General features: G+C 42.5%; 4 protein-coding genes across 4 annotated transcripts; 2 read left to right on the top strand and 2 right to left on the bottom strand.

Annotated features, from left to right (window-relative positions):
- Nucleotides 1-26703: 26703 nt before the first annotated feature.
- On the top strand, nucleotides 26704-41187 carry LOC139410130 (ceramide synthase 4a). Its single transcript, XM_071155576.1, has 10 exons — nucleotides 26704-26876; nucleotides 30186-30303; nucleotides 33612-33730; nucleotides 33849-33906; nucleotides 34025-34075; nucleotides 35737-35829; nucleotides 36678-36806; nucleotides 37849-37955; nucleotides 39897-40053; nucleotides 40516-41187. The coding sequence occupies exons 1-10, from the start codon at nucleotides 26707-26709 to the stop codon at nucleotides 40708-40710; spliced, it is 1197 nt and encodes a 398-aa protein (XP_071011677.1). The 5' UTR covers nucleotides 26704-26706; the 3' UTR covers nucleotides 40711-41187.
- Nucleotides 41188-51031: 9844 nt separating this feature from the next.
- Nucleotides 51032-52708, bottom strand: LOC139410129 (mitochondrial import inner membrane translocase subunit Tim13). The gene is made up of 3 exons (XM_071155575.1): nucleotides 52474-52708; nucleotides 52112-52180; nucleotides 51032-51958 (listed from the first exon to the last, which is right to left on the bottom strand). Exons 1-3 carry the CDS (start codon nucleotides 52591-52593, stop codon nucleotides 51860-51862), a joined length of 288 nt encoding a protein of 95 aa, XP_071011676.1. The 5' UTR covers nucleotides 52594-52708; the 3' UTR covers nucleotides 51032-51859.
- A 1386-nt stretch (nucleotides 52709-54094) lies between these two features.
- LOC139410128 (vimentin-type intermediate filament-associated coiled-coil protein-like) lies at nucleotides 54095-56371 on the bottom strand. Its single transcript, XM_071155574.1, has 2 exons — nucleotides 55682-56371; nucleotides 54095-55527 (listed from the first exon to the last, which is right to left on the bottom strand). Exons 1-2 carry the CDS (start codon nucleotides 55870-55872, stop codon nucleotides 55182-55184), a joined length of 537 nt encoding a protein of 178 aa, XP_071011675.1. The 5' UTR covers nucleotides 55873-56371; the 3' UTR covers nucleotides 54095-55181.
- A 5426-nt stretch (nucleotides 56372-61797) lies between these two features.
- Nucleotides 61798-65887, top strand: LOC139410127 (NADH dehydrogenase [ubiquinone] 1 alpha subcomplex subunit 11-like). The gene is made up of 4 exons (XM_071155573.1): nucleotides 61798-62094; nucleotides 62465-62557; nucleotides 65253-65375; nucleotides 65709-65887. Exons 1-4 carry the CDS (start codon nucleotides 62016-62018, stop codon nucleotides 65819-65821), a joined length of 408 nt encoding a protein of 135 aa, XP_071011674.1. The 5' UTR covers nucleotides 61798-62015; the 3' UTR covers nucleotides 65822-65887.
- Nucleotides 65888-71768: the final 5881 nt, after the last annotated feature.

Genomic DNA, 71768 nt, shown 5'->3' with positions numbered 1-71768 from the left:
CAAATCTCAAAGTGAAACTATAAGATCAAGTTGGATAGTAATTTAGTTCAGTAACCTTCACTTTTTTGGGACAGGAATGTTGGTTGATATCTTGAAGCAAGGTGGGACAACATACTGGGATAGGGAGAGATTGAATATGTCTGTAAACACTCCAGCAAGCTGGTCTGCACATGCTCTGAGACACGGCTTGCGATGCCGTCAGGGCCGGCAGCCTTGCGAGGGTTAACACGCTTAAATGTCTTACTCAAGTCAGTCACAGAGAACGAGAGCTCACAGTCCTCGTGAGCAGCCCGCGTCGGAGGCACTGTGTTTTCCTTGAAGTGGGCGAAGAAGATGTTTTCCTCAAAGCGGGTGAAGAACATAGGCTGTAAGCCTCTCTTGAACATTGTTTCCAGCATCTGTTACTTGTTGAGGCTTGGCTGTTTGATTTCGCTCTGCATAGTCTGTGAGCCACAGCAATGTCAAGGAAGCATGCGACTTGATTAGGAAGGAAGGTATAGCCAATTTCTCCTCTCCAAGTCTGGCCCGTTGCCTCTGAACAGCTACAAAAGGTGGTGACCATTTTTACACGTTTGTAAAGAACATGATTTCCCCTCTTGTCAGTACAGCCAGGTGTGGAGAAGCAGATAGAGCTCCTCCACTGACTATACACATTTCACTCTAAACATGTGATTGGTCCATTTAGCGGTAGCCGTGGAAAAGTCTGGTTAGCACCATTGTTTTGTTTGTTTGGTCAAAACTTTCGAACATGTCAGTTATTGATATACCATGAAGCCTGATCAACTTACATACTATTTCATTATTTGGGGTAATATTTTATTTGACTTATTTTAGCATTTGTTTTACTTACTTTTTTACAACATATTCATATTTCAATCATATTCATTTATTAACATTAACATTAAGTTGCTTGTCTTTGTTTTTTTGAGTTTCTATCTCCAGGACTGAATGTTGGAGTCAAGAGCTGCAGGTGGGTGTGCTCCAATACGAAATTCAAACGCTTGATTGAGTGCTTTTTCACTGTGCAGGCTCTACTCTGTTCTTGGGGGTGGTATGTTTTTGGTTTAGCAATAATTTTGCCAGTGATTAAACTATGTATAATTAAAATGGGAAAGATAATTTAAAATTCATTATATGCGGTGGAAATGTTTAAAATATGTAGCCTAATCATGTGACTACTTACCTGCCTTGGTATCTTCCAGGTATGGGCGGGACTGTATAAGCGGCTATCTGGCAAGTTTATGGAATCTCAGAATCAGATTGGTGCATTGTGGCTTCATCTAACATTTACCATCTGCGTCTCACTATCTGGCAAGGTGGCTTTTTTTGGCATTTGTACTGCAGGGTTTTGCAGGGTTAATTGTCATTATTTAAAGCAGCTGTCTGTTTAGCTTTGCTTTTAGTGAATCAACCTTCCTTACTTTTTGAAGTTGTTTGAAACAAAGTTCCTGCAAGATGTTTGTCTTTTGGAACCCTTCAAGAAGAAAATAAAAACCCTATGCTTGGAATCCTGATGCCAAGACTCCCTCCCTCCTTCCAGTCCACCTTCTAGCCCCCTGTTGTGCCATCTTTTCAAGACTGAGGCCCTAGGTCTCTTTCTTACACTAGGTGACACTCAACTTCAATTATGCTGCACACACCTACTCCTCTACGCACGCACACACACACACACACACACACACACACACACACACACACACACACACACAGTATAAACAGTTTATACACACACAAACAGTTAACATACAATGATATATACGCACACACACTAACAGTTTTCTACATTGTGTGTGGGTGTGTGCGTGTGTAAGTGAGCTGTAGAGAAGTTAGACTACAGGAATGTAGCCTCCACTGCCACCCTTCTCCTCCTCAGCCTGTCCATCTTCATTACATGTAACAGCCGTTCCCACATACTTGTCATGTGATTTACAGCTCCTGCTCTCCACAGAGATTTAGAGCAAATTCCTCCCCGGGATCAGTCAAGTTCCACACACATTGGGAGCAAGGCCCCACTAATGGGGCCACAGCTAATGAAGTCACTGAAACCCTTAACAAAGAGTTTCAGTCAGTTGTGGAATGGGTGGCCAGTAATAAACTTCTCCTGAACATCTCTAAAACTAAGAGCATTGTATTTGGTGCAAATCATTCCCTAAATTGTATACCTCAGCTGAATCTGGTAATGAATGGTGTAGCTGTTGAACAAGAGGAGTCTAAATGACTAGGTGTTACCTTAGAGCAAGTGAACAGCAAACCTGGTTTCAAAAAACAAATAAAGCAACACCCTCTCCCCATGTGACCTACTTGTTGAGTGTATGTCCTGACATGTATGTGTAATTCACACACACACACACACACACACACACACACACACACACACACACACACACACACACACACACACACACACACACACACACACACACACACACACACACACACACACACACACACACACGTTAATGTTTTTAAATGTATGTAAATTGTAAAGTATTTTGTCTGTAATGTATTTTTTGTTATGTGTCGGACCCCAGTAAGACGAGCTGTCGGCTAAGGGGGATCCTAATAAATCTATGGGTCAAGCTGGATACAGGATAGGCCCCTCATTGATCCCCTAGTCAGTACTGTACGGTAATCAGGTACATCTCTGATGTGGTCTGAAGACCACAGGCCAGCTGAAAACAACATGGTGGATGCCTGCTGGGAAGCGGCATTCATCATTTCATATCACTAAATTGAACAGAAGGAGATGAGGAGAGGAAGCCTCTTCAGACTATTGAGATGAAAGGTAACCTGTACCTGCGGGACAAGGAATCAAGGAGGTACCAAAATCCCCTTTGTTGTCCTGCTGCAGGGGTTGCCCATTTCAGTCCTGAAGGGTCTGGTTTGGCCTGGTGTCACTCTACATGCCTAATGAGGAACTGATTTACACCTCTGGCAACTGGTGGGGTGGCAGTTTATTCCAATAACAATGATTAGAGGCCTCACATCAGGGCTCAAGAAAGGGGGAGAACGATAGAGACCACTTTCAAGTCCTTTCTCTTAATTCAATTTCAATTTAAGGACTTTACTGGCATGGGAAACATATGTTAGCATTGCCAAAGAAAGTGAGATAGATAATAAACATAAGTAAAATAAACAATAAAAATGAACAGTAAACATTACACGCACAGAAGTTCCAAAACAATAGACATTTCAAATGTTATATTATGTCTATATACAGTGTTGTAACAATGTGCAGATAGTTAAGTGCAAAAGGGAAAATAAATAAACATAAATATGGGTTGTATTTACAATGGTGTTTGTTCTTCACTGGTTGCCCTTTCCTTGTGTCAATAGGTCACACGTTTTGCTGCTGTGATGGCACACGGTGGTATTTCACGCAGTAGATATGGGAGTTTATCTAAATTGGGTTTGTTTTCGAATTCTTTGTGGATCTGTGTAATCCGAGGGAAATATGTGTCTCTAATATGGTCATACATTTGGCAGGAGGTTAGGAAGTGCAGCTCAGTTTCCACCTCATTTTGTGGGCAGTGTGTACACTGCATACGTCGGCCTTCCTCAGTAGCAAGGCTATGCTAACTGAGCCTGCACATAATCAAAGTTTTCCTTACGTTTGGGTCAGTGACTGTGGTCAGGTATTTTGCCTCTGTGTATTATTATTTTCTCATAATTTGGTTGGGTCTAACTGTGTTGCTCTCTCTCTCTCTCTCTCTCTCTCTCTCTCTCTCTCTCTCTCTCTCTCTCTCCGAGGTGCAAGGTGTTCTACTGTTTAAACCCTCCAATGTGTTATCTACTGACCTCGCTACAGGAGATCACAGGCTGGTAAGGAAACAATAGGCCCTGCCTGGTCTGCCAGAGCCAGGGTGGCAACCAGCTACCACACATTCTTAGCTGTCATTAGTGATGCTGGATAAGAATGGCTTTAGGCTATTTTAACCATTGTGTTTCTCAATGGTGGGGCTTCGCTACCCATTGTAAGTGGGCAGGACCATTACCTACTCAAACAACTGTGTGTCAAATATGATGAAATGATGTCAAGGATGTGCCATTAAATGTCAACAATGTCGACAAACTACTGTAGTAAAAGTTCATAGTAATGTATGAATGGGGGTCTGAGATGATCTACTGTGAAAATGGTTATAGCGGGGACAATATCGCGCCAATAATGAACAGTGATCACCACAAGAACACAAATGTCTAAATTCTGTGTGGCAGATAGTACCCCTTGACAAGCTTTATGCAGCACTTGGCCAACACACAGCCAGATGCTAATCACCCCAATCTGGTTCCATTTACCTCCCTTTGTTCCTTCCACCTCCGTCGCGCAACCTGTTCTCACAAATATGATGCAGCCAGTGCAGACTTTTGAGAGGAGTTGATAATGATACTCGTTACAGAAAAAGATAATGAAAGATGTCCTTTCCGAGAGATTCTGTGATGTCATGCGGCAACAATGAGAGGCCCAGGCAAGCGAGGCAGCTGTGAGTGTGAACTGACAGAGCTGGGCTAAGTGTGTGTCAAATCGAATCTAATTTTATTGGTCACGTGCACATATTTAGTGTGTGTGTGTTGCGTATAGTGAAGTGTCTGTGACAGTGGGAGGCGAGTCAGACCGATGTTCCTCGTACCTAAGACAAGGAATCTCTGTGACAAAATGCCCCATTAAGGTGAAGATGACAACTAGGAAGTTCACAAATTGTTTCTGCACTTTACTCTCTCTTGACAGTTCAGACAATCAGTAAGAACTTTTACTGACAAGTGTCATCTTCCTGAAATTCATTACATTTGACTTATGAACAGTTTAGTAATTTAGCATATGCTCTTATCCAGAGCAACTTACAATTAGGAAAATTCCACCGTAAAACTATCTTTCGGTATTTGTTTCATTAGTCCATTGTTGATATAGTGGGGCGGCAGGTAGCCTAGTGGTTAGAGTGTTGGACTAGTAACCGAACGGTTGCAAGATCGAATCCCTGAGCAGACAAGGTAAAAATCTGTTGTTCTGCCCCTGAACAAGGCAGTTAACCCACTGTTCCTCGCCCGTCATTGTAAAATAAGAATTTGTTCTTAACTGACTTGCATAGTTAAATAAAGGTTAATTGAGGTAGTTATATATAGGTATAGGTAAACTGACTAGGCAACAGAATAGATAATAGACAATAGCAGCAGTGTGGGTGCGGTCAGTATGCGTGTGTGTGTGGGCATATGTAGTGTAGGTGTGTGTTGGTAAGTCTGTGTAAAGCAACACGACACAACGCCTCTCCCCTATTTGACCGAGATATTTTATGTGTATGTATTGATATGTAGCAATGTGTGCCATTTTTAAATGTATTTCTGTCCTTGTGTTGTTCTTGTCTAATAATGTTCTGTATTATGTCATGTTTCATGTTTTATGTGGACCCCAGGAAGAGTAGCTGCTGCTTTCGCAACAGCTAATGGGGATCCTAATAAAATACTAAATACCAAACTCGACAGAACATCTTCGTTTTGGCGAAAACACCGCCACTTAAATGCCTAGCAGAGGTGAAAGACACACCTTCCAGCACTGATTGTTGATTTGCCTGGCAACAAGAACACAAATTAGCAAGAGTGCTACAGAAATATGTCTGAAACTAATCTATGTGTACAACTAAGAGTCACAAGTACTGAGCAATCAGACAGTTCAAACAGCAGTGATTAAGTAGGCTACTAGGTAAAAGACAGCACTAAAATGAAATTGCCCTAGCAAGAAAATACCAACAGCTACTTACTGAATAAAAAAAGAGACTTGCTACCCTTGTTGGATCTGATGTTCTTCCAAACTATAGATGACACTTTACAACTACTGTAATTCCTGTAAATCCATTCATATCTGACCTAAGTGGAAACCCATTCATATCTGGCCTAAGTGGAAACCCATTCATATCTGACCTAAGTGGAAACCCATTCATATCTGACCTAAGTGGAAACCCATTAATATCTGACCTAAGTGGAAACCAATTCATATCTGACCTAAGTGGAAACCCATTCATATCTGACCTAAGTGGAAACCCATTAATATATGACCTAAGTGGAAACCCATTCATATCTGACCTAAGTGGAAACCCCGAACTGACTGGAAACACTGATACCGGCCCTCTCAGTCTGTGTCCTGGTCTGGGGGAGATAGAGAACCAAGCATGTGACGTATAGGACCTGGCAGGGCCAGAGATCTGGCAGGCAAGCTGAACCGAGGGAAGAGAGAGAGATGGGAAGGGGGGGAGAGAGAGAGAGGGGATCCAAGGAGCCAGACAGACGAGAGGAAAAAATGACTAGCTCTCTGGGAAAGCCATCTGAGCAGTGAAAGGAGAGATAGAGAAACAAAACAGATGAGAAAGAATGGGATATCATTCATTTAAATAGCATTGAGGGTTATTACCTAAAGATGTCGTTATACTGTATGTATTTACTTGTGTCATGACGTTACCATCAATTGAGTCTATTAACCATTTTAATATTTCTGCTTTGTGAAATGGATGTTGTCGTTTCTGGATTCCTTTTGGAACCACTTAATTTGATCAACTAGATTAGAGTTGAATTAAAGGTTAAGTTGAATTAAAGGTTTTAAGGTGGAAAAACATTTCAGTTCAGATTTAGGTAACGTTTTAGAAAAGGAGAGCCACCTACTGGCCAGTCAGTCAACTGAACTACTTTGGGTCACTTTATGTGACGACAATCAGATTCTGGACATTACATTTACATTTTTGTCATTTAGCAGACGCTCTTATCCAGAGCGACTTACAGGTAGTGAATGCATCTTAAGATAGCTAGGTGGGACAACCACATATCACAGCCATAGTAAGTAAAATATTCCTCAATAAAGTAGCTATCAGCAAAGTCAGAGCTAGTAAGGGGGGGGGGGGGGGGGGGGGGTCAAGTGCGAGTGTTCGTTTTTATTATTATTACTTTTGGCCAAAAAACATAGCCAACCACATGTTTTCACTTTATAAAGTAACTTTTAGAAAAAACATGACAATACCTAACTTTACCATCCTGGGTTTAGTGTCTTTTTAGCTTCCAATACATACCACCATTTAAGCACTGAGACAATGTTATGGAAAATGCACAAGAATGCAGAATAAACTCACATTTATATTTACATTCCAAACAGATGACACACAATGTCTCCATTGTGCTTGCTGCCTCACAGTGAGTGTGTTCTATTATCTCCACTGAATTCCACTGTGGGGACAAAAACAGAACTCTTGGGCTCAATTCAATCAAACCCACATTGCAGTGTTTACATAGTAACGAGTAAACATATTTTTTCTCCCTTGTTAAAACAAAATTCGAAATTGGTTTGATTGCAGAAATAGCAGGTACACAACACTTCCCTAGCAGATAGATGCTTCAGGTTTCTGAATACGATGAGTGTATGTGTGTGTGTGGGCACTGATGTACATAAACAAGTTGCCTAGCCTGAATTCACCCCTACTGTAATCAAGAAGTCATAAATCCAGAGGTCAGTCAGAGCAACACCACACCCATGCCCTTGCAAACCGATAAGATGATCTGACCACCTACAGTGGCTTACAAATGTATTCACCCCCTTGGCATTTTTCCTAACCTGGAATTAAAATTGATTTTTGGGGGGTTTGTATAATTTGATTTACACAACATGCCTACCACTTTGAAGATGCAAAGTATGTTTTATTGTGAAACAAACAATAAATTAGACAATAAAAACAGAACTTGAGCATGCATAACTAACCCCCCCCCCCCCAAAGTCAATACTTTATAGAGCCACCTTTTGCAGCAATTACAGCTGCAAGTCTCTTGGGGTATGCCTCTATATTCTTGGCACATCTAGCCACTGGGATTTTGCCCATTCTTCAAGGCAAAACTTCTCCAGCTCCTTCAAGTTGGATGCGTTCCTCTGGTGTACAGCAATCTTTAAGTCATACCACAGATTTTCAATTGAATTGAGGTCTGAGCTTTGACTAGGCCATTCCAAGAAATGTAAATGTTTCCCCTTAAACCACGCAAGTGTTGCTTTAGCAGTATGCTTATGGTCATTGTCCTGCTGGAAGGGGAACATCCGTCCCAGTGTCAAATCTCTGGAAGACTGAAACAGGTTTCCTTCAAGAATTTTCCTGTATTTAGCTCCATCTGTCATTCCTTCAATTCTGACCAGTTTCCCAGTCCCTGCCGATGAAAAACATCCCCACAGCATGATGCTGCCACCACCATGCTTCCCTGTGGGGATGTTGTTCTTGGGGTGATGAGAGGTGTTGGGTTTGTGCCAGACATAGCGTTTTCCTTGATGACCAAAAAGCTCAATTTTAGTCTCATCTGACCAGAGTACCTTCTTTCATATGTTTGGGGAGTCTTCCACATGCCTTTTGACAAACACCAAACGTGTTTGCTTATTTTTTTCTTTAAGCAATGGCTTTTTTCTGGACACTCTTCCGTACAGCCCAGCTCTGTAGAGCTTAAACTGGTCCTATGGACAGATACTCCAATCTCCGCTGTGGACCTTTATATCTCTTTCAGGGTTATCTTTGTTCTCTTTGTAGCCTCTCAGGTTAATGCCCTCCTTGCCTGGTCCGTGATTTTTGGTGGGCGGCCCTCTCTTGGCAGGTTTGCTGTGGTGCCATATTCTTTCCATTTTTTTATAATGGATTTAATGGTGCTCCGTGGGATGTTCAAAGTTTCAGATATTTTTTTTATAGCCCAACCCTGATCTGTACTTCTCCACAACTTTGTCCCTGACCTGTTTGGAGAGCTCCTTGGTCTTCATATTGCCGCTTGCTTGGTGGGGCCCCTTGCTTAGTGGTGTTGCGGACTCTGGGGCCTTTCGGAACAGGTGTATATATACTGAGATCATGTGACCGATCATGTGACACTTAGATTGCACACAGGTGGACTTCATTTAACTAATTATGTGACTTATGAAGGTAATTGGTTGCAACAGATCTTATTTAGGGGCTTCATAGCAAAGGGAGTGAATAGATATGCACACACCACTTTTCTGTTTTTGTTTTTCCATTTTTTTTTGAAACAAGTCATTTTTTAAATTTCACTTCACCAATTTTGACTATTATGTGTATGTCCATTACATGAAATCCAAATAAAAATCAATTTAAATTACAGGTTGTAATGCAACAAAATAGGAAAAACACCAAGGGGGGTGGATATTTTTGCAAGGCACTGTAAGCTCAAAGTAGCAGCCAGACAGACAGAGGTTGGTAAAGAACTGCTGAGGCAGGGAACACAGCCATCTCTTCAGCCTCTCCTCTGCCTCGAACCCACCCACTCCTCTAATAGAACCGATAAGGATAACCAGAAGAAAGGTTCTGCATTGTTTCAGATGGAGGAAACATGAAACCAGGGTGAAAGTCGATGGAAGGACAGATAGGTCATTCATTGCATGATGGGAACTGTTTTGGCATTTGTCCAAGTAGGGTTCATTACAGTAATACAGCAGTATCAACACCAGCTCAGCTTTTTTACTTATACACTATATATACAAAAGTATGTGGACCGCCATTGGACTCTGGAGCAGTGGAAACATGTTCACTGGAGGGATGAATCACGCTTCCCCATCTGGTAGTACGAAGGACAAATCTGGATTTGGCGGATGCCAGGAGAACGCTACCTGACCCAATGCATAGTGCCAACTGTAAAGTTTGGTGGAGGTGGAATAATGCTCTGGGGCTGTTTTCATGGTTTGGGCTAGGCCCCTTAGTTCCAGTGAAGGGAAATCTTGACGCTAAAGTATACAATGACATTCTAAATTATTTTGTGCTTCCATCTTTGTGGCAATAGTTTGGGGAAGGCCCTTTCCTGTTTCAGCATGACAATGCCCCCATGCACAAAGTGAAGTCCATACAGAAATGGTTTGTCGAGATCGGTATGGAAAAACATGAATGGCCTGAACAGAGCCCTGACCTCAACCCCATCGAATACCTTTGGGATGAATTGGAACGCCAACTGCGAGCTAGGCCTAATCGCCCAACATCAGTGCCTGACCTCACTAAGTTCCCTTAGCACTAGATGCTGCAACATCTAGTGGAAGCCTTCCCAAAAGAGTGGAGGATGTTATAGCAGCAAAGGGCGTACCAACTCCATATTAATGCCCATGATTTTGGAATGAGATGTTCGACCAGTAGGTGTCCACATACTTTTGGTCATGTAATGTACCAGACATTCCTTAGAATACAAAACAATGGCATGCTGAGCCAAGTTGATAAACATTTTCTGACAAATACTGTGTGGCAGTACAGGATATATTTGGACACATGAAATAATTTTGATTCCACTTATTGTATTCTAAATCTGAAACACCTATTACAACAAAGTCCATTCACAAAGTCATGCATAGAAAAGCCAAATGGGTTCCTTTCCTATGTAACACAATATAACAATGATAGATTTCAGCAGCCAAGGGGTTTTAAATAATGTGTTCATTTGTTTTTGTCGAAGAACCATTTTCCATGTCATTAATCTCAAAGAGCTGTCGGAGAGCCACAATGCATCAGCCCAAGGCTCATACTCATGTGTGCTCTCTGCTGGACGATGAAGGTATAGCAAAACCGTAATGTTATTCACAATGGAATGAGGTCAATTTCTGAGCTCTGTCAGTGAGTGCGATTTTCAATTAACTGGCCCCAGAGCAGCATTCATGTCTCCCAAGTTGTTGTGTTATTCTTTGCCTTAGAGTGTGTGTCTTAAGGGTTAGTGCTGTTTTTTTTTTAGCTCAGTGTTAGAGTGCTTCCTCTGGGGGTCAGAGAGGGTCCACGCCAAAAACAACAGGATGAAAAACAACACTGGGTGGAAGGGTTGAGCAAGGAAGGAGGGGGGTCAGGGACAGTGGGGGTTAGAACTTAGGAGATTTTTCTCTCTGAGTGAGAAAAGTACCCAGCAATGTTTTATAGGCAGTTTGAAACAGTGGTCCTGTTGTGTAGGCAACCAGGGAGCAGTCCAGACACCTGGCACACACAGACAGAGACATTGCTCAGCTTGCCTCTGCCTTGTTGGGGGCAGGACTGTGATACTTCGGGTGGACAGTCATAGGAGCATGCGGACTGGCAGTGAGGAAAGATGGAACCAGGCCTGAAGGGTTTGTGTGTGTTAGCTTGCATACATGCTTGCTTGCGTGTGTGTGAACCTGGGTCAAAAGGATCCTGTGGGAAAGCAGTGTGTTTCCTGGAGGACCTCTCTCTCGGTGCAAAATGTGACTCCATTAGGGCCAGGTCTTCAGCAGCTCAGCGACGATGTGAAATATTGGTTTCCTGTCCACATTCCCTACCTCCCCGGCTGTGTTATCGTTGGCCCTAAGAGAGGTACCAGGCTGTGAGGCTGCAGCCTAGCGGGGCCTCCCCAACCTCCCCACGGCCCATCAGGACTGCCTGCCTGTGGTATTGCTTAACCAACAGAATCTTGGCAGCCAGTTAGGTCCACTTTATTTTATCTGACCCCTTTCGACTTGTTTCACACCCTCTCTGTCTGTTTAATTGTTGTTTCCTCTCTGAGGGTGAGACTGGGCTGTCTGAGTCTTAGCTGGATCCATGTGAAGTCCAGCCAGAGCAGAACAGCTTGCATCACTGGCAGACTAGAGATGTCTCCTCCATTAACAAAGGCTATGAGAGGACAAGAACTATAGTCAGTTTAACCTTCCACCACATATCACACCATCATTTGTAATAGTCAAAAAACGTTATTCAGAAAGGTCTCATCACTGTCTACAAGACAACACACTGAAGATGTGGAAAACAGTGAACTATGTTGAAATGTTACCGATTGTTTCTGTACTGTATTCCAGCTCAGCTTTGTAATGGCTGGTATTGATGCCTTTGACTTTGAACGCGAAAGCATTAATAATTCATGTAAATGCATTTCTCTGCATATTGGGTGACTTTGTTTTCTTTTCCCTACTCAAGATCAGACAGATGGTCTGAAACAGGTTCACTTTGTACACAGACATTAGTCATCGCTGCAATTTTGTAAATTTGATCACTTTGGTTCATTTTAGAATCCCAACTGTATTTTTATATCTATTTTGTGATTGGCTGTGTAACAGGACATGAGCTCATGAGCTCAGGGCTCATATGCTTGGACACTGGTCCCTGTCGGTAGTAAAAACCATCTAACAGGCATACACCCACACCCGCCTGCCCGCGCACACACACACACACAAAACACACACAACCCCTCCGAATGACACACTGTTTTCACAAAGGTTATTGGCCATGTTGATCATGAGAAAGCCACACTATAAAAAGCTCTCTGGCTTCATGTCAAGACCAACACCAAGCAGTTGTTTCCCCCTCCTCTCCCTACAATGTTTCAAGAAGTTACAACCTCCAGGCTCGACAGGGGGAAATGTCCATCTGTCCTTCTCAGGTTGTTTATTTTCCCCCTCTGCCTCTGTCTGTGTGTGTAATGACTCAGGCCTTCAAAGGGTGCTTTGATAATTTTTTCCCTGATGCTGTCTGCAGGCCGGCTGGTTGGCTGGCTGGCAATGGAGGCTGCCTGAACACCCCAGTCCAAGTCAGACTACATTCCAGTGTGGGTCTAATAACACCATTACGTCTCACAGATTCGCTGATTGCTTTGAGGGTATAAATCACATCGCTGCAGTCGGGGCTCCATGGCAAACATGCCCTGTGACAGCTTAACCATCGGACTGATGGCCCAGAGCGATAGCAGTGTGAAAAATGAAACACAGAGGAGGAGGTGTGTGTGTTGTGTGTGTGTGCGTGTGCGTGGAGGCATGAAAAGCATTATACGAATGTACTAGGCAATTTCCCTCCCGGTGGAGATGCAATCGAGGTCTCAGCCCTACAGTTCATACTGACGTAAACCCGTCAACAAGAACAAGCAGCACTATCATGTTTGCTGTGGTCACAGTGCCCCCACGGTGACCTGTGTAGCTGATGACTTGGGGACAGTAGTAAAAGAAACATAGATTGTACTGTTACAAACAAATCACTGTAAATCACATTTAAAGCGGTTGTGATAACAAAGGCATTCAATGTTTGGTTAAATTACATGTGTGTCATGTTAAATAAACACAAGGATTTGATGTACATCTAGTCTAACAGCTTGGTCCATGATCTTGTGTTTATTTAGTGGTGATTCCATTTGAACTGATAGTTTCTCCAAAAATATCTCCCCAAAAATATAGCTATTATACTTAATCACTATGCAGCATCAACCTGGACTCAGGGGTAAACGTAACATAGTGAACGAGACACTTCAATTAGTATGATATGTTACAATTTGTATGGTATGTATTCATTTGTGGATGTACAGTCGTGGCCAAGAGGTTTGAGAATGACACAAATATTAATTTTCACAAAGTCTGCTGCCTCAGTTTGTATGATGGCAATTTGCATATACTCCAGAATGTTATGAAGAGTAATCAGATGAATTGAAATTAAATACAAAGTGCCTCTTTGCCATGCAAATTAACTGAATCCCAAAAAAACAAATGTTCACTGCATTTCAGCCCTGCCACAAAAGGACCAGCTGACATCATGTCAGGGATTCTCTCGTTAACACAGGTGTGAATGTTGACGAGGACAAGGCTGGAGATCACTCTGTCATGCTGATTGAGTTTGAATAACAGACTGGAAGCTTCAAAAGGAGGGTGGTGCTTGGAATCATTGTTCTTCCTCTGTTAATCATGGTTACCTGCAAGGAAACACGTGCCGTCATTATTGCTTCACAGGCAAGGATTTTGCTGCCAATAAGATTGCACCTAAATCAACCGGCTCATCAAGAACTTCAAGGAGAGCGGTTCAATTGTTGTGAAGAAGGCTTCAGGGCACCCAAGAAAGTCCAGCAAGCACCAGGACCATCTCCTAATGTTGATTCAGCTGCGGGATCTGGGCATCACCAGTACAGAGCTTGCTCAGGAATTTGCAGCAGGCAGGTATGAGTGCATCTGCATGCACAGTGAGGCGAAGACTTTTGGCGGATGGCCTGGTGTCAAGAAGGGCAGCAAAGAAGCCACTTCTCTCCAGGAAAAACATCAGGGACAGACTGATATTCTGCAAAAGGTACAGGGATTGGACTGCTGAGGACTGGGGTAAAGTTATTTTCTCTGATGAATCCCCTTTCCGATTGTTTGGGGCATCCGGAAAAAAGCTTGTCCGGAGAAGACAATGTGAGCGCTACCATCAGTCCTGTGTCATGCCAACAGTAAAGCATCCTGAGACCATTCATGTGTGGGTTTGCTTCTCAGCCAAGGGAGTGTGCTCACTCACAATTTTGCCCAAGAACACAGCCATGAATAAAGAATGGTACCAACACATCCTCCGAGAGCAACTTCTCCCAACCTTCCAGGAACAGTTTGGTGACGAACAATGTCTTTTCCAGCATGATGGAGCACCTTGCCATAATGCAAAAGTGATAACTAAGTGGCTCGGGGAACAAAACATCGATATTTTGGGTCCATGGCCAAGAAACTCCCCAGACCTTAATCCCATTGAGGACTTGTGGTCAATCCTCAAGAGGCGGGTGGACAAACAAAAACCCACAAATTCTGACAAACTCCAAACATTGATTATGCAAGAATGGGCTGCCATCAGTCAGGATGTGGCCCAGAAGTTAATTGACAGCATGCCAGGGCGGATTGCAGAGGTCTTGAAAACGAAGGGTCAACACTGCAAATATTGACTCTTTGCATCAACTTCATGTAATTGTCAATAAAAGCCTTTGACACTTATGAAATGCTTGTAATTATACCTCAGTATTCCATAGTAACATCTGACAAAAATATCTAAAGACACTGAAGCAGCAAACTTTGTGGAAATTCATATTTGTGTCATTCTCAAAACTTTTGGCCACGACTGTACATCATCAATTTCATATGATATGTTACGCATTACAATTTGTAAGATATGTTACAAAATGCAATTCATACAATAGGTTATGAATTTGAAAAATGTATGATAAGTTACGAATTCCAACTTGTTGTTGCTTACGTTAGCTAGGAGGCTAGGTGGCTAACGCTAATGTTAGCTAGGTGGCTTACATTAGCTAGGCTAGGGGTTAGCGGTTAGCGGTTAGGGTTTGGGTTAGTTTAAATGGTTAAGGTTAGGGTCAGGGTTTGGGGAAGGGTTAGCCAACTTGCTAAGTAGTTGCAAAGTAGCTAAAAAATGGGAAGTAGTTGTAAAGTTGCTCATGATGAGATGTGAATGTGCAACCTTTGGGTTACTAAACTTCACGTTATATGCCTATCCATCCACCGCAACCAACTACCCTACTTTCATTTTTGTTTTATTAAGTAACTTTCTGTCTCATGTAATCATACCAAACGTAACATATCATACTAATTTGAGTTTCTCGGATTTAATGTTTCGTCTAGTCTATGACACCAGGCTGGCAACATATTAAGAATATACAAATCCAAACACTAATAACATCTAATCTAGTCTCCAGGTTATTATTTGGAATCTGATAGGAGTATAAATATTCCCTAGACAGTCAGGTATTCAGAGAGTAGACAGTACACACATGCTGTATCCCCATCTCAGGTGCCTCGACTCACAGTATATATAATCTGAATTCCTGAGGAGAGCATTTTTACAGGGGAGGGGCTATCTTTAACAGTGGAATATGAACAGACAGAGCCATGCATTGTAGAGCCATGGTGGTCCTCTAAGGAAACTCTGGAGAATCCTCTCCTGTCAGAAGACTGTTGGTTTTGGGCTGAAGCCACCTATAGTCTAGCAGCATGGGGAAAAAAGCTGGTTGTCAGATTGGCTAGGTTATGTACTGTACATAATGCTGTACTGATGTCATTAGAGTGGGTAGTAGTAGATCATATGAAGGCAGGGCGTAACTCAAGGTTTATTCTAGGACAGAAAAACGATTATTCACTATTAGCAAAGGGAAGCTCCTTATACAGTGCATATACAGTTCAGAATATGTATAAAGTGTTTCTATATAGTATATATGTAAAGTGTTTCTAAATCCCTTTTCCTGCTGCCTGATAGTTTCATCTGTATGACTAAACCTATCTAGTTCTGCAAACTTTCACTGGGAATTGTGTAATATTACTCACTCTTTCCTGGGTGAGTATGACTTGAGTCATCCTTTTCATTGATTCCTGTGGTTGTCCTTGGAGTTCCCAGGGTTTGCTGTTGTGCAAGTGCCAATTTATTTCATGCGGTCAGAAGCTGAAATGATAGTTGCACGATAGTTACACAGCCATGTGCTTATTCATTAGTGCGCATGCTCAAGCAAGGCTACAGAAGGTCTCAGTTCATTAGGTAAGTAATGGGTATGGCATGGGCACTCTGGAGGTATAACAAAGTGAAAAACGAATCAATTCCAAAGAAACTATTCACATTTGCATGCCACATCTGTATGCCCATATGTTTCATCAGATTGGGAAATTACACTGAGTTTACAGAACATTAAGAACACCTGCTCTTTCTATGACATAGACTGACCAGGTGAATCAAATCAAATCAAATTGTATTTGTCACATACACATGGTTAGCAGATGTTAATGCAGTGTAGCGAAATGCTTGTGCTTCTAGTTCCGACAATGCAGTAATAACCAACAAGTAAACTAACTAACAATTCCAAAACTACTGTCTTATAAACAGTGTAAGGGGATAAAGAATATGTACATAAAGATATATGGATGAGTGATGGTACAGAGCAGCATAGGCAAGATACAGTAGATGGTATCGAGTACAGTATATACATATGAGATGAGTATGTAAACAAAGTGGCATAGTTAAAGTGGCTAGTGATACATGTATTACATAAGGATGCAGTAGATGATATAGAGTACAGTATATACGTATACATATGAGATTAATAATGTAGGGTATGTAAACATTATATTAGGTAGCATTGTTTAAAGTGGCTAGTGATATATTTTACATCATTTCCCATCAATTCCCATTATTAAAGTGGCTGGAGTTGAGTCAGTGTGTTGGCAGCAGCCACTCAATGTTAGTGATGGCTGTTTAACAGTCTGATGGCCTTGAGATAGAAGCTGTTTTTCAGTCTCTCGGTCCCAGCTTTGATGCACCTGTACTGACCTCGCCTTCTGGATGATAGCGGGGTGAACAGGCAGTGGCTCGGGTGGTTGTTGTCCTTGATGATTTTATGGCCTTCCTGTGACATCGGGTGGTGTAGGTGTCCTGGAGGGCAGGTAGTTTGCCCCCGGTGATGCGTTGTGCAGACCTCACTACCCTCTGGAGAGCCTTACGGTTGTGGGCGGAGCAGTTGCCGTACCAGGCGGTGATACAGCCCGCCAGGATGCTCTCGATTGTGCATCTGTAGAAGTTTGTGAGTGCCTTTGGTGACAAGCCAAATTTCTTCAGCCTCCTGAGGTTGAAGAGGCGCTGCTGCGCCTTCTTCACGATGCTGTCTGTGTGAGTGGACCAATTCAGTTTGTCTGTGATGTGTATGCCGAGGAACTTAAAACTTACTACCCTCTCCACTACTGTTCCATCGATGTGGATAGGGGGGTGTTCCCTCTGCTGTTTCCTGAAGTCCACAATCATCTCCTTAGTTTTGTTGACGTTGAGTGTGAGGTTATTTTCCTGACACCACACTCCGAGGGCCCTAACCTCCTCCCTGTAGGCCGTCTCGTCATTGTTGGTAATCAAGCCTACCACTGTTGTGTCGTCCGCAAACTTGATGATTGAGTTGGAGGCGTGCGAGGCCATGCAGTCGTGGGTGAACAGGGAGTACAGGAGAGGGCTCAGAACGCACCCTTGTGGGGCCCCAGTGTTGAGGATCAGCGGGGTGGAGATGTTGTTGCCTACCCTCACCACCTGGGGACGGCCCGTCAGGAAGTCCAGTACCCAGTTGCACAGGGCGGGGTCGAGACCCAGGGTCTCGAGCTTGATGACGAGCTTGGAGGGTACTATGGTGTTGAATCCAGGTGAAAGCTATGGTCCCTTTGATGTCACTTCTTAAATTCACGCCAATCAATGTAGATTAGTTATATAATGGTTTTAAAGTGGAGGAGACAGGTTAAAGAAGGGGTTTTAAGCCTTGAAACAACCGAGACATGAATTGTGTATGTGTGCCATTCAGAGGGAGAATGGACAAGACAAAATAATTTAAGTGCCTTTGAAAGTAGTTGCCAGGCACACCGGTTTGTGTCAAGAACTGCAACACTGCTCGGTTTTCCTAATGTTTGTTATGCTCAGTGTATATACCTACCAGTAAAAATAGTTGCCTAGGATTACAATTTAAAACATTTTTTTATTCAAACCCAAAAGAAATCCTATCAGATTCTGGAACCTATCCTATTTAATCCTATCTAGTCCAATAGGACTGGTTCCAAAATTGGATAGGATTTTCTTTTGGATTATAATAAGATTTTTTATTATTGGAATCCTGTAGGATTTTTTGACTAGGTTCGAATGATATTATTATTACATGTTTTGGGAGAGCTGATTTATTTTGTTTTTCTGACAGGACAGATGTAAGTACAGGTAGGAAGACAGATGCAGAAAGTGATTAAGGGCACAGACTCCAACACAATGATGTTTTCAAATAGATTATTGTATATAAAATCCTTTAGGATAGAATCTTATGGGAATCCAAAAGAACTGGTTCCAAAATCATGATTTTTCTATTGGATTCTAATTGGATCCTTGTATTAGAATGATATAGGATTCTATAGGATTTCAATGGTTTTTTTCTCCTATGTTTTTTTTTCTCTCATTTTGTCAATGGGAATTGTAAAGATATTTACATCAAATTCTAAAGGATTTATCCTCAAGACTTGGCTGTAAACTATAGTTAAATTGGCTGCTTAATTTATGGAGCACCCACCCTCCAAACCTCTTAGACAATTACCTATGAAGGTGGACAGTGAACATGTGAACTATGATAACATCATAAGCAACCAATATTGAACTGTCACTTGAGATGGTACAACCTCCGGCCCAGTAGCTACCTCATAAGGGACATAATGTGAGTAAACATTTGCATCTGGTGCATGTGTCACACATTGAAATTATTGTGCCAACTGCAACACCAATAGCTGTGAAACGTACTGAAATTGTCTGCACGATTATTTACATTTGTGCCAAAAAGGATTCTATTGGAAAAATCACTAATCCTATAGGATTTTTTTTACTAGTGTTCTATAGAGCTCGCCATTGTAGTCCTAAAAAACAGAAATGATTAACCTCTGGTTCGTTCAGCCATTCCTATGGGCAAAATTAATGGGGAAAGAATACGGTTTTGGAATAAACGCCGAAAATAAGTTTAACACAGGTTTATGAGATGTTATAAAAACATATATATAAGATAATATCAGTCAGTTAACATGACCTTTATGAATTATGAATCATTTTTTATTATTACATGATTACTTCAGAAATCACAAAAAGTGACGTTAACTGATGAAGATAATCTCATAGAACAAAACATAGGTGCTCTTCTATTTTCGACGTTTATCCAGAAACCCTACGACGAACCATGGCGGAGTTCGTGCCTACAAAAAAGACGCCATTACTATTGCTCTCTATTGCCTAGATGGGAAAAACGGGGAAAGCGCCATATGCCTTATGTTCAGCGTGTTGGTGTGAGCAGTGCTTTTTCCCGTGTTCGGTTTGAAGGATACGTGGCGCGCGCCCGCCACAAACAGAGGCAGGTTGCGTCAATCGGCTCCTGCTTGCCGGATAACTGCTGTGACAACACTGTGCTCCCCATCCCATTATTCGAGAGCGGACAGGTAATCTCAATGTTGTTGTTAATTGAAATCAATTTCAGTAACACCGAACGTTTTCCATAATGCCTTTTTGCGAATGGATGTTGTAGGCTACCCAATAGATTGCTATTGTTGATCTATTATCTATTTGTTGTAGGTTATTGAGACAGGTTTGTTGAAGATTGCGAGGCTGAACCTATGGGCTATACATCGTTTTATTATGTAATCGATTTAAGGCGTATCCTGCGCTTACTTTCCATTTGACTGAAACCGTTGCTTTCTTTGACTGGGCCTTGTTTTGGTCTCTATCTCAGACAGTAGGCTACATTAGGAGCGATTTATCAATTAATCAAAGGGCCACGCCAAATGTTTAATTTAGTAATTGAGTCGTTATGGTAGGAGAATGCATTGGTATTTATCACCACGCTGATAAATGCAGAGAAATTAGCTGAATAAGGCATATTAAGGCAAGTGATCTCCAATCGCGCAAGGTTGATGGAGGGATGTGCGCACTCATGAATACTGGAACTGTTTGCATTGCTGTTCAGTGAGGGGAGGTCCATATCCACACAACAACAACTATATCAGCTTGATCAATCAAAATCAAATCAGTTTATCGGTCAGCTAAATGCTTATTTTATTAGCTCCTAACAATGCAGTAAAACAATTAAAAGGGGGGGATACAAGAAATCAAGAACCACGGGACGAATATGATTAACAACCCAAATAGCGCTGAAGCAGGAATCAAATGCAATCTTTAAGTATGTGTAATATTAATCGTGGTCTCCCATGGGGAGCAAGTTCCAATATGACCATGAGACCAAGAGGAAATTCCCAGATCTGGCAGGCACTGGTTTTGAAGTTTGCAGGTGGGGCTGGCTACCTCATCACTTGACAAGACTCATGTCCGCTACATAGAGCCCCACAGTGGAGGTATCATAATACCCATAAAACATAATGGTCAAACCAGGAAATGGTTCCAAACGTTTTTTCCACCATTCATTTTTCATATAGGGGATTTTAGAAACACTTAAATTAAGGGCTAGGTTTCGTTTAAGGTTACCATGGCATGATGTTTTAATAACCATGTAAATATTTCTTGGACAAGGTGATGTCTAATATTAAGGTAGTATTGAGGTATTGCTCGCCTGAGGTAGAGTACCTCATGATAATCTGTAGACCACACGATCTACCGAGAGTTCTCATCTATATTTTTGTAGCCGTCTATTTACTACTACAAACCGATGCTGGCACTAAGGCCGCACTCATTGAACTGGAGAAGTCCATGAGCAAACAAGGAAATGCTCATCCAGAAGCGCCGCTCCTAGTGGCCGCGGACTTTAATGCAGGCAAACTTAAATCTGTTTTACCTCATTTCTACCATCATGTCACATGTGCAACCAGAGGAAAAACAACTCTAGACCACCTTTACTCCACACACAGAGATGCGTACAAAGCTCTCCCTCGCCCTCCATTTGGAAAATCTGACCATAATTATATCCTCCTGATTCCTGCTTATGAGCAAAAACTAAAGCAGAAAGAACCAGTGACTCGCTCAATACGGACCTGGTCAGATGACGTGGATGCTACGCGACTGTTTTGCTAGCACAGACTGGAATTTGTTCTGGGATTCATCCAATGACATTGAGGAGTATACCACCTCAGTCACCGGCTTCATCAATAAGCGCATCGATGACGTTGTCCCCACAGTGACCGTACGTACATATCCGAACCAGAAGCCATGGATTACAGGCAACATCCTCACTGAGATAAAGGCTATAGCTGCTGCTTTCAAGGAGCAGGACACTAATCCGGACCCTTATAGGAAATCCCATTATACTCTGACACTAACCATCAAACAGGCAAAGCGTCAATACAGGACTAAGATTGAATCCTACTACACTGAAGCTCTGATGTGGCAGGGCTTGCAAACTATTACAGACGACAAAGGGATACCCAGCCGCGAGCTGCCCAGTGAAGCGAGCCTACCAGACGAGCTAAATGCTTTTTATGCTTGCTTCGAGGCAAGCAACGCTGAAGCATGCATGAGAGCTGTTCTGGACAACTGTGTGATCACGCTCTCCATAGCCGATGTGAGCAAGACCTTGGAACAGGTCAACATTCACAAGGTCGCGGGACCAGATGGATTACCAGCACGTGTACTCAGAAAATGCGCGGACCAACTGTCAGGTGTCTTCACTGACATTTTCCAACTCTTGAGTCTTCACTGACATTTTCAACCTCTTGAGTCTCTAATATCTGCATGTTTCAAGCAGACCACCATAGTCCCTGTGCCCAAGAAAGCGATGGTAACCTGCCTACCTACCGTCCCATAGCACTCACATCAGTAGCTATGAAGTGCTTGAAAGGCTGGTCATGGCTCACATCAACACCATCCTTACGGAAACTCACTCCAATCCGCATACCCCCCCAGCAGATCCACAGATGACGCAATCTCAATTGCACTCCACACTACCATTTCCCATCTGGACAAAAGGAACACCTATGTGAGAATGCTGTTCATTGATTACTGCTTTCAAATTGATTATAGATTTCAGCATTCAACACCATAGTGCCCACAGAGTTCATCACTAAGCTAAGGACCCTGGGACTAAACACCTCCCTCTGCAACTAGATCTTGGACTTCCTGAAGGGCCGCCCCCAAGTGGTAAGGGTAGGCAACAACACATCTGCCACGCTGATCCTCAACACGGGGCCCCTCAGGGGTATGTGCTTAGTCCCCTCCTGTACTCCCTGTTCAGCCACGACTGCATGGTCAAGCACGACTTCAAGACCATCATTAAGTTTGCTGACGACACAACGGTGGTAGGTCTGAACACCGACAACGACGAGACAGCCTATAGGGAGGAGATCAGAGATCTGGCAGTGTGGTGTCAGGACAACAACATCTCCCTCAACGTGAGCAAGACAAAGGAGCTGATCGTGGACTACAGGAAAAGGATGGCCAAACACGCCCTCATTCACATCGTGGGGTTGTAGTGCAATGGGTCGAGCGTTTCAAGTTCCTTGGTGTCCACATCACCAACAAACTATCACGGTCCAAACACACCAATAAAGTTGTGATGAACGCACGACAATGCCTTTTCCCCCTCAGGAGACTGATAAGATTTGTCATGGGTCCCCAGATCCTCAAAAAGTTCTACAGCTGCACCATCGAGAGTATCCTGACCGGTTGCATCACCGCCTGGTATGACAACTGCTCGACATCCGACGTAAGGCGCTACAGAGGGTAGTGCGTACAGCCCAGTACATCACTGGGGCCAAGCTTTCTGCCATCCAGGACGTATATACTAGGCGGTGTCAGAGGAAGGCCCAAAAACTTGTCTAAGACTAGTCACCCAAGTCATAGAATGTACTCTCTGCTATCGCACAGCAAGCAGTACCGGAGCGCCAAATCTAGGCCCAAAAGGCTCCTTAACGGCTTCTATCCCCAAGTCATAAGACTACTGAACAATTAACCAAATGGCCACCCGGACTATTTTCATTGACCCCACCCCCATCCATTGTGTTTACACTGCTGCTACTCGCTGTTTATTATCTATGCATTATCACTTTACCCCTAGCTACGTGTACAAATTACCTCAACTGACTTGTAACCCCGCACATTGACTTGGTACCAATACCCCCCTGCCTCATTATTGTTATTTTATTGTGTTATTTATTTTTAGTTTAGTTTATTTAGGAGATATTTTCTTAACTCTATTTACTTAAAACTTCATTGTTGTTTAAGGGCTTGTTGTATTCGGAGCATATGACCAGTAACATTTGATTTGATCTCTGTCTTAGACCGTTAGACCAAGAGGAAATTCCCTCGTAGGTCGTGGTGGGCTACCTCATCACGTGACCATGAATGACTCATGTCCGCTACATATGTACAACGGAAGAATTTACACAAGATCATTTAAGAATGATATGTACAGCAGTAGATACAGTATATTGGATTGAACTATGTCAAGAATCCAGTGTATAAATACATGTCTGGTATATATAAACAGTCTAACTAAAATAAAATGTATAGTAGTAGAAATATTATGATGAGCTATGTCGGGGATACAGTATTTAAATACACAGTGTGAAACAGGAAATTACCATGGTTCAATTTCTCTATAGCAGTGGTGAAAACCTTTTTCTGAATCAAGATCACTTTCTGTGTCAAAAGCCGAAATCTTTTGAAATGACTTAAAAAACATAAGCCTATGCAACATTAAACAATTAAAAACAGTTCTGTAGCATTGAGGTTTGTGCAGTAGGCCAGTGGATCCCAACCTTTTTTGGTTACTGCAACACCAAGTACATTTAGCTCTGCCCAGAGTACCCGTGAAGTACCCCCTCATGTGCATTTTACCATTAAGCCAAGTGGTGCAACTTTCACTGGGGACGAGGGGCACGCCCCCCCCCCCCCCCCCCCCCCCCCACATTCTGAAATTGCATTTCTGTCCCCCCCAGTTTTATAATTGGAATGTGATACAAGACAAGGCAACGGTGTGCTTTAGGACCATCCGGACGCCTTCAAGCAGTCGAGTAGGCTGTCTTGAGTGTTTATCCGACTGGATAAAAAACGTGGTCCCCCCCACTTCAAAAAACAAAGTTGCAGCCCTGATTAAGCCTATGGTTTCATGAGTCTTCTCAAGTACCCCTTGTGGAAAGGCCAAGTACCCCCGGTTGCAAAATACTGCAGTAGGCTATAAGCCCAATACATTATCACTACGCTTGAATTGCCCTGTCAATGTTGTTCTTAGACCATTTTGAAATAATAATTTTTTACTGGACTGATGGCCTTCATCTGGTCAGTCTGAGGGGAAGGAGGGGGCAGCAATGAGGCTGCCTCTCATCCGACTCACAGTCCCCCCCCCCCCCCCCCCCCCACTACGCTGAAAAAAGGGTACTCAGTTTTCCAGCTGATGCTGAAACTATGACCAGAGAAAGTGAAATATTCCTCAATATTAAAAAAGGGTAGCAAATAATAACAACGCAAGCTTATCTAAATGTACATTTTATGGCTTTTAAAACTGTTGAACAAAGTGTTGACAGTGCTGAATAACAACTTAAACATGAACTTATTCATAAAAACAGCAGGTATTTGCTGTATTCGTTGAGTCTCTCTCTAGTCATGGTTTTATAAGTTTTGGAATCTCGCATGATCAACTTTGCTGTGTGTTCGAGGCGTCTTTTTATAGTCTATGGCGCAAGGAAACTATGCAGGCAAAGTGATTTGAGTTATTTGATTGGCCAACGGTAAGCCTATAGGTGCACTTGAAAAATCCAGAAAATCACACTGTAGGATTTTTAATGAATTTATTTGCAAATTATGGTGGAAAATAAGTATTTGGTCAATAACAAAAGTTTATCTCAATACTTTGTTATATACCCTTTGTTGGCAATGACAGAGGTCAAACGTTTTCTGTAAGTCTTCACAAGGTTTTCACACGCTGTTGCTGGTATTTTGTCCCATTCCTCCACGCAGATCTCCTCTAGAGCAGTGATGTTTTGGGGATGTTGCTGGGCAACACGGACTTTCAACTCCCTCCAAAGATTTTCTATGGGGTTGAGATCTGGAGACTGGCTAAGCCACTCTAGGACCTTGAAATGCTTCTTACGAAGCCACTCCTTCATTGCCCGGGCGGTGTGTTTGGGATCATTGTCATGCTGAAATACCCAGCCACGTTTCATCTTCAATGCCCTTGCTGATGGAAGGAGGTTTTCACTCAAAATCTCACGATACATGGCCCCATTCATTCTTTCCTTTACACGGATCAGTCGTCCTGGTCCCTTTGCAGAAAAACAGCCCCAAAACATGATGTTTCCACCCCCATGCTTCACAGTAGGTATGGTGTTCTTTGGATGCAACTCAGCATTCTTTGTCCTCCAAACACGACGAGTTGAGTTTTTACCAAAAAGTTATATTTTGGTTTCATCTGACCATATGACATTCTCCCAATCTTCTTCTGGATCATCCAAATGCTCTCTAGCAAACTTCAGGCGGGCCTGGACATACTGGCTTAAGCAGGGGGACACATCTGGCACTGCAGGATTTGAGTCCCTGGCGGCGTAGTGTGTTACTGATGGTAGGCTTTGTTACTTTGGACCCAGCTCTCTGCAGGTCATTCACTAGGTCCCCCCGTGTGGTTCTGGGATTTTTGCTCACCATTCTTGTGATCATTTTGACCCCACGGGGTGAGATCTTGCGTGGAGCCCCAGATCGAGGGAGATTATCAGTGGTCTTGTATGTCTTCCATTTCCTAATAATTGCTCCCACAGTTGATTTCTTCAAACCAAGCTGCTTACCTATTGCAGATTCAGTCTCCCCAGCCTGGTGCAGGTCTACAATTTTGTTTCTGGTGTCCTTTGACAGCTCTTTGGTCTTGGCCATAGTGGAGTTTGGAGTGTGACTGTTTGAGGTTGTGGACCGGTGTCTTTTATACTGATAACAAGTTCAAACAGGTGCCATTAATACAGGTAACGAGTGGAGGACAGAGGAGCCCCTTAAAGAAGAAGTTACAGGTCTGTGAGAGCCAGAAATCTTGCTTGTTTGTAGGTGACCAAATACTTATTTTTCACCATAATTTGCAAATAAATTCATAAAAAATCCTACAATGTGATTTTCTGGAATTTTTTTCTCAGTTTGTCTGTCATAGTTAACGTGTACCTATAATGAAAATTACAGGCTGCTCTCATCTTTTTAAATGGGAGAACTTGCACAATTGGTGGCTGACTAAATACTTTTTTGCCCCACTGTATGTGTAATTTTGTAATTTTGATGAATTATCCCTTTTGTCCTCACACACAGACTTCATGTTGGCTCTAATTATGATTATGTCTGTGAAGTGTGAATCAAGGACACATACCATCTTGTTCACTCTCTTTAACTTGTCATATTTCATTTGGAGCTTCCCAGCCGCTGTCTTCTCCATGAATATGAATAACAGCAGCATCAATGTTTCAGCAGGCACAGACACTTCTGAGGATCGAGCTCTCAAACATTATATTCTCCTTTCACCCTCCCCTCTCCTCTTCTCTGTAGGATGGAAGGACTGCTGGACCAATGGCTTTGGAAGGAGGAGTACTGGCTGCCGCCGGGGGTCACCTGGAAGGACATAGAGATCGAGGGGGACCGCTACCCTCTACCCCGGGACCTCTTCTACACCCTGCCGCTGGCTCTGGGCTTCATCGTCCTGCGCTACGTCTTTGAGAGGTGAGGGGGCGCGGGGGTCCTCCCCCCTTTTTTAAAGGAACTCAGTCCGGCTTTCAACTTATTCTTAAAATATTTAATAGAAGAATGCACAAGGTGTAATTTCGAAATTGGGTGGTGCATTATCAGTTTTCCTCTTGTCGTGTTCGTCATTTCATACCTTAGAGAGAGCTATTTATAACTTGTCAGAAATGTGTTCATTCAAATATCACATGAATACACGTTAGAAATGTCTAAACTTATGCAAGAAAATGAGCATTAACTGCAAAAGTATGGGAACCCCTGTCTTATTGGATAGTACATCCCCGTTTTGTCCCGTTAACTTTGTGTTTAGTGACTATGACCCTGTCTGCTGTCGGCTTTTGCCCTTTGAAAGTATTCCAAGTCGACTACATGCCTGATGAGTAGTCCGTTTTTGCTGGGGCTGTAAAATGTATTTTTGTTAGGTTCACATTGACTCAGGCTGTGGCAGAAGGCTGATGGTGTGTCTGTCTGTCAGGCTGATGGACAGTAGATTGACATGGGTTGGGCTACAGCAGACGCTGAGGATGATATGCACTCAATGGTTTCCCAGAAGCCTCTGGATATCAAAAATATGATTCTTCCTCATCTTAACTTGTATTTATTCAGGGGAGCCCAATTGAGACCAGGGTTTCATTTTCAATGGTGCCCTGAAAACAAACCGTTCCCAAATCAACATATTCATTCAATTAAACAGCAAAACAAAGAAACTACAAGATACAAGAGATACACTACATTTCAACAACACAAATAAATGATTACAATCAACCAAAACACTTCCAAACTTCAGTGAATTCATTCCTCATCAGCGTTCTAAACTGGTCTATTGCCACCAGGGATTCAAGATGTAATGAGAATGGTAAATTATTCCAAACTCAAGGCTGGTTTACCTACTGTAGGTTGGTAGAGACACGAGGGACCTCAAGAGTTAACCAACACTGTGAGTGGGTTTGGTGCCTCGTATAATTATACTTTATTAACAGAGAAGTGAGATATTTTGGAAGCTTGTAGAGCTTTGTAAACAAAAAGGAAGAAATTAAGGAATTTAGAGCGGTCTAGTCGACCTTCTGATAAAGGATGTGGTGATGAGTATTAAACCTCTCACCTCTGATAAATCGAATCCACAGTACTTACGATAGAATTCTGTAGTAAACTATAGTATACTGTCGAATACTATACTCCACACTGTAGTAATCCTCAATCATGTGTAGTACTTAGTATAGAATGTTGTAGTATACTATAGAATACTATAATAATACTACAGTATTATCCACCAAAAAAACACTATTGTAAATACAACAGAAATGTTCACACAAACACTACAGTCTGAAAAAACGTTTTTTTTTCAACTCTAGTAAATACTACAGTATTTTATTTGCATATACCCTGCCTATCCCCCCCCCCAACACACACACACACACACACAAACATTCCATTGGTTGTATACTTATGAGGGGTGTTTGTCAGAATGATATCCCCCCCAAAAAAGGTTTGTGTGTTTTAAATTGGGGCGGGTTTTGTTATCAGTTAATTTAAATGTAGCTCAGTACAAATATCTTTCAGTTTCTCTGATACTGGCATCAACTGATCTGATCTGATACTGATCTCACCAAGTTAAGATCACCCAATATTAATAATTCAGATTTAGCATAGTTAGACAGCAAGTCAGACAATTTGCTAAGAGCAATTGGGAGCAAAACAGGAAAACACTGCACACAGAGATCTGTTTCCCAGGTGTGTTATAACAACATTATTATAACAACGTTTCAACGGTTTAGAAAACGGTTTCTAAAACCTGATGACGATCATAGGGTCGAAACATTGTTATAGTAAGTAGTTCTATAATAGGGCCCGGAGTTCTATAATAGGGCCAGGAGTTCTATAATAGGGCCAGGAGTTCTATAATAGGGCCAGGAGTTTTATAATAGAGCCAGGAGTTCTATAATAGGGCCAGGAGTTCTATAATAGGGCCAGGAGTTCTATAATAGGGCCAGGTGTTCCATGAGTTCTATAATCCTGACACAGATCCGTTGCAGTCAAATTTGCTAATAAACCCATGGGAGCATTCTAACAATGCGCAGGTGTTTTTCTTCTTGTCCTCATGGCATTTTTACATTGCACCTGTGGACATTAGATGTAGATGTTTGTACTGTACACTACATTAGAGATGGAAGCCATGTAGAGGCAGAGGCCAGAAATGTAAAGTGGAGGGCTCAAGCATGGAGACAGGAAGAACAGAAGTCTGATGGAGCGATCGATAGGACACTCATTTTTTGCATGTTTTTCCTTATCAGTTATTTCCTCATGGTTTTTTGGTGTACTGTACTGTACCTGGGCAGGGCTGAGCTGTGTGTCAGTCACAACACACACACGTGCAGGCATATGTGTTTCACGAGGTGAGGTGAGATACGCAGGGCCAGGGCAGGGAGGGGTTTGTTTACATGCGAGTAGTAGTCATCAGTGGGGACTTCATTACCAGCAGGTGTTTCCTTTGGGGTTCCTGTAACTGGAAAGCCCTGGAGTCTCCGAGCTAAATTACTCTGAACTTCCATCACTTCTAATCTCCCTGCCTGCCCACTTACCTATGATTATCTCTCAGGTAGAGGTGCACACACTTATACTGTACACACATACTGTAGAAATACACACACAGGTACGCACACACACACACACGCGCACACACACACACACACGCACACACACACACACACGCACACACACACACACACACTCTTACCTGTACCCTTTTCCACCCATGCATATACACACGAGCACATGCACACCCCCTCACTCAGACACACAAACATAGATCTAGTGTCCCTGGAGGTGTCGTATCAATTAGGCACAAAGGTTGTCTGGCCCAATGTGATACTAAGTGTATGGGAATGGAACAGGCTCCAGCGGTTGTCAGTTCATTTGTTATGTTATGTTGAAGACTGACATGGAGTAACATGAGGAGCTCTCGTGTTCTTGCTCTTTGTTGTTGAGGAGATAATGGTTATGCCATATTCTATTCCAGGAATTTTTCTTAACCACCTGACTGTTTCTCACCCCACCTGACGTATCCAATGAAAACTCTATAATATCACTAGGGCCTGGAGTTTTTTGTAGTACGCAAAACACCCGGTCTTAAGCTATTCACCAACAGTTCCCAGTGCACTTCCTTTGACCAAAATACTGCAGCTTTGGTCAAAAGCAGTGTGACATATGGAAAATAGGGTGTAACTGACATTTATTTGCCTTTGCATTGAACTACTGCAGAACTCTATTTTCTGTCTGTCTTCTCTACAGGGTCATAGCCATGCCACTAAGCAGACAGCTGGGGGTGAGAGACAGGGTGCGGGTTCGAGCCCTGCCTGTTCCAAAGCTGGAGACATTTTACAAACAGAACAAACAGCAACCCTCACAGGTCAGTTATACATCTCCTTCATCCATCGCTGTCACTCTTTTAGTGGGATATGGAATATTCCTTTATAGAATTGTAGAAACATATATGATTGATTCTGAAATTGATAAGTATGTTTAGCAGAGATCTTATACAAGCCTCTACATATAGCATTACAGATATTGCAGCTAGCACTCATGAGATAAGATCAGAGATGAGATACAATTTCTCCCCTGGAGAATCTATATTGCTTCATTAGTATAGCCCTCAAGTAGATTTATAAACTGGGTGGTTTGAGCCCTGAATGCTGATTGGCTGAAAGCCGTGGTATATCAGACTGTATACCATGTGTATGACAAAAGATGTATTTTTACTACTCTAATTACATTGGTAACCAGTTTAGAAATATAAACTCTATTGCTTCATGAGTATAGCCCTCAAGTAGAATTAGAGCACTGGTTGAGTTGTAATTATATGGTTTACTGGGTGAATGGGGATCAGGTTGAAGTTAAAGTAGTTTCTGCTATAATAGGGAACCGTTATGTGGAACTCGTTTAGGGGTGTCAGGTTAGGGTTGGGTTTAGGGTCTACTATTGTGGGTTGTAGTACACCAGGAAATGATAAGATAGTTGTTTATTAGCCAGGTATATTTGGTGGAATAGGATAAATAGTAGAGTACATCCTTGGGTAAAACCCTTAAATGCTTTGGCAGGCATTGTTCTAGTGGCCTATCCCTTCCTTGTCAGTCAGGTAGGTGCAGGTGCAGGTAATATTTTGTGGCCAGGCTCTGTTCACATGGAAATGTTCCACCCTTTTTACTCGTTAGGAGTAACAAGGCAGAATTTGCAAATGTTGACGTGTTGGACTGTACATCTGCTGAGGCATGTGTCTCCTCGTTTACATGTACAAATCTCTGATAGTAGAAATACCATAGTATATGGATATGCACAAATCCTATTCTCTCTGTGCATTTAGACATTGTCTTCTGTCTGAAACAGCTCATGTTGTTGGTGAAGTATTACCTGGCTGTCAGTCTCTGTGTTAGAACTTCTTCCTGCCTCATTTGTAAACCTCACATTTTCATGAAGCGCACAGGCTCCCTATAGACGTTCCCCGGATTTTCCATGAAGGTTAATGCTCTCAACATATACAATCACCAGGACTGCACTAGCCACACCCATATTGTGTAACCACCTCATTGGTATGTCACAATGATCAAATCAAAACAAGTCAGTTCCAAACAAGGTTTAGGTGAGCAGTTTGTCCTTCTCTGTGTGCTGCCGTTACTCAGGAGTGACATACTCCTACTAATACTAGGAACCCTCTAGAGTAATTAGGTATCTCCCCACACAAGAACCATTCTACAGTACAGCAGAAGTATGAGCCTAAGGTAGTGTAAAGTGCCACCCACATGAAAAAATGCTATACTATAAATACTGTAATATTCACTCGTGTTTTTGCTGACTTTACTGTAGTATTCACTGTAGTAGTTTTGCAGACTAGTGTGTAAGTGTGTTTACTGTAGTATATGGTAGTATTTACAGTTAACTATAGTATAAATACTGTACTAAAAAGGAAACTGTAGTATATACTTTAGTAAATCCTGTAGGTTTTGTGCAAACTGTAGTATACTGTAATATTACTGTAGTATTTACTAGAGTTTTGTACATTTGTATTATCTTTGACATAGAAATGGAGGCTTTCTCTTTCAGGAAACCTACTGGAGAAATACTAAAGACCACATTTTGCATAACCTGTAGGACTGGGATCTGAACCAATAGTTCAACGCTTCTGTGCTTTTCTATGACCTGTAGGGAACACAATATGGTCTATACTTGGCATGTAGATTTCTCACTTATGGATGGCACAAAATGTGGTATGGGGAATGGGCAGGGTATATGCAAATGAAATACTGTAGTATTTACTATAGTACAAAAAAAGTGTAGTTTTTTTGCAGACTGTAGTGTTTTTGCGGACATTACTGACAGTGCGGTGTTTTTTTTGCAGATAATACTGTAGTATTTCCTGTTGTATTCTATAGTATACTACACCATTCTATAGTAAGCACTACACATGATTGAGGGATACTAGCAAAAGAGGAAAGGGGATACCTAGACAGTTGCACAACTGAATTCATTCAACCGAAATGTGTCTTCCTCATTTAACCCCAATCAGAGAGGTGCTTGGTGCTGCCTCAATCGACATCCACGTCATTGGCACCCAGGGATCAGTTGTTGTTAGGGGTTAACTGCCTTGCTCAACTGCAAAACGGCAGATTTTTACATCTTGCCAGCTCAGGGATTTGAACCAGGGACTTTTCGGTTACTGGCCCAACACTGCTAAGCTACCTGCTGCCTGCTGCAACTGCTAAGCTACCTGCTGCCTCCACAGTGTGTAGTATAGTATTGTACAATATGCTACAGTTTACTATAGAATTTCATAGTAAGTACTGTGGTATTCTATATTAAACTGTAGTATTTTTTTTAATGTGGGCAGGGAGGAGAGGAGGGTAGAGGGTATACAAAACAAAATATTGGAATTCTGCTCTAATGTTTCAAATATTTTTTATTAAACACACACAAGAATGGTGTATAGGTATACAAGACAGGTATACAATTCTCATCTAAACATAAAAGAGCATACAGGAACAACAAGACCCAGAGTTCTGGGTGCAGAACAAATAATACAAAACACGACATACAAAACAAGGACACGTAGAAAGAAAGAGGGAAGATGTCCCCCCTATCCCCCCCCACCTTATTCCCCCAACCCCCCCCCCCCCCCCCCTATCCCCCCCCAGATTTGATCAAATGTTTACATTTATTGTTCAGAGTATATCTAATTGTACAGTGTTTGCCAATTCACTGAGCCATAATTTGGTAGAGGGCGCTTCCCAAAAATTTTCCAAAATTATCAGAAGCGGGTCTGGATCTATTGAAGTCTCCAAAACCTCAGAGAGGATCCCAAAAATTCCACACCAATAGCCATGCAAGCTAGAGCATAGGGCAAAGCAGTGGAGTAGTGTACCCTGCGCAGCCTGACATTTATCACATGTAGGGGATGTATCAGGAAATGTCCTATGCAGTTTAGTTTTGGAATAGTGTAATCTGTGTAATACCTTGAATTGTATGAGACGATGTCTGGAATTAATGGAGCAATTCTGCTCTAATGAAACTGTGATAAAACACCTATTGAGATCATTTAAGGTGCTGAAGAAGGTAATGGATTATCTCCCTGACAAATCTGTATATGAAAGATATGTTGAGGGTCTTCTTGGGAAAGGAACAGCGGAGCTTCTCTCTCTGAGGTGATTTGGTCCTGTCTGTGTTCAGAGTGAGGTCCTGGGCCTGGGGAAGCATTGTGGTCTCAGTCAGCGCCAGATAGAAACGTGGTTCCGCCAACGCCGCAACCAAGACAGGCCGAGCAACACCAAGAAGTTTTGTGAAGCCTCGTGAGTCAGCTCTCATTCAGAGTTCTATGTATTCGTGCGATCTGTTTCATTTCAATGTATAGTTCATAGAAAGCATATTAAGTTATCTTATGACAAATATTTTGTTTTGTTTTTGCAGTTGGAGGTTCGTTTTCTACCTCATTGCATTTGTAGCAGCGCTTGCCTCCCTGATTGATGTGAGTATATTAAGCACATTCACTTTGGCTACCTTTACCCTCAACAGTGCTACTGCTTCTTGTATTACTACTATGAGGACCTCACTGTGACTATTTGTTCTGTCCCTCTATCCCTCAGACCCCCTGGTTCTGGGACCACAGAGAGTGCTGGCAGGGCTACCCCAAACAAGTGAGTAGAACAGTTCACTTTAACTTTCAGTTGACCAGTGGTTTCCTAAACATGTGTGTCCTGTCACTCATCAAAAGCCTATGGAATTGTCCTGTCACCCACTAAGTAAATACATCCAATGTTTCTAGTGACAACCCAATCTACTGTATAGCCACAATAAGCCGCATCCCACACCATTGAGTCTCGAGTCCCAACACACAATTTGGGAATCTGGAAAACACGGCTTTGGACAATCTCAGGAAACGTTCTCTTTCTGCTGTGCTGCACCGTTATGTATGTCTGGAGGAATTGAACAACGCCCCTCCAGATAACAGTTATGACATTCCTACAGGAGACTTAACCCCTCCTCCTCCTTCCCTAGAAGGGGATGACCTGAAACAGAAAACACTACAAGTACAAATGACACAGCATCTCTTTCCACACTTAAACCTCTTATAGCACTGTAACTCCCTAATGCTGTAGACCTTCCCTTTGTTGAAGCCAGGCTGTGTTCTGTGCCTTGCAGGGAGGGATTGAGGGATGTCTAGGGGTTAAATGGCTCAGTAAACTTCCCTCTATTGTCTATGGAGTCTTGGAGAGTACCGTTTGGTGGTGGGTGTTTGGGTCACTTCACGGCCATTTTGATGTATCACCCCTTTCTATACATGTACACACCCGCTCTGATTTTAATGTTAAACTTTGACTGTGGACTCGTGGGGGAACGCTTGCTAAAGGGGGTTTCAAAGCTTCCACTTTAAAGCTTTGGTTGGGAATATGAGGGGGTTTAAACAAAGCAGCAATCAGCAATATACATTTTTGTCATTTAGCAGACAGTCTTATCCAGAGTGACTTACAGGAACAATTAGGGTTAAGTTCCTTGCTCAAAGGCACATAGACAGATTTTATTTGTATTATTTTTTCGGTTCTGGGATTCAAACCAGCGACCTTTCGGTTACTGGTCCGCCCCAGGGGTGCGTTGCTTCAAAGCCTGTGCTTCACTGTGTGTGGAATCCTGAGTTTCTCTATTTCAGTCAAGGGTTACCCCCCAAACATAGAGCCCCCAGTTGTAAATGCTCAGCTGTGTGGACTCTCAGGCCTGGCAGTGGGCTGGGTGTCTATCTGCTGCTGCTGGGAAAAGGCCTCCTTGGTAAACTCCCTGACTGACTGATCTCTCCCAGTGCACAGGTGGGGGATGGAGTCACAGTCAGTCCACACGTTAACTCCTTCTTACCTGGGCTGTGTCTCACTAGTCTCAAAAGGCCTCCTTCCTCTCCCTGGTTTCCTTTTTTTTATCATCTACCAGTGGAGGCTGCTGAGGGGAGGAAGGCTCATAATAATGGCTGGAACGGAACAAATTGAATGGCATCACCACCTGGAAACCATGTGTTGGATGTTTTTGCTACCATTCCAGTCATTCCATTCCATCCATTACCGCTTAGCCAATTAAGATGCCACCAACCTCCTGTGTCATCTACGCTTTTGTGTGAGAACCGGACAGGTGAAAGCAAATCCCCCCCATGTAGACTTCCGTTCCCATAAAGCCTTCAACTAGACTTTTCTGTCAGATCGGTGCAGATAAAGGTGAGGAGGAAATTAAAGGAAGTCACTTTAGACTATTGGGATGCATGCTCGGTCACCTTCAACCCCCCTGGTGTTTGTTTTGTTTCTGTCTGTCCCTGCAGCCTGTCGCTGAGGCTCACTACTGGTATTACATCACAGAGCTGGGTTTCTATTGGTCCCTGCTGCTCTGTGTCACTGTGGATGTGAAGCGGAAGGTATGTGTCACTCCTGTCTCCACACACACGCACACACACACACACACACACGCACACGCACACGCACACACGCACGCGCACGCACACGCACACGCACACACACACACACACACACACACACACACACACACACACACACACACACACACACACACACACACACACACACACACACACACACACACACACACACTCCTGTCTCCATTCACAGTGACTCAGTCCAATCCACAGAACAGCATCAGCTTTCACTGAAAAAAATCATTACTTTCCCTTCCAGATTACAGTTAGTGTTCACAGCAGATTCCCAGCTTGTTTTACTGAAACGTTCATGTCATTTTTATAGTCATGTTTCCCTACAGGAACTGCCCACAGAGGTGGTTGATGTTTTCAAGGATAACTATGTATCTGGACGATGTCCAATGAGGTTTAGTAATTAGAAACAAGTCCAGCCCCTCAGGACCCAGATTACCTGCCCCCCCCGTCTCCTCATCCTCTCCTGCTATTCCCTCCCCTCATGGGGACCAACCCCTCCTGGCCTGCTTTGGTCTGACTCAGCTCTCTGTCCATAATCTGAAAAACAGTCAACCTCTCTACTCTGAAACTCATCAGGAACACCCTGTAAAGATAAACATCTATACAGATAACCAGCAGACGCAAGCAGGAGGGGTTCACAGATGTTGTCACGTATATCTGATTAGTACGGTTTTTAAGAAACTTTTTCTGTATTCTGCACCATTGATAAATCACTCCATACAGGAGAAAGACGACTGATTTACGGCACCAGAAGCGCAGAACTGCTGAAGCCCAGGTTATAGTATATCCTCTACAGCTGTGTGGTTTGTTTTCAGGATTTCAAGGAACAGATCATCCACCACATCGCTACCATTTTGCTCATCGGTTTCTCGTACTGTGCCAATTATGTGCGCGTTGGCACACTGGTGATACTAGTCCATGATTCTTCAGACTTCCTCCTGGAGGTAGGAGCTCAGTCTCAGTTTTCAAGTCACACACAAATCATACAGACACAGGGAACTAAAGGGGGAATGATATCTCTAATCATAAATGCATGTGGTCAAGCTAATTTGCACTACCATTTTCCCACAGACTGTTTTGATGGGTTGTGTGGTTATTTAAGCAAGGTTCTTTGTTTACATGTAGGTCACTGTAAGTTTGATTTGAACACAGGGATTGTTTATTAACATTACTTAATCTTATTATGACCGCGAATCACACGATTTTCTTCATTCAGATGTAGGATCTTAATTTGAGCCAGTTTGCTACAGTGGGAAAATGATCCTGCAGCAACAGGAAATGTGGATTATGATGTGGATTGTAATTAATATACTTTTTTTTGTAAATGTTGATACATTTTTCCATAGGGCAAATCAAGTCTGAAATTTCAAAGTAGAAATGACAAACTTTAGAAGCCTTTTTTTATAACTCAAATACACTACAAGATCCTGCATCTGTAGGTTCATAGAGATCGAACACGTGATTATATTTAGCAATTTTATGTGGTAAAAGGAAAACATGTCTTGCGGGTGAACTTCTCTAACTCTCCCAAGAGACTTTCAGCTCTGAAATATAACTCCTATTATCACATGTATTCCTAAAGATGTGTTTAAATGACCTCAGTAAAGCAGTGTAGTATTGCCCTGATGTTATCTCACAATAACCATTGTCTCCGTCATCTTGGGCCTGATGAAATATGTATGGCTTGTCATGTCAGGATCATGACATAATGCTTCCTTTAGAAGCAGTCTATGGGAGGCAAGGGGTCAGAAGGGGGCATTGGTTGTCAGTGTGTGCTAGAGAAAACCACTCCATCAGAGAGTATGGACTGGGAGGTCATACAATATGTTGGAGAACACCATTACTGTATGCTATCATTTGTACAGCCACTGTGCTATATTGATCAACCCAGCTGGTAACACATAATGACTGTATCGTTACAAGTGCCTCATGAGGGTCGTGCATAAGGCCAACTGTGATAGGAGTATTATTATATTTCACTTGCAGTCTGCCAAGATGTTCAACTACGCTGGCTGGCGGAAGACATGTGACACACTGTTTGTCATCTTCGCCCTGGTCTTCCTGCTAACACGACTAGTGGTCTTCCCTGGCAGGTGAGACTGGAGGCTTTCTCACACAGTCATTTGACAATTTATTAGGAGTGTATTACAAAGGTCAATCGTAATAAAAGTACAGTGCCTTGCGAAAGTATTCGGCCCCCTTGAACTTTGCGACCTTTTGCCACATTTCAGGCTTCAAACATAAAGATATAAAACTGTATTTTTTTGTGAAGAATCAACAACAAGTGGGACACAATCATGAAGTGGAACGACATTTATTGGATATTTCAAACTTTTTTAACAAATCAAAAACTGAAACATTGGGCGTGCAAAATTATTCAGCCCCCTTAAGTTAATACTTTGTAGCGCCACCTTTTGCTGCGATTACAGCTGTAAGTCGCTTGGGTCTCATCAGTTTTGCACATCGAGAGACTGACATTTTTTCCCATTCCTCCTTGCAAAACAGCTCGAGCTCAGTGAGGTTGGATGGAGAGCATTTGTGAACAGCAGTTTTCAGTTCTTTCCACAGATTCTCGATTGGATTTAGGTCTGGACTTTGACTTGGCCATTCTAACACCTGGATATGTTTATTTTTGAACTATTCCATTGCAGATTTTGCTTTATGTTTTGGATCATTGTCTTGTTGGAAGACAAATCTCCGTCCCAGTCTCAGGTCTTTTGCAGACTCCATCAGGTTTTCTTCCAGAATGGTCCTGTATTTGGCTCCATCCATCTTCCCATCAATTTTAACCATCTTCCCTGTCCCTGCTGAAGAAAAGCAGGCCCAAACCATGATGCTGCCACCACCATGTTTGACAGTGGGGATGGTGTGTTAAGCTGTGTTGCTTTTACGCCAAATATAACGTTTTGCATTGTTGCCAAAAAGTTCAATTTTGGTTTCATCTGACCAGAGCACCTTCTTCCACATGTTTGGTGTGTCTCCCAGGTGGCTTGTGGCAAACTTTAAACGACACTTTTTATTGATATCTTTAAGAAATGGCTTTCTTCTTACCACTCTTCCATAAAGGCCAGATTTGTGCAATATACGACTGATTGTTGTCCTATGGACAGAGTCTCCCACCTCAGCTGTAGATCTCTGCAGTTCATCCAGAGTGATCATGGGCCTCTTGGCTGCATCTCTGATCAGTCTTCTCCTTGTATGAGCTGAAAGTTTAGAGGGACGGCCAGGTCTTGGTAGATTTGCAGTGGTCTGATACTCCTTCCATTTCAATATTATCGCTTGCACAGTGCTCCTTGGGATGTTTAAAGCTTGGGAAATCTTTTTGTATCCAAATCCGGCTTTAAACTTCTTCACAACAGTATCTCGGACCTGCCTGGTGTGTTCCTTGTTCTTCATGATGCTCTCTGCGCTTTTAACGGACCTCTGAGACTATCACAGTGCAGGTGCATTTATACGGAGACTTGATTACACACAGGTGGATTGTATTTATCATCATTAGTCATTTAGGTCAACATTGGATCATTCAGAGATCCTCACTGAACTTCTGGAGAGAGTTTGCTGCACTGAAAGTAAAGGGGCTGAATAATTTTGCTCGCCCAATTTTTCCGTTTTTGATTTGTTAAAAAAGTTTGAAATATCCAGTAAATGTCGTTCCACTTCATGATTGTGTCCCACTTGTTGTTGATTCTTCACAAAAAAATACAGTTTTATATCTTTATGTTTGAAGCCTGAAATGTGGCAAAAGGTCGCAAAGTTCAAGGGGGCCGAATACTTTCGCAAGGCACTGTAGTAATAAGATTACTCAGGGACTATCCTTTTCTGACAGTTTACACTTGTAACTCAAATGTAGGCCTACATGCAAATATTCCAATACATCTGATGTACGCACATCTCAAGTCAGAACATAGCACATAGTGTGTACTATAAATCAGTTAAGGGAATGTGTTCAGAAGTACCAATTAGAGACTGTTAAAAATGCAAGGCTTGAGGTTGTATTCATTTCCAGTTTTCTATGCCCATTCTTGCCCCTTCAGAATAGTCCACTCCACCCTGGTTGTGTCCTTGGATTTCTTCCAGCCTTTCTTTGGCTACTACTTCTTCAATGCCCTGCTGTTGGTGCTGCAAGCTCTGCACATCTTCTGGGCCTGGCTGATCCTTCGCATGGTCTACAAGTTTGTCTTTATGGGCAAGGTCAGTAGACTAAAGTCATTATCCGCCTTACTTACTAATGGTGATTTCATCGGATGCCATGACACGGTAGAATAATAGATCACATGCTCACTCGTATTATTTGTCAGAAGTAGTTAGGTGATGAATCATCTTAGGAAAGCCCACAATGAAATAAATGGACAGTGTACCATAAATATGCTTCAATGATTCATTTATTCTTTGAATAGACGCGTTTTCGTTCAACTGCGGCCAAAACACGTCCGTACAAAGAATACATTCATCGTTGAAGATGATTATGGTGCACTGTCCATTTCTTTCATTGTACACCTTGGAAGTATCACAGGGGACTGCCTTTAAGGCATAGTGTTTGTACGATTTATTGGCATTATCACTACATTATCTGCTATACAATCTGGTTATGTTCCGTTTGTTGATTTCTTTTGCAGCCTTAAACGGTCACTTACATGTATCTTTCTGCTGTAGGTGGAGAAAGACGAGCGCAGCGATGAAGAAAGCGAGCCAGAGGAGGAAGAGGAGGCAGTGGAGGAAGAGGAGACTAGCTGGGAGCAAAGAAAGGGTGCACTCAATTCCAAGTTGGCTTCGCTTGCCAACAATTGTGTCCTGAACAACCTAACCAACCAGAGAAATATGAACAGCAGACTGCCCAAAGCCAGATAGTACCACTCTCTTTTCGCACTAGATTAAACTTAGAACGTTTTCCTCTCCTTCCACAGTATATGCTGGTAAGATATAATTCATTTATATGGCTTACATATTACCAATGTGGTCCATTTATGATTTCATTAATGGTTTCAGATAATACTTCTCTACGTTTGGAGTACATAACTGTTCACTGCACTGTCAAAATAATGGTTGGGTCAAACAAGAAGAACGCTGGTTTTACTTTAAGATGAAGTATGTTTTTCTAGATTTTATATTTAGAATTGATTTGTTTTTGTTTGGATTGTGTGTAAATAGTTAAAGACATGAACTCAAATCAAATCAAAGTTTATTGGTTGATGTTATGGCAGGTGCAGCGAAATGCCTGTGTTTCTAGCTGCAACAGTGCAGTAATACCTAGCAATAAAAAAAACTATACACACATAATCCAGAAAAAAAATAAACATTTTATTTTTTTATTTTTATTAAGATCTGAATGAGCAATGTCAAAGACTGTTAAATATATAAAAACAGTATCAGTCAAAAGTTTGGACACACCTATTCAAGTTTTTTTTTTGTGACTATTTGCTACATTGTAGAATAATAGTGAAGACATCAAAACTATGAAATAATACATATGGAATCATGTAGTAACCAAAAAAAAGATTTAAAATGTTAGATTCTTCAAACTAGCCACCCTTTGCCTTGATGACAGCTTTGAACCCTCTTTGCATTCTCTCAACCAGCTTCATGAGGAATGCTTTTCCAACAGTCTTGAAGGACTTCCCACATATGCTGAGCCCTTGTTGGCTGCTTTTCCTTCACTCTGCGGTCCAACTCATCCCAAACCATCTCAATTGGGTTGTGGTCGGGTGATCGTGGAGGCCAGGTCATCTGATGCAGCACTCCATCACTCTCCTTCTTGGTCAAATAGCCTGAAGGTGTATTTTAGGTTGAAAAACAAATGATAGTCTCACTAAGCGCAAACCAGATGGGATGGTGTATTGCTGCAGAATGCTGTGGTAGCCGTGCTGGTTAAGTGTGCCTTGAATTCCAAATAATTCACTGACAGTGTCACAAACAAAACACCCCCACACCATTACACCTCCTCCTCCTTGCTTCACGGTGGGAACCATACATGGGTAGATCATCCGTTCACCTACTCTGCATCACCTAAACCAAAAATCGCAAATTTGGACTCATCAGACCAAAGGACAGATTTCCACTGGTCTAATGTTCAATGCTTGTGTTTCTTGGCCCAAGCAAATCTCTTCTTCTTATTGGTGTCCTTTAGTAGTGGTTTCTTTGCAGCAATTCGACCATGAATACCTGATTCACATCCTCTGAACAGTTGATGTTGAGATGTGTCTGTTACTTGAACTCTGTGAAGCATTTATTTGGGCTTCAATCTGAGGCTGGTAACTCTAATGAACTTATCCTCTGCAGCAGAGGTAACTCTGGGTCTTCCATTCCTGTGGCGGTCCTATCTTGTCACAACACAACTGATTGGCTTAAACGCATTAAAGAAGGAAAGAAATTCCACAAATACAATTTTAACAAGGCACACCTGTTAATTGAAAGGCAGTTCAGGTGACTACCTCATGAAGCTGGTTGAGAGAATGCCAAGAGTGTGAGAAGCTGTCATCAAAGCAAAGGGTGGCTACTTTGAAGAATCTAAAATCTAAAATATATATTGATTTGTTTAATACTGCTTTTGGTTACTACATGGTTCCATTTGTGTTATTTCATAGTTTTGACGTCTTCACTATTATTCTACAATGTAGAAAATAGTAAAACATAACGAAAACCCTTGAATGAGTAGGTATATGAATAGAAAGGTGTGTACAGCAGTAGTTATATTTATGAGCCATGCGTAGAATACTGTATATAAAGTGGGTGAAACAGTGTGTAAACATTATTAAAGTGACCAGCGTTCAATGACTCTGTACATAGGGCAGAAGTTTCTTAAGGTGCAGGGTAGAGTACCGAGTGGTAGCCGGCTGCAACAGTGATTAAGGTTCAGGACAGGGTACTGGCCGGAGGCCGGCTAGTGGTGACTGTTTAACAGTCTGATGGCCTGGAGATAGAAGCTGTTTCTCAGTCTCTCGGTCCCAGCTTTGATGCACCTGTACTGTCATCACCTTATAGATTGTAGCTGGATGAACAGTCAGTGGCTCAGGTCCTTGATGATCTTTTAGGCCTTCTTGTGACACCAGGTGCTGTATATGTCCTGGAGGGCAGGCAGTGTGCTCCCGGTGGTGCTCCTGGCTAACCGCACCACCCTCTGGAGAGCCCTGAGGTTGCAGAAGGTGCAATGCCGTACCAGGCAGTGATACACCCTGACAGGATTTAGATTTTGTTCATTTATTTAACCTTTATTTAACTAGGCAAGTCAGTTAAGTTAAGAACAAATTATTATTTACAATGATGGTTTACCCCGGCCAAACCGTAACCCGGATGATGCTGGGCCAATTGTGTAACGCCTTATGGGATTCACAATCACGTCCGGTTGTGATACAGCCTGGAATAGAACCAGGTTCTGTAGTGACACCTCTAGCACTGCGACGCAGTGCCTTGCACCACTGCGCCACTCAGGAGCCCAGGATGCTCTCAAGGTGCATCTGTAGAAGTTTGCGAGGTTCTTTTGGGGCCAAGACAAATCTCTTCAGCCACCTGAAGTTGAAGAGGCGCTATTGCTCCTTCTCCACGAAGCTGTTTGTGTGAAGGGACCATTTCAGGCTGTCAGTGAACTGCACGCCGAGGAATTTGAAGCTTTTGACCCTCTCCACTGCGCCCCGTCGATGTGGATGGGGCCGTGCCCTCTCTTCTGTCTCCTGTAGTCCACGATCAGCTCCTTAGTTTTGTTGACGTTGAGGGAGAGGTTATTTTCCTGCCACCACTCCGCCAGGGCCCTCACCTCCACCCTGTAGGCTGTCTCATCATTGTTGGTTATCAGGCCCACCACTGTTGTGGGATGGGTTCAGACCCAGGGCCCTGAGCTTAGTGTTGATCTTGTAGGGCAATATATTGTTGAAGGCTGAGCTGTAGTCGATTAACAGCATTCTTACATAGGTATTTCTCTTGTCCAGGTGGGATAGAACAGTGTGCAGTGCAATGGGGATTAACTCTGGTACAGTCAAAGGGTGCATTCTTAAATTGCCTCCAGTGTGTCAGAGTGCTTCTGGGTCGTACGTAAATTCAGAGCGTTGTCAGATTGTCAGTTCGTAAATTCAGAGCGTTGTCAGTTCGTAAATTCAGAGCGTTGTGAGATTGTCAGTTCGTAAATTCAGAGCGTTGTCAGATTGTCAGTTCGTAAATTCAGAGCGTTTCGCTCTCGGAGTGTTCAGAGCGCACACTGGATGCTCTGGCTGAGGAGTAGGGTTGATCCGAGTGTTCTGACCTCAACGGCAGTCAAGCACCCAAGCTAACTAACTAACGTTGGCTAGCTTGCTAGCTACTTCCAGACACAAATGAGAAAACACTTCACTCTGACCATTTTACTCGCCCTAGCAGAGCTGGTTAGGCTGTTTTCATGTTATCCAGAGCGTGGTGACTGTAACAAGTGTGTCAATTCTTCCCTGGATAATTTCTCCCTGGATTTTATTTTTAATGAAAAATGGCGCAATCTGGATTTTTACAAAACCCAGATTAATCTATGGAATTCTTATTTGTTATATCAACCATTGTGGCACTAATAACACATGTAAGATAATAGATTTTGGATAAAATCATGTATTTATTGAACAGTTAGCTTTTTATTCAAATTAAGGATTTCATAGGCAACAGTATGACAGCCTCTAGATTGAAATGTGCAGATAATATAGCTTTGTAGCTGATAGTTTTTAATCAGACAATTTTGTCTGTGGAAGCTAATACAAACTTCCCAAAAGTGCTCCAAATTGTACAGGATTGAATTGGTCATATTACTCTTGTTGGAATGGTGATAGCGCCTTCTAGCGAAGAAAAGAAGAACATGCCTATTTGTTAGGAAAGGGTCCCAAGTAGAAGTTGCCATAGGATTGCAGGTGACAAACACAAAACAGACCTTAGATCAGTATCTTGGGCTAACTACTCCTGCTCCCTTATGAAACATTTTACAAGTAAAGCCTTGGGGAAAAAGTATTATGTGTTTTTCTATAATCAATGTGACAACAGAGAAGATCTTGCAGCATGTTTCTCCACAAGGTGTTTTACTCTGTGCTACTGAACTTTGTTATTTTGTGCCTTGGCTGCTATTTTTTTTAAAACTTTTTCTGTCACAAGCACTTGTTATGTAGCTCTATGTATTAGTATATCTTTACAAACTATTGGGAAAAATCTTCACTTGCTGCTCTTGTTCAAAGGGTTTTTATTGAGAATCTGGACAGCCATCCAGTGCCTAGGTACAGATGTTGGAGCTTAATTTGAGCCAGTTTGCTACAGCAGGAAAATAATCCTGCAGCAACAGGAAATGTAAAGTATTATGTGGATTATAATTATATAATTATAATTATAATATTAATGGACATTTTTGAAAGGGTTGATACATTTTTCTTAAGTGAAAATCAAGTCTGAAATTTCAAAGTGGAAATTACAAACTTCAGAAGCCTTTTTAAAACTAAAATACACAACAAGTTTTAAATGTTGCATGTCATTGCGCTCTCTCTCAAATCAAATTCTTGATACAGATAGGAAACTGTTGAGCGTGAAAAACACAGCAGCGTTGCAGTTCTTGACACACTCAAACCGGTGCGCTTGACACCTACTACCATACCCCGTTCAAAGGCACTTAAATATTTTGTCTGCCCATTCACCCTCTGAATGGCACTCACACACAATCCATGTCTCAATTGCCTCAAGGCTTAAACATCCTTCTTTAACCTGTCTCCTCCCCTTCATCTACACTGATTTAAGAGGAATTAACAGTTGACATCAATAAGGGATAATAGCTTTCACTTGGATTCACCTGGTCTGTCTATGCCATGGAAAGAGCTGGTGTTCCTAATGTTTTGTACACTCAGTGCATAGTCTTGTGAGTGTGCATAGAGTCAGTGGAGATAGTCCGGGTAACCCTTAATGAACTATTTAGCAGTCTTATGGCTATTTAGCAGTCTTATGGCTAGAAGCTGTCTCGGAAACTGTTGGTCTGGGAGCCGATGCTCCGCTAACCGTTTGACGGACGGTAACGGTGAACAGACTATAGCTAGAGTCTTCATCAATTTTTCGGGCCTCCGCTGTGTCCACTGAGCCGTTGGGCTTGCCCTGCAAACTCATTGGATAACGCTGAGCAGGCCTCTTTCTAGGTGTTACTCAAATGGGGCGCAGCACAGCTTCAAGAAAACAGTCGTTTTCACACTAGGGATTTCATGGCAAATTGAGGTAAGACAGTAATTCTGCTCATCCATTATGCATGTGTGAACTACACATTGACACATCCAGCCCAAAGCAGGAGGTTTGAACAATTATTTTTTAGTCGTCAAAGTAGCGGAGCATGTCTTTAAGATCTTACATCTTTAGGAGAGCCATGTAATGTAACCATGCTGATGGGTACCCTCAAAATGTAACAATGTTTTAAGATTCTGTCTAAATCTATACGTATGGAATAATGTCTGGATCAATACAAATTTACTATTCATATAACTGACATGCACTTTTGCAAAAAAAAATTAAAAAATGTCTAGTTTGAAATGTGACAAATCGTTCTTGCACTGAAAGCATGATACTACTGTGCAAGATGGGGGGGCTTGAAATTACCTGTCATTTTCTTTCGCCCAGAGATGTGTCGATCACAACCATCTCTTATCTGTCTCACACTGAAATACACTAACTAGCCTGGTGCCAGATGTGTATCAGGCAAATGACAATGAGGATCAGATGAGTTGACTAAAGCACATATGGACCACGGTAGGAACACCCTTTGTTGCCAGGGTCCGTGTGCCTCACTCTCTGTTCCATTGTCTCCAGTATGGCACGTTCACACTGAGTGTCTGTGGATTTTTATCTGTGGTCTGTTTCTAGAGCACCAAAAGGGCTGATACACTCAATGGCTCACTTTAATCATGATTATTGGATGTTTCTTTTATTAAACGTTCAACTATTGCAACAAGAGAAATGCCAGGGTCATCATGTCAATAACATATGACTGGTCTTTTTGTTCTGCGTATCATGAATGCACACACCCCATAAGTTTGTTCACTCTGTGGCCAGTTCAACACAATCAATAAATGACTTTTATTGAACTATTGATTCATTTGTTTGTACCTTTTCATTCGAAAGAAAAATCAATAGCTGAAGGGTGCTTAACCATTTCAATATATAAATATATCTTACATTGGTGAGAGGGAGTTGGTGAGAAGGATGTGAACTTCAAACTAGTTTACTGGCAGCTCACCAGTGTCATGTGACCGAGCGCATGGTGACACAGCCACGGAGAGGCCCAGGACAGGTTATGGCATTGTCTATTCCCATGCAGTTGTCGATATAAGGATCCATCAGTACCATGTTGGGGAATGCTTTGTTCATCTTTCGCTCGCTCAGCAGGTAGATCTGGCCATTGACTGTGGTGCATCCACCAAATAACTTTCTGGCCAGACATTCTTCTTCTAGAACTGTCCATTCGTCTGTCTCCACATCCAGCATTAGCGTCTGGCCTATCAGGAGATAGAGGGCCCCATTGAGCTCTGTTGTGAGAAGGTCATACCTACGGGACATAAAAATCTATTTTATAAGGAAGCTGTCCCAGACAAAAGTTTGTTGGTGCAAATTCTGAGTTCACCTACCTGGTCACTTACCTGACCAGGTCCCATTGGTCCTCCTTCACCAGGTATCTCTGAATGCCGCTGTACACCTCCCCATTATCATCCAGTCCACAAGCCACATAAATACACAAACCCTGAGTGACGGTGGCAGCCCTCTCCACAGCCTGCACCATGGGGCTGACCTCCTCCCAGCCCTCTGCTCCCAGCAACCGCTTCTTCACGTGAGCTTGGCCTTATTTCTATTACAGCATATTGGATGACTGTCATTCAGATTCCATTCCCCTTGTTCAATGTAACGTCGATAGGTTTAGGCTACAACATGATGCTACAATTTGCCCTATACCCATCATGAGGTTTCTACAACCTAGCCCATGAATGTAAGGTTACAACGTATGTGCACACAGGTTGAGAGAAACACTTGAGATGACAGAGATTGACACATTCAATACCGCCTTGTAAACTCTTGCCTGCATCTAGCTTATCTAGGGTGTAATCATTAGTCCAACAGTTGCAAACAATAGTTTTTATTGGACAAATTCAGGTATTATTTTTATCCCTGTTTCGTTTGCTTCCGTTTAGGAATCGTTTTTCAACTGAATCGGAGGAATGAATACACCCTTGATCAGGCATGAACACAGTTCACTTTCATAGCAGTGATGTTGTATTCCTTCTCGTCTCTATGCATTCTCCTCCTCTCAACTTTTCCCTTTGTTTGTGGACTTCAATGAACAACACAGCCGCTGTATGTGACCAGGCGAAAAAACCTTTCTAAGCCAGAACCAGATCATAACTGCTACACACAGCCTACATCGTTGTCCCCATTTTAGCTAATGTAACGTCCTAGTCAACATAGATAATATAACTAATACGTTAGTAAACCCACTACAATCGTGCAGAACGTTACAGTGAATAGTCCCGGTGGCAATAAATTAATAAAACCAAAAGCTTACCTTAACTTGGAAGATTTCCAATGTTGTGTTGGATAGTCATAGCTAGCTAGCTAACATAGCATCCCTTTGTTTGAGCTGGGTGTTCAAGTAATTAAACTAGCCAGCTGCATTTGCGAGTTAAGTGAAACTGAAAGTGAAAAAATAAGTGATTAATTTTTGAAGAAATTAATTTGTCTTTCTCTCTCTTTGAGTCAACTACTACCACATTGTATGCACTGCAGTGCTATCCAGCTATAGCTTATGCTTTCAATACTAGATTCATTCTCTGATCCTTTGATTGGGTGGACCATGTCAGTTCATGCTGCAAGAGCTGATAGGTTGGAGGACGTCCTCCGGAAGTTGTCATAATTACTGTGTCCTCTGACTTGTGCTACCATGGTGCTACCCTACAGAGTGCTGTTGAGGCTACTGTTGACCTTCATTGCAAAACAGTGTTTTTTAATCAATTATTTGGTGACGTGAATATATTTTGTGTAGTTTTGTCTAAAAATGTCTTAGCTTCTGGGCCTGAGTAGCAGGCAGTTTAATTTGGGCACGCTTTTCATCCAAAATTCCGAATGCTGCCCCCTGCCCCGTGTGAAGTTAAGGCTCAAGCCGTACGTAACGCCCTGGACGAGAGCTAGCATTTTTCCAATCCCCACATGACACATTGATTCATTGTTTATTTCCTCTGCAGGATAAAGAAAGTATATTTGACGTGTCAAAATATATTTACAAACCAGTCAGTGACATTTCAGGGAGGACGAGAAGGTAGCCTAATTTCTAGCTAACAACTAAGCAGCTATTTTGAACTAGGACTGGTCATTCATGTTGACAGTCAATGCATCTCAATTGCAAACACATTTTATTCACTAACAATATTCACAGCCAGTGGTGTCCTGAAAGGTTTCGATCATCTGTTGTACCTGGTGTTGGATGGAACAATTGAATGAATGTGTGGTAAGGGATACAAACTCCTATGACAATAGTCCTTGTCAGGGTGCTGAGGGATGTTATTTTTTTTACTAATGAAACACATCCCTCAGCACCCTGACGAGGACTACTAACAAAATACCAGTTTATGGGAAATGCATGCTGTTGAACTTACATTTTCCTCCCAGAGAGTGGCTGACATACTTTTCTTCTCCCTCACCAGTCTCAGATAACCAATTCAAGCTGACAGAGACAACTGGGCTTAGCAGTGTGCAGAGGGACCTCTGGTGCTCATCTGCCCACAGGATGGCTCGGAGACCATTCCTAAAGCCCCTTCTTACAGCTAGCTGGTAGCAGCACCTCTGCCTCCTCTCCTATAACAAACTGTACTGAAATGGTTCGGCGAAAGCTGTATGGTTGGTTGTTGAAATGGTTGTTGCTATTATTTGAATGCCGGTGACATGATGAGTGGTGCTTGGCTGCTAATTATTAAATAAAATGATCTTATCTCATCATAACCCCCTGTCCACTTTATCAGCTAACTGTTGTCTAGAGAGCATGCACCAAAACCAGATTGGTCAAGTTTGCCATTTATTGCAACAGTTTTTGTAACAAAAACATCTATAAGTTGAAAATGTGATGGAAACCCATTTAACTTGTTTTTTTTCCCGGTACATGATAACTTAACTGCAACAACAACAAGAAAAGTGCAGTCATCACACAGTTTTTAAAAATCTGCAACAAGTATGTTTGATGGGAATACACCTCTGGTGGGAAAATGCACACATCGTCCTTATGCAGATTTTGTTTTTACGCGTCAATTGGATGGAAACCTAGCTACTGTTCCCAAATGTACATTTACAGTCTGTATGGTGACAAATATTTACAATCAGGTGACTTCTTTTTGTTCTTATGCTTTTATCGACCTTCCTAGGACCAATGCACATTTTGGGAGATTCCGGGAGATTCTGGTGGCCCCCTCACGCGTTGTGAACTCTCTGGCCAGTGGTTTGTTGCCGGGGTGACCGGGTGGGGACATGGCTGTGGATGGACTGGTTTCCCAGGAGTCTACATGCGGGTCACTGCCATCAGGGAATGGATATCTAACTATCTGCCCTTCTGAGGCTATGGAAAAGAGGCGGAATTGAGACATCATACAATACTTGAGGACACAATGGGTTTTCTACTTTGCAGCCACCACTGGTATTTCTTGTGCGCTACTCGTCAAGGATGATGTATGCACTCCACCATCATCATCATGAAACTACCTGGAGATATCAGGAGATCCAGATTAACTTTTGGACTAGTAAAATGGTGGTCTGTGGACATTTTACTAAAATATGCATATAAACATGTAGAAGTTGTGTATTTATTTTATTGTATTTGAGAAAATATCTATACAGTGTAAGCATTTTGATTTCTGTGGGTTCATTTTTTTAATTTATTGACATTTACATTACTGTCATTTGTCATATGTGGCCAACCAGCTTTTTAATGTAAATTCTGTGGGCCAACCATCTAAAAGTTGGAGAATCTACATTTTTATAGCAGATGCTCAGGAACTGAGCCTTGCATGAAAGCATCTTTATGTAGTGTAGCTAGATCTACACTTCTGGAAGCAGTTCAGGCACTACAAGAAATATGACAACTACACTGTTTCCCCCAGCATTGGAGAATGTATATGAAATATGCAAGGAATAAGTATTTAAAAAAGTTAAAAAATAAAACAGGGCACAAATGCTTGATCAGAATTTATTTATTTACGACTCACAAGTGAAAAAGGCAATTCCAGTCAGTCACAAACACACTTCTGAGCAGCGGCACCTATCTTTAAGCACTCACAGGCCATTTATCTTTTACTTCCTTACACAAATCAAAGGGATGAATGAAGGAGAGCTGTTCCCAGTAATCTAACAAACGAAGCACACAAAGCAGCCAGGTTCAAAACAGGTTTAATACAAAGTCTGCACCACAGCAGACCCTGTTAAACAGATCCACTAGGGCAGATAGTGACAACTGGAACAACTGAATACTGTTTTGTTCTCGACACATATTATATAGGATTGTTTAGCTGGTCCGAGTGCCTTGTTCACAGTTATGAAAACCAAAAAAATTGTTCCTCACTTCTTCCACAGGGAAGAAACCAGGTTTAGCAAGGTGGTAAAAGAAGCCTTGCCTAATCCCATCAGGGAACTGGGGTTTCACCCACACTCACAGCCAGTAGCCAACTGAAGAATAGGTACCTGGCATTTAACTTTTCGGGGACAGTTAGAGTTTTACATTATAATTGCAGAGAATATTTCCTTTTTAACATTATTAATTCATGACACTTTTAATAATAATAATAAAAAACAATAGAAGATATCCATTTGTTAAAATATCCTTTTAGTGAAAGGAAAATGTCCACTATCATTATTGCTGCCATTCACAGTCTCCAAACCTGTCCGTTAGGTGTTCTCACAGAAGTTTGTGTGTCATCATGCCACATAAGCTCTTGCAGCCTCAAACACCTTCCCTGCCATACGTTTTGGCTTTGCAAAAGGTGTGGCTGGCAGAATAGGACAATGTTCATATACGAGCTCTTTCCCTCTGTAGTCTGGAGTTGTAGGCACGGGACACAGTATTCCATGCATCCATATATCGATCCATGCACATAGCGATGCATTTCTGCAATAAACAGACAAATATATCAGTGAGCATTACCCAGTCCCACAGCATAACATTAGCATGTTAAAATGTGCACCTTATCTGAGGTTTGAAATTACACTTCATATACCATCAATTCAATCTGCAAATAAAATACACTGGCATAACAGTTACCTGTTCAGAGTTGTCCAACGTGCCTCCAGGTTTGCCTATGCATTTCTTGAAACATTTGTCTGTCATTCTCTAGAACAAAGAAAAATGAAAAAAGTTTAACCCACCTTCATGTCAGTGAGCTAGAAAGTCATTCTCACCTCATAGTTCAGGCTAAACGACCTCGGACAAGGAGTTTAAGAAGATAGCAAGTTAAAGACCATGCAAATAAAATCATTAGCTGGATATGCCCAGTTTGGATATGGTCTATTGAGCTAGCTAACTAACTGTTGCTTTTGCATTAGTTAGCTATATACCTGGATACAAACAATTACAATCTTTCTACTACCTAGCTAGCTTGCTAGCTCAAAACAATTAAACGTTACCTGCAAGAGCTCTTGCGCATTAGCCACCGCAATCTGTACCTTTACTTGCTCCATGATTGTGCCGGTATCCATTTTACCGGACCCAGCACCTGATGAAAAATCGGAACCAAATCCGTCCATATCTAATTGCTATAATATTATATTTAAGAAATTACACTGTAGCTAGTAATTACACGTGTTAGCTAATGTAAACACTTCGGAAAAATTGCCCTTGAAACGATATTGTTCAACCACGTGACTTCCTGTAATTGTGATTCCAACGTGGGGAATGTAGTTTTCAGTACCATGGACAGTTCATCAATACAAAATTGTAGTCTACACGAAGCGTGATCCTCTTATCTTGATTCACTCATTTAAATAAAAACATAATAAATATAACATGTCTGAAATGTATTTTGGCCCATATAAAAGTTTGAGACACATGAGTGTGTTATATTCCAACACATAGATTTGACTGACACAATGTTTGTTCATTATGCAGAGTAGCAGTCATTCAATCTTCTAGGTGTAACAATTGGGATAATGGAACGATACGTACCACGCATTTCTCATCCCTGGATTGAGGTAAGGTTTCCGAGCCATATTTTGCGCCGGCTCCGTAGTGTCAAGCTTGTCTGGCTCCAGTTCCACTGTAAGCAAAGCCTAGGCAGTTGTAAGCAAGCGTTGGGTCAAAATCTATTCTGTCTAGGGCCAGTTAGGTCATTATTTATTGTATTTTCTTTCTTGTTCAGGTGTAGCCTGTTCACTAGGCAGCATATTGTAAGCGGCATTTTGAGTAAAGCACCAACAGCAGTCACCCGGCTTCAGGCTCTGAACGGCAGCCACCTGGCCTTCCCCTGGGTGTCTTCCTTCTGCTCAGATCATTACAGGAACCCAGTGAGTAGCCCTGCGGTGAGCCCCCTCCTTCCTCGCAAAACTGGTCCCCAGTAGCCACACTCTCTCCACGCTGGTTGCTCCAGTGTTCCTTGACCAGTGGCAACAGGCCCTTTGTCAGGAGCAAGTGCTCTGGGGACTATTCCCAGGATAGTGTGGGATTAATGGGGAGCTCCAGGCCACTAGGCATGGTGGAGGTGCTGCGCCAGCCGCTTGGCCCTGATTGTGCTTAAGGCTTCTACAACTGCATTGGCAGGTGGAAGCTGGTACTGCAGCAATGATAATGCCTCACTACCTTATATAACGAACCATATATTGTGCAAAATTACTTTTTGTCTCAATGTTTATCTAAATTAATGTTGTTCTTCTTTCCCTTGATATGCCCACTATGAACTTTTCTAAAAATCCTTCCCAGAATATACAATGAAGTCTCAGTACATGAATATTCTGGGGTAAAAACAAAAAAGGGTTGCATTCCTGCCTATAGGTGTCTAGAGCAGTTATCTCAACTTCCCTCACATAGCTTCTAACGGGTGCATCTCCATAGGGATAAAGTTGTCAAAATAACATTGCCACCATAGCCTGTGTCAGACACCATACCCCTTCTAGAAAAGACAAAGGCACGGGGAATGTTTTACAAAGATTTAAGTATTGTTTTTTCAGTCACATTATCCCTGAAGTAGGAAAAGTAGCTAGTGACACTGCCAAGCTATTAACTTTGTCTTTTTCCAAATAAATGAAGTAAATATTGTAGAAATAAATAATTTATTAATGTAGCAGACTGGTCTGTTGCTAAAAAAAAACTTCCTCATTGAATCAAAATACCACTTCTCAAAAAATATTTTCTTAAATGAACAGAGCAACACACATTGACATTTCAAGAGGAACAGTTTAAGCTGCACAATCATGCAGTTGTACTGAAAGACACAGCAGACATAACACAATACTTTTAGCCACCTGATGATTTAAGCCAAAACAATATATAATATTGCTTATATAATGACTAAGCAAAACAGTACAGTATTATTATGAGCACAAGGCATGATTTCCCCTGCTTTTGACCCTACTGGAATGTCACATCTATGTAGCATCTTATGTAATGCAAGAGTGAGTGTACTGTAAGAGTGACGCAAACTTCAATGTTGCATAGACTTTGCTTCTCTGAAGCAAATATTGACGCCAACAAGAGGCGAATGTATGTCTTAGATTAACCATTAAATGCCATGCTTACATGGGATACATGTAGAGTAAGTACACTCCCCGAAAATAACCTCAAGCACTTTAAGTTTAATTGTCACTTCAAAAAAAACTTTGTCAGTGCAGAATGACTGATTCAATGTATACTATATAGTCAAATGCATGGGATGCAGTAGAACCTAGCCTTGCATGTGCAACAGATGTACTTTCTGAACTCTGACCTTCTCAACACTTTTTGACCTTTGAACACTGAGCTGAACATAAACAGAGGCAATTTTTACACCATTTCCAAATATTACAGTACAAAAATACAGCAGTTAAAACAACAGAAACTGATGTCAAATGGACACCTGGTTATTGTCTGGTTAAGATGTGGAATCAAGGCAGATTAGTTTCCATTAATTTGGTTAAACCAAAGTCTTCATAACGTGTCAAGCAGTTCCCCCATGTGACGTCATGTTAACTTGTAAGTTATCTGCAGAGTATAAAGAACTACTTAGAGCACAAATGTTCTATTTGAGATTTTTTTTAATTCAATAACAACATGCAGATGTTTTGAAATGACTCATGCCTCTACTTCAAGTACCACCCTCTTCTAGAACCTCTTCACTAACCTAACTCTTCTCAGGGGCCTTGTACTATACAGTTGTTCCAAACACTATCTCATCCAGCTCCTGGTCATCTTCACTGAGAGAGAAGTCTTTGTGGTTAGAGATGCGGTTGGGACTGCAGTTTGACTCCCCGTCTGTGAGGGATGTTTTGACAGTGGGTTCACCCATCCCCACCACTGGCCCAAGTCTTTCTGCCTCAGCCATATGGAACAGCATACTGTCTAGTAAAGGCCTGCTCTTACAGATGTTGTCCAGGAGCTGGCAGCGATGTTGCAACTGGCCTATCATAGCATCCTTCTCCTTGATCATGTTCTGAAACCTCTGGATGGTGTCCTCTGACTTGCACAGCTTCTCGTGGAGGTAGTAAATCTCTCTAGAGAAAAGTTAGATAAAAAGAGAAATCGATGATAAACTCAGCAATTTTTTTTGCAGTCTCAGCCACACAATGCACATATGAAACAACAATAATTGGCAAATGAAAGGGGAGCTTTGGCAATGCCTGAAGAGACAACACCTCCATCACTTACTTATTCTTGGCCTCGGTGATCTCCTGGGTAGCAGCCCTCAGTTGCTCGTCCTTCCTGATGAGACTCTCTGCTTGCTCCCTCACGGTGTTCTCTGCTGCCTCGAGCCGCTGCTCCAGTTCTGCTACCCGCCTGTGCACCGCGGCCAGGTGTGCGTTCGCCTCTCGAATTTGTACCGGTGACGGCGAGGACATGTCACATGAGGAATATGACACGACCTAAAAGTAAATGTACACTAGCTCACCGTAGAAGACTGATCGTGACTATTGACTCATTGCTCGTGAACAAGCATTTCACCGGAGGGCTGGTGTTTACTCTTCCTGCCATGGCTGCACTTTCTTCAGCGTTTAGTATAGGTCCTCCTAGTTCGGTAAACAACTGTACAATTGCACCAAAAAACATTGTTCCGTGTCCAGAAAAAACTGCTTGATGATGCTATGCTAGAAACCGAAACAGCAAGCTAACTAGTTAACCAGTTACAGTTACATACGCCATCCTATGATATATCTAATATCTGAAACCCATGAGAAACGTAACAATAGATATAATTCCATGTAATAATTACGAACAACATGACTCGTGCAATCTAATAGTTCGTTGTCTGCACTGTTTTGATATAAAAGGCTGGATAAATACAATGAACTTCGCAACAGTTTTGTAACCTGTGGCTTAAACTTCGCCCCGGAAAGAGTCACTGGTTATTTTGTCTTCTTCTTTTAAGTTTTATGGCAGACTACACATCTTGGTGTATTGCCGCCATCTACTGTACGGGGTATTGAAACAAAAAACAAAAAAATTCAACAACAAAAAATCTAACAACCATCGCAGTCACATCCCTACACAGGCTCAGGTGGCTGTAAGGACAGAGCATTCATTGACAGGATTCCTTGTAATGCCTCTGCCCCTCTTAAAACGCTAAACCCACACACAATGATGCCTATTTTCTCATATTTCCTCTCCATTTGCACTGTGCAATAACCAAAGTAAATAAATGCTACAAAGCCCACCTTCTTAACATGCAACATGTCAGGATCCCTCTGTTGACAATGAATATAATTTTCTGCCTCTACTCCTACAACCATTACTTCTTCAACTTCACACCTTTCTTCCACTGTTCTCAACACCTCTGGATTATTCTTGCCTCCTCTGTCTCCTTCACCCTATTCTGCACACTTCCGAAACGGGTGCATGTTCGCAACCACAACTGCAGCATTTAAACTCAGCTGGCATATTTTTACATTTGAAATGTTTGTCATTTAGCATACACGCTTATCCGAAGCGACTTACAGTTAGTGCATTCATCTTAAGATAGCTAGTTGGGACAACCACATATCACAGGCATAGAAAGTAAATTTTTCCTCAATAATGTAGCTATCAGTAAAGTTAGAGCTAGAAGGGGGGGGTGTCAAGTGCAAATGCTATGTCATTTATATTTATTTGGGGGGGGGGGGGGGGGGGGGGGGAGGAGGATTATTTAAGATACTGTTTGAAGAGGTAGGGTTTCAGATGTTTCCGGAAGATGGGCAGGGACTCTGCTGTCTGCGGTTCCACATTTGGGGTGCCAGGACAGAGAAGAGCTTGTACTGGGCTAAGTGGGAGCTGCCCTCCCGTAGGGGTGGGAGGGCCAAGAGACCTGAGGTAGCAGAACAGAGTGCTCGGTTTGGGGTGTAGGGTTTGAGCATAGCCTGAAGGTAGGGAGGGACAGTTCCTATTGCTGTTCCGTAGGTAAGCATCAAGGCCTTGTAGTGGATACGAGCTTCAACTGGAAGCCAGTGGAGTGTGGGGAAAAGCGGGGTGACTAAATAAATGAGAGAATTTGGGAAGGTTGAAAACCAGGCGGGCTACTGCGTTCTGGATAAGTTGCCGGGGTTTTGTGGAACAAGCGAGGAGCTCAGCCAACAGCGAGTTGCAGTAGTCCAGACGGGAGAGGACAAGTGCCTGGAGGAGCATTTAATACTCCTCCCATCTACATACACCTGACATGACCAAATCATTGAAATTTCTCACACTGTATGGGTTTGGGCATACACGTGAGAAGGAAGAGAATGGATGGAATGGGCTTCCGCACTCCATCTACCATGCGGGGCAGTCATTGTGCACCAAGCACTTGATACAATTCTATTCATATATCCTTTGCACATTTACTTCTAGCGCAACCCCAGAGGTAACACCCTTGATAGGCGCCCTGCTTTGAAGATCCACACAGGACACATTCCAACTCACCATCTTCTTGAGGCACAGAGCACGCTCCTTCTGTTCCAACACACACAAAAAAAAAATAAGGCCACCCTTTTGTTATTCTCATCGACGCCACCTCATCCAACACATCCATGATTTTAAGAGACTTCAAACAGATCTCCCAGGTAACATCAATCGAAAACCCTTATTCCAACCAAAAAATAAATCAGAATTAGGTTTGGATTTACTAGTACAGTGGGGAGAACAAGTATTTGATAACCTGCAGAATCGGCAGTGTTTCCTACTTACAAAGCATGTAGAGGTTTGTAATTTTTTGTAAGGTTTGTAAAATATTTTCTATTGGGTTCAGGTCTGGAGACTGGCTAGGCCACTCCAGGACCTTGAGATGCTTCTTACGGAGCCACTCCTTAGTTGCCCTGGCTGTGTGTTTCGGGTCGTTGTCATGCTGGAAGACCCCGCCACGACCCATCTTCAATGCTCTTACTGAGGGAAGGAGGTTGTTGGCCAAGATCTCGCGATACATGGCCCCATCCATCCTCCCCTCAATAAGGTGCAGTCGTCCTGTCCCCTTTGCAGAAAAGCATCCCCAAAGAATGAGCTACAATTTTATTCCTGATGTCCTTACACAGCTCTCTGGTCTTGGCCATTGTGGAGAGGTTGGAGTCTGTTTGATTGAGTGTGTGGACAGGTGTCTTTTATACAGGTAACAAGTTCAAACAGGTGCAGTTAATACAGGTAATGAGTGGAGAACAGGAGGTCTGTGAGAGCCGGAATTCTTACTGGTTGGTAGGTGATCAAATACTTATGTCATGCAATAAAATGCAAATTAATTACTTAAAAATCAAGCTTTTATTTTTTAGATTCCATCTCTCACAGTTGAAGTGTACCTATGATAAAAATTACAGACCTCTACATGCTTTGTAAGTTGGAAAACCTGCAAAATCGGCAGTGTTTCAAATACTTGTTCTCCCCACTGTACATATGAGATGAGTAATATAGGGTATGTAAACATTATATACAGTGGCATTGTTTAAAGTGACTAGTGATACATTTATTACATCCAATTTTTTATTATAAAGTGGCTAGAGATTGGAGTCAGTATGTTGGCAGCAGCCACTCAATGTTAATGATGGCTGTTTAACAGTTTGATGGCCTTGAGATAAGAAGCTGTTTTTCAGTCTCTCGGCCCCAGTTTTGATGCACCTGTACTGATCTCGCCTTCTGGATGATAGCGGGGTGAACAGGCAGTGGCTCGGGTGGTTGTTGTCCTTGATTATCTTTTTGGCCTTCCTGTGACATCGGGTGGTGTAGGTGTCCTGGAGGGCAGGTAGTTTGCCCCCCCGGTGATGCGTTGTGCAGACCTCACTACCCTCTGACAAGCCAAATTTATACAGCCTACTGAGGTTGAAGATGCGCTGTTGCGCCTTCTTCACCATGCTGTCGGTGTGGGTTGACCATTTCAGTTTGTCTGTGTTGTGTACGCCGAGGAACTTAAAACTTTCCACCTTCTCCACTACTGTCCAGTCGATGTGGATAGGGGGGTACTCCCTCTGCTGTTTCCTGAAGTCCACAATCATCTCCTTTGTTTTGTTGACGTTGAGTGTGAGGTTATTTTCCTGATACCACTCTCAGAGAGCCCTCATCTCCTCCCTGTAGGCCGTCTCGTCGTTGTTGGTAATCAAACCTACCACTGTTGTGTCGTCTGCAAACTTGATGATTGAGTTGGAGGCGTGCATGGCCACGCAGTCATGGGTGAATAGGGAGTACAGGAGAGGGCTGAGAACAAACCCTTGTGGGACCCCAGTGTTGAGGATCAGCAGGTTGGAGGTGTTGTTTCCTACCCTCACCAGCTCGGGGCAGCCCGTCAGAAAGTCCAGGACCCAGTTGCACAGGGCGGGGTCGAGACCCAGGGTTTTGAGCTTAATGACGAGTTTGGAGGGTGCTATGGTGTTAAATGCTGATCTGTAATCGATGAACAGCCTTCTTACATAGGTATTCCTCTTGTCCAGATGGGTTAGGGCAGTGTGATTGCAATTGCGCCGTCTGTGGACCTATTGGGGCGGCAATGAAATTGGAGTGGGTCTAGGGTAGGGTGGAGGTGATATGATCCTTGACTAGTCTCTCAAAGCACTTCATGATGACGGAAGTGAATGCTACGGGGCGATAGTTGTTTAGCTCAGATACCTTAGCTTTCTTGGGAACAGGAACAATGGTGGCCCTCTTGAAGCATGTGGGAACAGCAGACTGGGATAGGGATTGATTGAATATGTCCGTAAACACACCAGCTGGCTGGTCTGCACATGCTCTGAGGACGCGGCTAGGGATGCCACCTGGGCCGGCAGCCTTGCGAGGGTTAACATGTTTAAATGTTTTACTGACGTTGGCTGCGAAGGACAGCCTGCAGGTTTTGGTAGCGGGCCGAGTCAGTGGCACTGTATTTTCCTCAAAGCGAACAAAGAAGTTGTCTTTCATACCGTCCCTAGGAGGGGTGCGTCACTTGAGTGGGTTGAGTCACTGATGTGATCTTCCTCTCTGGGTTGGCGCCCCCCCTTGGGTTGTGCCGTGGCGGAGTTCTTTGTGGGCTATACTCGGGCTTGTCTCAGGATGGTAAGTTGGTGGTTGAAGATATCCCTCTAGTGGTGTGGGGGCTGTGCTTTGGCAAAGTGGGTGGGGTTATATCCTTCCTGTTTGGCCCTGTCCAGGGGTGTCCTCGGATGGGGCCACAGTGTCTCCTGACCCCTCCTGTCTCAGCCTCCAGTATTTATGCTGCAGTAGTTTATGTGTCGGGGGGCTAGGGTCAGTTTGTTATATCTGGAGTACTTCTCCTGTCCTATCCAGTGTCCTGTGTGAATTTAAGTATGCTCTCTCTAATTCTCTTTCACTCTTTCTTTCTCTCTCTCGGAGGACCTGAGCCCTAGGACCATGCCTCAGGACTACCTGACATGTTGACTCCTTGCTGTCCCCAGTCCACCTGGCCGTGCTGCTGCTCCAGTTTCAACTGTTCTGCCTGTGATTATTATTATTTGACCATGCTGGTCATTTATGAACATTTGAACATCTTGGCCATGTTCTGTTATAATCTCCACCCGGCACAGCCAGAAGAGGCCTGGCCACCCCACATAGCCTGGTTCCTCTCTAGGTTTCTTCCTAGGTTTTGGCCTTTCTAGGGAGTTTTTCCTAGCCACCGTGCTTCTACACCTGCATTGCTTGCTGTTTGGGGTTTTAGGCTCGGTTTCTGTACAGCACTTTGAGATATCAGCTGATGTACGAAGGGCTATATAAATACATTTGATTTGATTTGTTTAGTTTGTCTGGGAGCAAGACATCGGTGTCTGCGACGGGGCTTTTTGTAATTCAGGATTGACTGTAGACCCTGCCACATACGTCTTGTGTTTGAGCTGTTGAATTGCGACTATACTTTGTCTCTATACTGATGCTTAGCTTGTTTGATTGCTAATTCACTTCCATTTCTCCTCCTGTCTTCATCTCACTCTGCTTACACTTTCTACCATTCTTATTGAACAAGCCGTCTCCCTTTTTTCTGCCATTTTTAACTGACTCGAGCTCACCCTCTTCCTCTTATTCCTCCTCTGCCTCTCTTTTCCCCTCCATTCCTCCTTATGATAATACTGCACTTCTCCTGATGCATATTGTTCTTGCCTTGTCAAGGGACGCCATTCAACCAGCTGCCACAATCTCTATACAATCAGCACGAACCCTCCAGGATGTAGCGCTCAACAGTACATCCCACTTGTAAAGCAGGTGCTTCGTATTGATGTTCTTCTTTATCGATAGCTTCCGCGACGCTTCTCCATTTCAAACAAGCGCGCTCTCTTTCGCACATTTGACGTAATCACTTGATCCTCCGTCCTTCCTGCTGCCTCAGCCGTCACTAGTGTTGACAGCATTACAGACCATTTAGAAATAGGTTGTCAATGTGAGATGGTGTTTTATTTATTATGTAGCTAATAACACATGTAAAAGTAATTGTATATTAAACGTATAAAAATCAAATTTGTCAACAAAGTACTATTTATAGAATGTTTGTTTGATTATAATACAGTTTTACAATTTCAATTCTCGTCTTCATATTTTTAACATCTCGCGATGTCTCCTTGTCCTTCATGTGAAATCCAAAATGGGTTATTGGGATCTGCAAGAGGGTAAGGATTGTGTCGAGAAAACATGGATCACCACCAAATTAGGCACAGCTCTAGGTAAGTCGTACACAAAGGAAAGCATTATAAATTAGCTAGTTAACTGTTGGTAAAGAGCGGTAACGCTAACTAGCCATAACATAGTTAGTTACCTGCCAATGCCATGCTAGTTCTGCTAACACACTAGCAAGTAACGTGTTTTGTTTTTAACTAATGTAACGTCAGTTAACGTTGTTAGGTTAGCCAGCATCTTCTGTAAGACAGTACAGCTAAATAGGACATTAAACATTGGAATTTGAACGAGGTTTACCAGTTAGCTAGCAAGCATTTCATAGCTAACATTCTTGTAGCTAAATACTTGACAAGTAAGTAGCTAGCTAGTCAACTCTGTACACAGTAGTCTAACATTCTAATTTTTTTTTACACACAGGGTTGGTGGGTTCAGCCTATCACATTGTGGCATTCCAGCCTGATTCTGCAATCCAAGCTGTTCAGAGAGCCACAAATGGCACAGTAACCATGGGTATGTGTCTCTAGTCTCATATACAGCAGTAATAATAATAACCTTGCTTACTGCCATGAAAATATCATGATTACACCTGAAATCTGAATACGCAGCTACCCCTCCTAGATCAGTAGCCAATAGTGTTCAGGCTATGATCTAAAAGGCAACACTGATCCTGTATCAGCACTCCTACTCTGAGACACTGTGGATACGGACCTAGGTCCCCCCCATCCATGTAATCTTATACATTGTGATCGCAAAAGTAAAACTGATCCTATATCAGTGATCCTACTAGTAGAGGATTTGCAGATATGGGCCCAGGTCAAAATGCTGCAATTCACCTAATATTGCACCTAAATCTCTATATTTTCCTTGTGTGAGTGATGGTGAAAGTGTGCTGTTTGATCTTAGTGTTTCAGTGGTAATAAGAAACATGTTTCTGTGATCAGATGTTTGTTATAAGGATTTGTAAACAACATACAGTTAAGGTGGGTTATGCTACTCAGGGTACCAATCTTTTTAGCTAACATTACACTCCTTGCCACTCTTGTCATTTGCCGAAGAGACTGGGCTTTTGGCAATCTCAATGTTAAATATGCAGCTGGATTTACAGCGCAGTTGCTGATTTGGTAGTTGGAAACCACATGCAATTTTTCCATTAAATACTATGGAACATGGGTACAATTATAACATTTTAAGAATAACAATAGAATAACAATAAACAATACCGTTATGACCTGCAGTCATTCTCTTGTGAGAAGGCGGTGTCAATGCAAGATCATATTGTTCAAAGTGGCTAGAGATGACTCAAATCAAAATCATCTAATTTTATTTGTCACATACATGTTTAGCAGATGCTATTGCGTATGTAGTGAAATGCTTGTGTTTCTAGCTCCAACAGTGCAGTAATATCTAACACTTTCACAACAATACACACATCTAAAGTAAAGGAATTATAAGTATTTGGATGAGCAATGTCAATGGCATAGACTAAAAGATACAGTAGGATAGAATACAGTATATAATGAGTAATGCAAAATATTAGGGATGCATTATATATTGGTAAGGATATTGGAATCGGCCGATATTAGCTAAAAATGTCCGATGTCTAGTTTAACGCTTATGTGCAAAACCGATGTCAAAGCTGACGTGCAGTTGAAGTCAGAAGTTTACATACACTTAGGTTGGAGTCATTAAAACTTGTTTTTCAACCACTCCACAAATTTCTTGTTAACAAACTATAGTCGGTTAGGACATCTACTTTGTGCATGACAAGTCATTTTACCAACAATTGTTTACAGACAGATTATTTCACTTATAATTCACTGTATCACAATTCCAGTGGGTCAGAAGTTTACATACACTAAGTTGACTGTGCCTTTAAACAGCTTGGAAAATTCCAGAAAATGATGTAATGGCTTTAGAAGCTTCTGATAGGCTAATTGACATAATTTGAGTCAATTGGAGGTGTACCTGTGGATGTATTTCATGGCCTACCTTCAAACTCAGTGCCTCTTTGCATGACATCATGGGAAAATCAAAAGAAATCAGCCAAGACCTCAGAAAATAATTCTAGACCTCCACAAGTCTGGTACATCTTTGGGAGAAATTTCCACTCCTGAACTCCTGAAGGTATCACGTTCATCTGTACAAGCAATAGTACGCAAGTATAAACACCATGGGACCTCGCTGCAGTCATACCGCTCACGAAGCGGTTCTGTCGCCTAGAAATGAACGTACTTTGGTGAGAAAAGTGCAAATCAATCCCAGAATAACAGCAAAGGACCTTGTGAAGATGCTGGAGGAAACGGGTGCAGAAGTATCTATATCCACAGTAAAACAAGTCATATATCGACATAACCTGAAAGGCTGCTCAGCAAGGAAGAAGCCACTGCTCCAAACCTGCCATAAAAAGCCAGACTACGATTTGCAACTGCACATGGGAACAAAGATCGTACTTTTTGGAGAAATGTCCTCTGGTCCGATGAAACAGAAATAGAACTGTTTGGCCATAATGACTATCTTTATGTTTGGAGGAAAAAGGGGGAGGCTTGCAAGCTGAAGAACACCATCCCAACCGTGGCGGCATCATGTTGTGGAGGTGCTTTGCTGAAGGAGAGACTAGAGCACTTCACATAATAGATGGCATCATGAGGAGAGAATTTTCGTGGATATATTGAAGCAACATCTCAAGACGTCAGTCAGAAAGTTAAAGCTTGGTCGCAACTGGGTTTTCCAAATGGACAATGACCCCAAGCATACTTTCAAAGTTGTGGCAAAATGGCTTTAAGGACAACAAAGTCAAGGTATTGGAGTGGCCATCACAAAGCCCTGACCTCAATCTTTGCTGTTCCCTTGCACAATTCATACATCTCCGCTGGCATCTCCATTGGCCTCTCTCTTCATTCCTCTTATAGATTTTGAACCAGTAGCCTAGCCCAATTATTTATACATTTGAGGTGGTTGTGGTAAAAATGCAACAAATGGGAATCCTCTGTTCTTCCCGTGCCCTATGTTTACAATGAAATGTATTATGTCAGAATGTCCAATGTTAGGTTTCCAATCAAATTGATGGATTAAGTTTGATAGAACATTTTCCTGTCTAATTTGCATAATATTGGATGATAACTATAACGGGTTATTGAAAAGAGGTGACAACCAGGCTAGGTTTATGCCAGTGTAAGTATTTATTTTGTCTTTCCTTCCTAAACAGCTGCCTTGGGGGCCATTTTTGGAATGACCACTTGTCTAGCTGCACAGGCCCGGGATGCTCCTGATGACCCTGTGAACTACTTCATCGGAGGCTGTGCATCAGGAGTCTTTCTTGGAGCTCGTAGTGAGTATGCTATATATTACACAGTATGCTGAATATCTGGGTTTCATTCAGTAGGAACAAATGGGAGCAAATGTTTCAAAACAAGGAAAATGAGTCTTCTCATTGGGAACGTTTGGATGGAACACCCTGGTTCCAAGCATTTTCTTCCAACATTCATTCCCTATGCATATCTAAGATGACTGGTTGTAAAAGCAATTGCTCTTTGTAGGGCTGTGAACTTCCTCTCATCGCTAGATGTTTGCTCACGGAACAGAGGGGCAACAAAGATAATATCCAGCCTCTCCATATCTTTTCCACAAATAACATGTATTTTTTTGTCTCTTTGATCTACAGCTCACAGTGCAATGACAGGCACGACGGCATGTATTGGGCTGGGGACACTGGCCATGTTCACCAAGGTGGGCAAGATGGAGGGCTGGAGATTAGCGGGACCACCGAGGATGTAAACAGCCTGAGACTATATATCAACATGTATATTGTATATTACTTGAATAAACTTGTGTAAAAGAGTAGTCTATTAGTCTGTATCCTGCACCTCCTTGCTTTAGCCACAAGGTGGAGACATTGGTGCAAATTGGCTGGGGTGTTAGCCAATCAACTCCAATTTGCAATGGCCTCTTAATCAGTCATTTAGATCACAGTTCATCTGAGAATGACATAAGAAGGCATTAGTCTCCCAAGCAAACACTTTAAAATAAGGGCTGTGTTTCATGTAGGCTTAACCTTGCTTGATGTTTTGATAAATAAACATGTAAATCTCTCTAGGACAAAGTGACTTGTATTTACTGGCCAAAAATGAAACGCTAATGAGCTGCTAATGTGACTATCATAAAGAACTACAAATGCCATGATGAGCTGGACAAGACTGTCAAATCAAGGCAACGGTAAGAATCTCTCAATCTAATGTTAGCAAAGTTTTGACAATTCTGTGAACTGTCTTGCGCAAGTTTTAAATTGACACTAGCTGTTCGCAAAGGTGTCAGCTAGAGATGACATGCAGGGATTTGTAGTATTGCGTGATGTCTACTTGTCATTTTCAAATCGGAGTAAATGCAGCCGAATATATTGAAAGAAGTACCCGTGTCCGAGAGATTTACATGGTTATCAAAACATCACACCAGGGTAAGCCTACACGAAACATACCTTATTTTAAGTGTTTTTAAAATTCCCTATGGGAAAATTAATATTGGAAAAATACGATTGGCACTGTTTGACCACTAGGTTTTATGGGTATTGTGGGGCTCTTGTAAAACATTTATTGCTTTTGTACACTGCTAAATTGGTGAATAACTGGTTGAGCAAAATCATTTTTAACTCATTCCTACACTGGTTGCCAACATCGGTGCAAAATAATGTCTTAGGGAAATGTGATGCAATTGTGATTGCCTAAAATGTATGAGAAAAAAAAATATATATAAATTATTTTCCACTCTTAACTCTGGATTGGGCAAGGCAACCACACTGGACACTTCAAATATAGACCTCATCAGGGTTGTTATTTTGCATCTGGATACCTTGGCTCTAGGTCAACTTCCACGGCGGTCTTAATTCTCACAATGTGTAAAAGAAATACCAAGAGATATATTAGGTGATATAGATTCAGTATGGATGTAGGGCTACAAGCCGGTCTCTTATTCTAGTAGTGAAGGTTGTCTAAACAAAGTACATCTGTGTCAGTGGAGGCTGCTGAGGGGAGGACGGCTCACGATAATGGCTGGAACGGCAACAAACACATGGTAACCATATTTTATGTATTTGATACCATTCCATTGATTCCGCTCCAGCTATTACCCTGAGCCTGTCCTCCCCAATTAAGGTGCCACCAACCTCCTGTGATCTGTGTCACATGTGTTCTACAACCTTGGTTTTACAATGTATAGCAATTATACTAGAAGGGTATTAGATGATACCATAATTATTTGCATGGTTTTAACAGTGGTAATAGACATTTTACTTTCTATCCCACTCTGCTTTCATTGAATTGAATGAAGGATGTTTGATGTTTCTTTCAAAAGGCTCATCTGATTTATTAATTGGACAGGATTTTGAGGGGAAGCATTGGTAAATCACATACAGTTCTTTTGAGAGAATCCAATCAGGATTGACAGTGTGTTCCACATCATGCCATTCCCAGTCTGAGTCAGCTGTGACTCAGTGGTAGACCCTCACCACTCAATAGGGCCACCCTACATCCCCTCATCATACGTAAGTTCTGTTAGAATACTTTGACGTGTTTCTGATGTTTTCTCACTACTCTTTGAATAAATACTGATCTGACTTGGCTGGGATGGTGTAAGCAATGTAGTGCAATCCTTGCCTCTTCACCTACCTGGCACACTTGATCAGTTAGTAGCTTAGTCTTATGCTGGACCTTTCTCTCCAGCCATCAATGCTTGGAAGTCAACTTCCTGTGACAGTCCCTGGAATGGATCCCTGTGATCAATCTGTTCTATCTCCATTGCACAAACATTTTCATTAACACAATGCAATCACGTGTTCATGAGCCCTATCATACGTGTAAACAATTCATGGCTTCAAGTTGTTGTTTTTTGTTGTACTTTTCTCCCTAATTTCGTGATATCCAATTGGCTAAGTCTTGTCACATCAACACTAGGCCAATTGTTCGCCGCCTCGTGTCTCCCGGTCACGGCCGGCTGTGACACAGTCTGGGATCAAACCCGGGTCTGTAGTGATGCCTCGATGCAGTGCCTTAGACCGCTGCGCCACTCGGGAGGCCCTGGCTTCAAGGTTTACATATTTGTGTAGTCTAATTATTTACAGTGACGTGAAGTATCTTGCCTGTTGATCTGCATTGTTTTTAAGGCAGGTTATCCCTCAGCTGAATCAGGCTAAGCATTCAGTCGGTTGGTCTGGCTCTGGCCGTGGGACGGTGTGGTGGAGGGAGGGCAGCAGAGGGGCTATAAAGGGGATCAAGCCCATTCAGAATGCCCAATTACACATCACATGTTTGGCAGCCATTTCCCAAGTGTTGAGGGAAAACTAAAGACTTGCACCTTACTATTGGCATGTTGAAGAAGGCCTTCATGGTGTTCAACCTTTATTGATGTAACCTGCAAGTAAAGGAGCCCCCCACCAAAACTGTATTTACAGGCAATTGCTGTAAGTATTATGGTTCAGCACATAAGCACAGTGAATGACAAGTGAAAAACCAACTGCATCTTGTTTGTTTTCGGAGGTATCCTGACAGGAAAGACAGGATGATGGTGAAATTTTGGAAGAAGATTGAGTGAACATTTGGCTATGCTTTAATCTTAGACATTATGGAGGTAGTACGTGTGTGTGAGACAGACAGACCAAGACTTGGCCCAAATTTGCTGCAAGCAGGTCGTCCATCTGTAGTGCTCAGAGTTGCTATAGGCAGAGGTGAGTAGCGCAATAATCCACCCGTCTACTGGTACATTAGGACGGCTGTTGACCCTCTTTACGATCCCAAATCACATGCCCCTCTCAATCAGGCTTTCAGTAATGAGGGGAGATAGGTAGGCAAAAAGAGGGGGAGAGACAGAAGTTGCTCAGATTTCATATCTGCTTGTCTGAGAGATGGGGGTTGTCATTAACCATTAAGCCGTGACTGAAAGAAATTGGTTCACGCAACACCCTCAGACCACATTTGGACATCTAATACACTTGGCCAGTGGAAAACTGCTAGGACCAGAGCAGTGGTGTCATTAAGCCTGGGCTTCTGGGGATTCAGTTCCAGATGGTTTTGGTCCAGCTCTGAACCTTTTGATGGCCCTGTGTGATCTTAAGTATGCTCCCTCGAATGCTCGTCTCTCTCTCCTTTCTTCTCTCCCCTCTCTCTCTCTCTCTCGGAGGACCTGAGCCCTATGAACATGCCTCAGGACTACCTGGCCTGATGAATCCTGCCTTTCCCCGCCCCCAGTCCACTTGTTTGTGCTGCTGATCCAGTTTCTGCTGTTCTGCCTGCGGCTATGGAACCTGTTCAACGGACCTGCTACCTTATCCTGGACCTGCTGATTCAACCCTCTCTCTGTAACACATCTGCTGTCTCGATCTCTGAAAAGCCAACTGACATTTACTCCTGAGGTGCTGACCTGTTACACCCTCAGGTCCTCACTGACATTTTCAACCTCTACCTGACTGAGTCTGTAATGCCTACATGTTTCAAGCAGACCACCATAGTCCCTGTGCCCAATGAAGCGAAGGTAACCTGCCTAAATGATTACCGCCCTGTAGCACTCACGGCGGTAGCCATGAAGTGCTTTGAAAGGCTGGTCATGGCTCACATCAACAGCATCCCCCCGGATACCCTAGACCCTCTCCAATTCGCATACCTCCCCAACAGATCCACAGATTACGCAATATCAACCGCGCTCCACACTGCCCTTTCCCACCTGGACAAAAGGAACACCTATGTGAGAATGCTGTTCATTGACTGCAGCTCAGCGTTCAACACCATAGTGCCTATGAAGCTCATCACTAAGCTAAGGACCCTGGGACTAAATACATCCCTCTTCAACTGGATCCTGGACTTCCTGACGGGCAGCCCCCAGGTGGTAAGGGTAGGCAACAACACGTCTGCCATGCTGATCCTCAACACTCAGGGGTGTGTACTTAGTCCCCTGCTGTACTCCCTGTTCACCCACGACTGCGTAGACAAACACGACTCCAACACCATCATTATGTTTGCTGACAACACAACAGTAGGCCTGATCACCGACAACGATGAAACAGCCTATAGGGAGGAGGTCAGAGAACTGGCAGTGTGTTGCCAGGACAGTAACCTCTCCCTCAATGTGAGCAAGACAAAGGAGCTGATCGTGGACTACAGGAAAAGGCTGGCCAAACAGGCCCCCATTAACATCAACAGGGCTGTAGTGGAGCAGATTGAGAGCTTCAAGTTGCTTGGTGTTCACATCACCAACGCTCTATCATGGTCCAACGACGACAGCTTTTCCCCATCAGGAGACTGAAAAGATTTGGCATCGGTCCCCAGATCCTCAAAGTTCTACAGCTGCACCATCGAGAGCATCCTGACCGGTTGCATAACCACCTGGCATGGCAACTGCTCTGCATCTGGCTGTAAGGCGCTACAGAGAGTAGGTCCTATTTCCAGGACCTATAAAATAGATGGTGTCAGAGGAAAGACCATCAAATTGTCAGAGACTCCAGTCACCCAAGTCATAGACTGTTTTCTCTGCTACCACACGGCAAGCGGTACCGGAGCGCCAAGTCTAGGACCAAAAGGCTCCTTAACAGCTTCTACCTGCAAGCCGTAAGACTGCTGAACAATTAATCAAATGGCCACCGGACTATTACCTTAACCCCCCCCCCCCCATTTGTTTTGTACACTGCTGCTACTCGCTGTTTATTATCTATGCATAATCACTTCACCCTTACCTACTTGTACAAACTATCTCTAACCTGTATACCCGCCGCACGCTGACTTTGTACCGGTACCCCCTGTATATAGCCTCGGTATTGTTATGCTACTTTGTATTATTTTTTTACTCTAGTTTATTTGGTAAATATTTTCTTAACTCTTCTTGAACTGCACTGTTGGTTTAAGGCTTGTAAGTAAGCATTTCACGGTAAGGTCTACACTTGTATTCGGCGCATTTGACAAAGATTGATTTGATTCTATAACCACTGATTATTATTTGACCCTGCTGGTCATCTATGAATGTTTGAACATTTTGAAGAATGATCTAGTCTTAATGGCCATGTACTCTTATCTCCACCGGCACAGCCAGAACCTGTCGCCCCTCAGAGCCTGGTTCCTCGCTAGGTTTCTTCCTAGGTTCCTGCCTTTCTAGGGAGCTTTTCCTAGCCACCGTGCTTCTACATCTGCATAGTTTGCTCTTTGGGGTTTCAGGCTGGGTTTCTGTATAAGCACATATATATATATATATATATATATATACAGAGAAATTATGATATTGAACACACAGGATTTTGTAATAATAAAATTGGTGTGTAAAGAAAAGAGAAACAAAAAGAGGTGGGCTTACACCCCCAACTCCCCATCCCATTCCCACAGCCCAACATGCCTCCATCCATACCCCCAGCCCATTCTCCCAATCTCCATTTTATTAAAATATGAAAAGCTGAAATGTCATGAGTCAATAAGTATTCAACCCATTTGTTATTGCAAGCCTAAATAAGTTCAGAAGTAAAATGGTGCTTAACATGTCACATGGTAAGTTGCATGGACTCACTCTGTGCAATAATAGTGTTTAACATGTTTTTTGAATGACTACCTCATCTCTGTACCCCACACATACAATTATATGTAAGTAAGGCTGTTACAGTGACCTTATTACTGGCAGTCAAGTGGTCATGATCACAGTCAAATTCCATGTGACCATTGAGTCACGGTAACTACGCTTCTCCAAAACTGCGCTCCAATGC

The sequence above is a fragment of the Oncorhynchus clarkii genome, chromosome 5, assembly GCF_045791955.1.
Source record: "Oncorhynchus clarkii lewisi isolate Uvic-CL-2024 chromosome 5, UVic_Ocla_1.0, whole genome shotgun sequence".
Taxonomy (NCBI): domain Eukaryota; kingdom Metazoa; phylum Chordata; class Actinopteri; order Salmoniformes; family Salmonidae; genus Oncorhynchus; species Oncorhynchus clarkii.
Note: the sequence above shows the minus strand (reverse complement) of the source record. Positions and strands in the feature narration are given on the sequence as shown.

What these genes read in the sequence shown, in the direction of transcription:
- LOC139410130 (XM_071155576.1), top strand. Translation starts at nt 26,707, where the DNA reads ATGGAAGGACTGCTGGACCAATGGCTTTGGAAGGAGGAGTACTGGCTG. An exon ending in CTTCAGACTTCCTCCTGGAG is followed by an intron (nt 36,807 to 37,848) that starts GTAGGAGCTCAG and finishes TTTCACTTGCAG; the next exon opens with TCTGCCAAGATGTTCAACTA. An exon ending in AGTTTGTCTTTATGGGCAAG is followed by an intron (nt 40,054 to 40,515) that starts GTCAGTAGACTA and finishes TTTCTGCTGTAG; the next exon opens with GTGGAGAAAGACGAGCGCAG.
- LOC139410129 (XM_071155575.1), bottom strand. Translation starts at nt 52,593, where the DNA reads ATGGACGGATTTGGTTCCGATTTTTCATCAGGTGCTGGGTCCGGTAAA. An exon ending in ATGCGCAAGAGCTCTTGCAG is followed by an intron (nt 52,181 to 52,473) that starts GTAACGTTTAAT and finishes TCTTTGTTCTAG; the next exon opens with AGAATGACAGACAAATGTTT. An exon ending in CGTTGGACAACTCTGAACAG is followed by an intron (nt 51,959 to 52,111) that starts GTAACTGTTATG and finishes TGTTTATTGCAG; the next exon opens with AAATGCATCGCTATGTGCAT.
- LOC139410128 (XM_071155574.1), bottom strand. Translation starts at nt 55,872, where the DNA reads ATGTCCTCGCCGTCACCGGTACAAATTCGAGAGGCGAACGCACACCTG. An exon ending in ATCACCGAGGCCAAGAATAA is followed by an intron (nt 55,528 to 55,681) that starts GTAAGTGATGGA and finishes ACTTTTCTCTAG; the next exon opens with AGAGATTTACTACCTCCACG.
- LOC139410127 (XM_071155573.1), top strand. Translation starts at nt 62,016, where the DNA reads ATGGGTTATTGGGATCTGCAAGAGGGTAAGGATTGTGTCGAGAAAACA. An exon ending in CAAATTAGGCACAGCTCTAG is followed by an intron (nt 62,095 to 62,464) that starts GTAAGTCGTACA and finishes TTTTACACACAG; the next exon opens with GGTTGGTGGGTTCAGCCTAT. An exon ending in AAATGGCACAGTAACCATGG is followed by an intron (nt 62,558 to 65,252) that starts GTATGTGTCTCT and finishes CTTCCTAAACAG; the next exon opens with CTGCCTTGGGGGCCATTTTT.